Source organism: Aedes aegypti, unplaced genomic scaffold (assembly GCF_002204515.2).
Source record: "Aedes aegypti strain LVP_AGWG unplaced genomic scaffold, AaegL5.0 Primary Assembly AGWG_AaegL5_hic_scaff_486_PBJ_arrow, whole genome shotgun sequence".
NCBI classification, from domain to species: domain Eukaryota; kingdom Metazoa; phylum Arthropoda; class Insecta; order Diptera; family Culicidae; genus Aedes; species Aedes aegypti.
Window position 1 is genome coordinate 2,855 of NW_018736158.1, and position 69,323 is coordinate 72,177.

The 69,323-nt window shown below is 39.0% G+C and overlaps 3 protein-coding genes across 5 annotated transcripts; 2 read left to right on the forward strand and 1 right to left on the reverse strand.

The window, feature by feature from the left end:
* The first annotated feature begins 10,865 nt into the window (after positions 1 to 10,865).
* Positions 10,866 to 60,686, forward strand: LOC110681157. 3 transcript variants are annotated; one of them, XR_002503111.1, is made up of 3 exons: positions 10,866 to 11,035; positions 14,948 to 15,145; positions 60,551 to 60,686. XR_002503111.1 is itself a non-coding variant. In XM_021856926.1 (2 exons), the coding sequence occupies exon 2, from the start codon at positions 20,063 to 20,065 to the stop codon at positions 20,783 to 20,785; it is 723 nt and encodes a 240-aa protein (XP_021712618.1). In that variant the 5' UTR covers positions 14,953 to 15,145; positions 19,695 to 20,062; the 3' UTR covers positions 20,786 to 20,822. The 3 variants fall into 3 exon arrangements, 2 of the variants coding, with proteins under 2 accessions (XP_021712618.1, XP_021712617.1); XM_021856926.1 differs by lacking the exons at positions 10,866 to 11,035; positions 60,551 to 60,686 and adding an exon at positions 19,695 to 20,822 and having other exon boundaries at positions 14,953 to 15,145; XM_021856925.1 differs by lacking the exons at positions 10,866 to 11,035; positions 60,551 to 60,686 and adding an exon at positions 19,707 to 20,822 and having other exon boundaries at positions 14,960 to 15,145.
* LOC5571794 (CCR4-NOT transcription complex subunit 11) lies at positions 29,440 to 30,478 on the reverse strand. Its single transcript, XM_001659878.2, has 2 exons — positions 29,944 to 30,478; positions 29,440 to 29,882 (listed from the first exon to the last, which is right to left on the reverse strand). Exons 1-2 carry the CDS (start codon positions 30,289 to 30,291, stop codon positions 29,454 to 29,456), a joined length of 777 nt encoding a protein of 258 aa, XP_001659928.1. The 5' UTR covers positions 30,292 to 30,478; the 3' UTR covers positions 29,440 to 29,453.
* On the forward strand, positions 33,393 to 37,418 carry LOC5571781 (BMP-2-inducible protein kinase). Its single transcript, XM_021856924.1, is given in 4 exon segments — positions 33,393 to 36,211; positions 36,214 to 36,638; positions 36,640 to 37,245; positions 37,247 to 37,418. Coding segments are annotated over 4 exon segments (3,054 nt in total). The 5' UTR covers positions 33,393 to 34,290; the 3' UTR covers positions 37,349 to 37,418.
* Positions 60,687 to 69,323: the final 8,637 nt, after the last annotated feature.

Here is a 69,323-nt window from a genome sequence, read left to right on the forward strand (position 1 = left end):
TGTAGGCTGGTTAACGGGTTGCCCTTAAAGGCCGGTTTGCACTTGACAAGAAAAGGAATTCGGCCATCTCGATGCTGGGAAGAATGGTCTCCCAAAGATGGTCAAGAAAATCACTTATTTCTGATCGCGAGTACGCAGTTGAGAGAAAATGTCAACTTCAAAGGGGATCTCTGTAGGAAATTTTCTTGACCCCTTTCAGTTCGAAGGAATTTCTTTACTTTTCTTGAGCGAAAAAGCAATACTTAGTTAAAGCACGCAGCCGCGCACAGGACTTGCCCAGCACCAAATTACACTTGCCTACCCCTCGTTTTATTTGTCAAAATTGAATTGACATTTCAAGGCAAGCACTCGGCGCTTCCATCAACTACAGATTGGTCACATTTCAGCCTTTCTTCCGACATCTGAACTACCTGAAACACGCGTTTTTCATGTTGTTGTAGAAAAATTAAGTCAAGTAATTTGTGAAATTTTCGCTTATAAATGTGCAGGTTTGTAGTTGAATTCAATCAAAACTGTGGTTTAAAAACAATGAATACTAATGGAGTTTTTGTGTTTTTCCGGACGTTTTTCCAGCAAGATGAAGCTGAACAAAAATGTTTCCTCTCTCGCCGCAAGAGGGCCGTAAGGACATTGTCAAGGGCCCACGTCGCACATCCGCAGGAAGGCTGATGTCGGCGCCCTGTGGCCAAGGAAACTGAAGCAAAAAGTACACTGTCCGCGTCTGATGCAATCCGCCAAGGATGAGTGAATGTGCAGGTTCGTCGGGCGGGACACTACAAGGGCAACCAGGTCGGTAAGGTGGTCCAGGATGACGGTTAAGAAGATCGTTCGTCATACATTGAACGATTCAGGCGCGAAAAAGGCCAACGAACGAAAACGTCTACTGTCGGTGTTCATCCTTCAAGTGGCTTGATCGTTGAAGCTTGAAGATGGACAAGGACCGAAGAAGACCTGGTCGCCAGTGCCGCTCGGACGTCTGCCGAGCTGCTCTGTCCAATGAGAAAGGCAAAGTACACCGAGCGAGAGCCGCCGCTGCTTCCGCCATGGCAAATCCAGTCGAAAGTTTCCCCAGGCGAAAAGACCCTTTGGCCACCACCTACAAGGAACTGGGACAGTTCCGGTTTCGATTCGTACAAAGAAATGAACCGTGCGAAGACGTCTTGTTGTTGCATACAGTTGTGTGAAGTTGTAAACAATAAAAAACAATAAATTGTAAGAGAGGAAAAATACTTGGAAAGATTGTTGCCGCCCTTTTGGTCGATTGTTCGTGATTAGAGAAAATTCCATCCATGGTCTGGTGCTGATAACGGAAAGTAAGTATTCTGTTATGGGAAATGCGGTTGGGATTTCGGGACATCAGACGTTAGTATACCGATAGGGACAAACATAACCAAATAGCGCACCGCGGAAAACCCCCTCCGGCGTAACAACAGAACAACAGAATTATAATTACATATTACTCAAACTAACATTCGTACAGGGCACTGTTTTTACATCAAGTTGATAAAAAACTACCAAATGATTGCTCCGAATTATTTTCATCCAGGGCTGGTTAGCGAGCCACTTGTCAGAAAAATTGTCATTAAAGTCACTATTTGGTGATCTAATGATAATGGAATTAAGTCTGGACTAGCTTTTCAAAAAACAAACAGCAAGAAATAGACATTTGTTATTTGATGATGATGATGATGTGGTGTCGCGCACATACCCCTACAAAGGTTGAGCATGACGATATATCTTTTAAGATAATTAATTATGATCAATGTTAACCAGTATTTGCAAACAACAAATGGTCTGCTTATTTCAACATATATAAACAACAATCCAAGTTTCCATACTATACAGCAAAAAAATGGTAAAAATCTGTTGGCCTATCCATACTTTTTCATGAAGTTTTACTAGTGAATCAAAACAGTTCAACAAAATCCAAAACATGCCAGAATTGATAACCGCCGATGATTGTTCAAAACTATCGGAAACGTTTGCATTTTCAATAAATTTCTGACATTTCAACCAGAAAATCACTACTAATACATGGCATCCTCTCTCAATTTCAAATGATAGTAATCAAACAATCGTTATACCTGAGAGAGACTCGCAAAGAAGAAAAAATATCACGTCATATGCAGCCAGTTGCCGCTATGATCAATGCACGGGTTCACTATTTGACGTTTAAGCGGTGCCGTGTTATTTATGTGGCCACGGCTAAGGTGTGAATTCGCACCGTAATACTCTTCGAAATCGTGCATATAGGTCCATCACAAACCTAAATGCACTATTTATGGCTGTGCAAAGTGAAAAGTATTGTATTCGCAAATTTATACTGTTAATAAAAACCTCAGTCGGTGGAGCAGTTTTTCCAATGTTGCTGATCTCTCTAAACACAAGATTATTATTTATGATACCTGCTACGTTAGCTGGCATGGAATTTCATCAGAAGGCTATTTATGATTTGGTTTATGCAAACGCAATCATTTTTGCTGAGAGGTTCATGTAAGGGTTGAGCGGCTTGGCGCATGATTCCATGGTTAAATAAAGATACGTGACAGCTCAACTTTTTTCATCCGCCCTGTGTGTTTTTCAGTCGATAACCTTGACGATACAAAGCCTTAGCGTAGAATTAAGAACTGGCACATATATTTTCAACCGACTACAAAAATTAATTAAGTTTGTAGTAACACACCGGGAAAAAGCACTAGATTAATTTCGACGTTTCTAGTGTATTCAAAGAAAGGGTACTTGTCAGAAGTTAATAACGACTTTCAAAGTTATTTAGTATATATCATTCGATCCTTAAGTATTTAATATACGGGGATTGTAGGCAAGTTCCTAATGGAATGCTTTTATGATTTCTATTATGATTAATGGGCACATTTCATGTTATTGAAGAGTTTTAGCTAATTATTCTTGAAATTGGGAAAAATTCCTGACGGTTGGTTGGGAAATTTGTTCGATGAACTTTTGGACACATTCATTGAGAAATACTTTTTTGGGATACCCGATAAACTGATTCGGATTTTGAAGAAGCTTATTTGGATTTTTAGCTGCAGCGTAGTTATGTCACAAGCAATACGCTGCGAATGACAGAAAGAATTCGTTGTAAACCTGTAGAATTCCATTCAAAATCCTCTCATAAAGAGTTATGTATGGATGAATAAATGACAAGTTCCTTTGGGCATTCTTGGGCAGACTTGTTTTGGATAATGTCAAATATTTTTTGTGAGATTTCGTTTCTGTCATAAAGATTTGTACTTGAGTATACTAGTAGGTAGGTTCGACGGATTCTTTAATAAAATTGGTTTTTTGACAAAAAATGAATTGATATACTTAAAAAAATCAAAATCTGATCTAAGGGAACTTTTACAAACTTGTCTTGGCAATCTATGACAGTTTGGGTAGTAAATCATCTTTACTTTTTGGGCTTTGAGATGTTTCAACCACAGAAATTTAAAACTTTCTTATTTTTTTTTTCATAGAGATCAATTTTTAAAAGTTTCAACTCAAAGATAAAGGGAGTCTGTAAAATATTTTTGAAAATGATCAATGAATATGCGTCGCAAGGAAAAATTGAAATTTTATAGTGGTTGAAAATTGAGCAAGCCTACCAACCTATGCATTTCATCATTTGCAAAAATCTTCTACAGACTCCTTTTACCTTCGAGTCGCATGACGATATACCGTACCGTAATCCGGGGCAAATGATCACTGGGGTGAATTTGATCAGGTGAGTACCAACAACATTTCCTCCCAAGGATGCTGAAGGTTTCGGTGGCTATGGTGGCTATATTCCATGTTTTATAGTTTATAGATGTCTAATGATTATTTTGAACTATTTCATTTTTATTGGGGTCAGTTTTCATAGAAATATTCACACTTTTTGAAGGTGTAAGCAATACAATTGGAAATGTCCGTGCTAAACAATCCACTGATGTATGCCTACATGTCAACTTTAAAATAAAAATGTTGTGTAAGCTTAAAGTATGAACTACTGAACTCATTTTTGCAGTGGCGTCTCGTCCTATTGTGCACTTGGTGCACTGCACAGTGCAAAAGTTTGGGTTCACCCCCTCAAAAACATACAAAAGTGTTCTGTCCATATCTCTGCGATTACAAGTCCAATTCAAACTCTTTAAGCCGCATTCGAAAGGCAAAGAGTTATTCTTACTTCGTATGTATTTTCCAAAAACATTTTAATTTTGTATACTAAAATACTTAAAGTTGTAACATTTTTCAAAAAACAAACTGAAAAATCAATACTAATTTCCTCAGCATTGGGTCGACCAAAATTTTAAATCAAAGTGTCATTAGATTGTAATCTTATATTCTTTGATGAGACACCACGAAATTTTGGCGGAAAAATCTGGAAAGTATTCAAAATCAATGAAACAGTCAGTCAAGTCATCGTGCAAAAGTTTGGGTTACCCCTCAGTATGATGCAAATCGTGCAAAAGTTTGGGTTCACCCTCAGTATGATAATTAAGAATTATTATATAGAATAACAACGTTAGGAATAATGGAGATTCGAAATTTTGCAAAAGCCACGAAATCCACGGAATTTACCCTTCATCGCGAATCTTGGAAAATAACGCGTTAATAGTTAATTCTGAAGGTTATATGATAATCTCAGAAAACTTCAGATTTTTGCTCATAAGAATGGTTTATTCATTTGTAAGCCAGTTATCATATGAAAAAATGTGCTAATCGTTTAGTTTCAAGTAAAACGTCTTTCTTCTTGCTTTAAATTTTGTATTGATAATATGATATTAAACTTATTATCTCAGTTCGCAAAATACGAAAAATGCTTGAAATTTACGCATATAAAAGATCATTTTTACTGGAAATATACATTTTTTGTCAAATATTATCAAACTATGGGACCGCGATTAATACGCAAAATTTTCTTTCATCCCCTAGATATCAGCGAAATTTTGAGAATTTTTTTGTCCCTAAACATTGTATTATGGAATCATCCAAAATCTTAAAAGTTACAACTAGTGATTGAAACGAAGAAAACAAACAAAAATATGTCCAATGAGCAACAAATATAATAGCTTCCAGACACTTCAAGATTGCATACATATTGGAAATTACATTTTAAGATGTTAATAATAAGAAATTACATTTTAAGCTGAAATACATTTTAAAAATCAATTGAAAAATTCGTGTTCATAATTCAAAATAAACGGTTTGTGCGAGTCAGTGCACAGGTAATCAAATTCCTCACGGGACGCCTCTGCAATTTTGATATCATACAGCATAGCATGTACAGTTTTTTTGCTCATAAAAACCGTTTATTCTCAAATAATGTGCTCATTTCAAGGGAAGTTGCCTACATTCAGGCGTATTAGGCAGATTTTCGAAGTTTAATTTGCAATAAAATGATCAAATACTCGATTTGTAAGAATTTTGACACCATATTCAGATTCAGAAGACCCAAATTAGTAGATAGGGAAATTTTTTATTCTTAAACCTGCTTTGTTATATGGTGATCAATTTCGCCCCAATGTATCATTTCATTTTTTTGGTATTAACACTATTTTATAATATGTTAATCATTATTTCATGGAAAGTCGATTATATAAACTGATAAAGATCAATGGAGTACTGATTTTGTCGAACTTTGTTTTACATTATTTGAATTCCGAAGGCCGTCAGAACCACCTCGCTGCTGTTGTGAACGAAATGCGAGTTTTTTCCAGCCGTGTTGTACAAAATACAACAGCGCGACGACTGAAGTGTTAAAAATGTCTAAACATATGAAGGCACTGTGTAATGATTTCACCCGGTTTTAAACGATGGCTAAAATCCGGGAAAAATCCGGGAATTGGAAAACTGCTTTGAATGGACACCCTGTAAATATTCTTTAGTCAAAACTAGTGATCCTTTATAGAGAGATAAGCGGAAGTAAAATGAAATGATTTGGCAACAGACCAGCAGTGCTGATTTTGATCGGCGTCAAGAATAATATTGTAACACGGACATGACTTCCTCAGTGCTAAAAGTGTATTCGTTATAGAATCTTTGAGCAACATATCCAAACTAATAAACAGCCGAAAAAATCAACAACTAATAATGGCATTGACAAAAAATTAAAAAGAAAATATTTCATTTTTTGCTTCATGCAAAATTACTTTTACCGAAATAATTTCAAGCGGATTACATTACTCTTCAAGAAAAGTTCAAAACAAACAACGCATGTTCGTTTGGCTCACACTTTGACAGCTCTCGCTGCTCGATAGGCCTTTTCATGTGACAGATCCGTCTATGCATTTGTTTACACGGTGGAGGACCGGTGCTAACACCCCTGTCCATAGGTGATGGGATTGACGGTGATTAATCAAATGATTACATATGTTGATATTGTGAAAAAATACTCTTATGCTAATATATTGATCGCGAAAATTTATCGTAATTATAACTTATAAAATGTAAGCTAGTCTAATAATGGCATGTGTTTCAATGCTTAAATATATTTTACACTTGATTTATCACACCTTCAGCATGAGTTTAGTTACTGTCGCATGATCTAACACCAGATAACTACGCGTAATGCTGGAGGACCGGCAGGGCCTACTACCAGTCTCTTACTAACACTCAAATCACTAACAAGACTGGGAAACCAACGATCACCTTCTTCAGTAGCACTATTTTTAATGTAGTATTAGTTCAATATACATAAATCTTTTTCAGTAGACCACGAGGCGCAAGAGTGGGTGCGGGTGGTCTCTGCGTCTCACAGGTCATTGAAAATAGACATTTATGTTAGGTTTATAACAATGTATAAATTATCCTTAGTAATACCGTAAGGTGCCGTAATTCAGCGCATTGCCTAAATCCGTAAGCGTATTTGTCCAAAATTTGTCGAAATTTAAGAAAAATTTTGAAATTTGCCCATACCGCTATTTATTATGCTGGTAATGCATCATAATTCCAATTAAAATTATCATTAACAATAATTTACGATTTTTTGAGAAAATATTGCAAAATGTTCTGAATTACGGCATTTACGGTCTTGCGTAAGGTAGTTGTAGCGGTATTAGAGATAGTTTAGTAGTGTTACTGATATATGTATAATAATTAGAAAACTATGGCACTGTTGTACTGAATGTTTTATTTTTAAATATCTTTAATATAATATTGTTGAACAAAATGCTGTAATTTATAACTTATTAATTCTCTAAGCATTTTTGCACTACTTTGCATTTATCACACCAACACTGGCGACATTAGCGTTCTTTGAGTAGTATTTCTGTTATTGTAGTAGTAACCTCTATCGTTTTTATTCTAACGATCATAACATAATTAAATAAATAACATAGAAGTAGCTCTTGTATTTGTAGTTAAGGTATCATGGTATTAGTTCCCTGTCCTTTGGTTCAGAAAAAGGTATGGGCGCGTTCTGTCAACTCGGTCGAGGCAGATTCTTGTGTGAACAAGTTACAACATTGACGTTCTAAAGTTCCAGAATGAAGTGTTGTGCATTTGAAGATGGGATGGATTCGCGTTCGTGCTTTACTTCTGCTTATCTATAAAGTTATATACAATAACTGACCCTTAGCTTAACTATTTAAATTAACAGTTGCAAATACAATAACGTTTTGAGCTTACTAACATGTCGTCGCGTTAATCTTATCATAATGATTTTTTATCTACATCCGTCGAACCATTCTGAATGGCCGTTGTGAGAATATCACCAAGAACTTCTCACATGCAATAAAGCTGGATTGTCATACATTGAAACATCAAGGTTCTCGCTCTTTCGGATTCATTTTTTGTTGTTTATCATTAGTTTCAGGGATTGTTATCGTGGGAATCCAAAGAGCGAATTTTGTATGACTTCAATGTACGCCAATACTGCCATAAAGCATGTAACAATCACTAACATTCCTTCTCTCTTTATCCTTGTTTTCATATCTAACCGCTTCGAGGAATAATCATCGAAGAGGAAAGGCATCTCTTATCATGGCAGCGTAATGGCGAGAAAACGTCGGTTTGCCGTCGCATCTCTCCATCCTCGGTTTTGTCACACGCTCGCCAAATCAATACGCACTTGATCCGCCCACCAAGCTTGCTGCACTCCACGCCTTTGTTAAGTATAAGTTTCTGTAATCATTGAATACTAATTGAAAGATAAATCAAATGAACTTATTATTAAACTATAAACAAATTTGTTCCACAGAGCGATTTACAAAACACCACACAAAATCCCTCCTTTCACATATCCTTAGGCAAAACACTTCACTACCGTTATATGTATGACTGATTCATGTTCTTTCGACCTTGCATCATTCATACGTGTAGGGGAAGTCTAGAGTAAAAGCAAAACTTAAAGAACCTTCTGGTCAAAGAGTTGCGTTGCCTACTTCCAAAACTCCAAATCCCCCGGTGTATTATGGACGGTATGAGTTTTCAAACTTATGCTGGAGACTTGGCCCCTGACCCCTTGTACATCAATAAAATAAAATAAAATAAAAATCGGTGGAGGACCGGTGCTAACACGGACCTTTGTATTCATAGAAGAAATGTCAAAGTGCTTCCCGATCAGCTGATTTGAGACGTCATTTGAATAGGCCTATGGACAGATGCACACGATTCATTATTTGACGTTTGAGCGGTGCCGTGTTATTTATGTGGCCATGGTAACGAATGAATTTGGCACCGCTCAAACGTCAAATTAGTGAACTCGTGCATCGGTCCATTGGCTCACACTTTGACAGAAATGTCAGCTTCCGCGAATCTCTCTTAAAGATTACAGTCAAAACTTCGTCAAGATACAGTATAGTCAAGTACAAAAAAGTTAATATGTAGCTGCTCAAATGGCAGCTTTGACGTGTGAAATACAGTCTCTTAAACTGTGATAGAGTTGCAACATGTTTGATGTGTATAGGCATCGAATTGAAAACATTTTTTTTCATTTCTTTATTAGTATCATTCCAAACAGTACATTCATTTCTTATATCTCGGTGTTCTGTGTTAGACAACACTATCATCCTAATTTGGTAAAACAGTTAAGATTTTTTACAGGTGACTTGATTTCACCTGCTTATAAGAGAAAAGAAATACATGTTTTCAATTTACTTAACCTAACTTATGACACTCAAACAGGGTGTGAGCGTTCGGTAAATAAATTTACCGAAACAGATCTGTAAGTCACTGAAATACCGAAGTTTCGGTAATCGATGAGTTTTTGACAGTGTGTCAGGATTGAAATTACAAATCTCCGGTGATCTATGGTTGAGCCAAAGACACATTAAAGACCTCCATGTCCCTTGCAGTTGCTCAAAATTTTATGGCTCATAAGGTAATCTAGAATGCGTGAAAAGTGTACTGCGATCTGTCAAACTTGGGTACCTTTTGCACTACCGAGGACCAAATGCAGTACTAGAAGTGGTACCCAATCTGAGCCCGAGTGGGACGGACTGGTTGAGCTGTAAAAAAATCACTGACCCATAGATCACCGAAATCAGTAATGTGGCAAAAGTGTCAAACTATTAATGTTTTTTCGTCGTCATGGTGAAAATGTTGGCAAGCCCATGTTATACCGAAATAAAAATGTTATAAGGTTATACCAAATACGGAAATAGATAGAGTGAGTAAAAGATAGCTTGAAAGTGATTTTTATATGAACTAACGTTACTCTTTGTGTCAGATTACAATGGCCGCTTCTTCTCCGCAATTGGGTCCTAAAATGTTTAATGAAATCTTGTTTTTATTTAAATGACACACAAGAGCATGTTACTGCAACTATTTTAGCATGCATATTTAGATGTCACCCGTCGACTTCCATAGTAATCCAGTCACATTGAGTGACAACTGTCGATAAACTCGAGTGACAGAGCTAAGTCGAGTGAAATTTTTGGTCGACAGTGACTCCAGTCGAGTCGTTTTTGATCGACTCGACTTAAAAAAATGGCCCTAATAATGGCATTGACAAAAAATTAAAAAAGAAAAATATTTCATTTTTTTGCTTCATGCAAAATTACTTTTACCGAAATAATTTCACGGATTACATTACTCTTCAAGAAAAGTTCAAAACAAACAAACGCATGTTTGTTTGGCTCACACTTTGACAGCTCTCGCTGCTCGATTGGCTCACACTTTGACAGAAATGTCAGCTCCGCGAATCTCTCTTATAAAGGATTACTAGTCCAAACTTCGTCAAGATACAGTATTAGTCAAGTACAAAAAAGTTAAATTGTAGCTGTTCAGATGGCAGCTTTGACGGTGAAATACAGTCTCTTAAACTGTGATAGAGTTGCAACATGTTTGATGTGTATAGGCATCGAATTGAAAACATTTTTTTTCGTTTCTTAATTAGTATCATTCCAACAGTACATTAATTTCTTATATCTCCGTGTTCTGTGTTAGACAACACTATCCAATTTGGTAAAACAAATTAAGGATTTTTTTTAACATTTTGTTAACAACATATTACATTTCATTTGCCGTAGCAGTTAAGAATTTTTACAGGTGACTTGATTTCACCTGCTTATAAGAGAAAAAGAATAACTGTTTTCAATTTACTTAACCTAACTTATGACACTCAAACAGGGTGTGAGCGTTCGGTAAATAAATTTACCGAAACAGATCTGTAAGTCACTGAAATACCGAAGTTTCGGTAATCGATGAGTTTTTGACAGTGTTCAGGATTGAAATTACAAATCTCCGGTGATCTATGGTTTAGCCAAAGACACATTAAACCTCCATGTCCCTTGCAGTTGCCCAAAATTTTATGGCTCATAAGGTAATCTAGAATGCCGTGAAAAGTGTACTGCGATCTGTCAAACTTGGGTACCTTTTGCACTACCGAGGGACCAAATGCAGTACTAGAAGTGGTACCAATCTGAGCCCGAGTGACGGACCTGGTTGAGCTGTAAAAAAAATCACTGACCCATAGATCCGAAATCAGTAATGTGGCAAAGTGTCAAACTATTAATGTTTTTTTCGTCGTCATGGTGAAAATGTTGGCAAGCCCATGTTATACCGAAATAAAAATGTGTTATAAGGTTATACCAAATACGGAAATATGATAGAGGTGAGTAAAAGATAGCTTGAAAGTGATTTTTATATGAACTAACGTTACTCTTTGTTGTCAGGATTACAATGGCCGCTTCTTCTCCGCAATTGGGTCCAAAATGTTTAATGAAATCTTTTTTTTTATTTAATGACACACAAGAGCATGTTACTGCAACTATTTTAGCAATTTTTGCCGCTCAAATAACGGCTACATCATATTTAAACTTTGCTTTAAAAAATTGGGTCCATAAATGAAACTTGACACTTTTGATCATGTTTGACGTTCGCTTAATCAACAAAACACCACAGGGCTTTTAGTTTTAACACTGGGGTTGTTCCTTTCTGACATTTCGGAAGGGACACGGAAAGCAAAATACACCCAAAATTTGAGTTTAAGCCAAGGAGTGTGACAAAATTTTAAAAAATGTTTTTGGACTTAAACAAAAGAAAAACATTAAAAAATTGAGTAAACATGTTTTTTTGCCTAAACTTAAGCGTTTTGCACTAAAATGGGACATGCCTTTAGGACCCTATTCTCCCGCAGCCCAGCACAAGTCACCGTAAAATTATTTCATGGATTCATGATTATATTAAGTCCTTTTTCCTAATAGCAATTTGGTTATCCGGAGGAACAAACCCATGCACCGTATGTACAGATCTACGGTAACGTTCACCGAAAACTCGGTAGTTTTGACAGCTGAGGTGCGAAACGCAAATTACCGAAAACTCAGTAATCTATTCGTTTACCGAATCGATTACCGATCGTTCAGCTGTTGAGATTTCGGTAATAAGATTACCGAAGTCGGTGATTTGGTCTAAGTGATCACACTAAATATATAACGCATTAATCGTGGCAATAGAAGATTGTTACGATTTTTGCCTGAAATTAGTTCCAAAGTTTCAACATTTGGATATTGTATGTAACTTATTAGTACCATTAGTGTACCATATGATCCTTTATAGAGAGATAAGCGGAAATAAAATGGAATGATTTGCAACAGACCAGCAGTGCTAATTTTGCTTGGCGTCGAGAATAATATTGTAACACGGACATGACTTCCTATTGCTAAAAAGTGTGTTTTGTTTCGTTATAGATCTTTGAGCTACATATTCAAACTAATAAACGGCCGAAAAAATCAACAACTAAAAATCGCATTGACAAAAATTTTAAAAAGAAAAATATTTCATTTTTTGCTTCATGCAAAATTACTTTTACCGAAATAATTTCAAGGGGATTACATTACTCTTCAAGAAAAGTTCACAACATAAACGCATGTTCGTTTGGCTCACACTTTGAAAGAAATGTCAGCTTCCGCGAATCTCTCTTATAAAGGATTACTAGTGTACCAGTATCCGCTCATGCCCCTATTTCCGCTCACTAGTGTAAAAATTGATTTGTCGTGTCAAAAACCAACATTTTTCGCACGGATATATTCTAGCAATACTAACAACTTTTAAATGAAGTCGTCTGACATTATTTTCATTTGATAAAATTATTCTTTATATTGAAAACACAAGAACTTCCGTTGCTGTTCCACTATCATTGCGTTCGAATCTTAAGCTGCAAGTAAAAAAGAAGCAAATGTCAAAAATGTAAAAGCAGTTTTCGCCCTTGAAATCAACAAATCGGAGAAAATTAAAACACACAGTCTTTTTATTTTTCAAATAAAACAGCTGTGTGTTTTTATTTTATTTTTTTCAATTTGTCGATTTTAACGTTGAAAATTGCTTTTTCACTTCTGACATTTGCTATATTTTTACTTGGGCATTAAGGCAGGCTTGATAATACTCCTCAACATCATCAGAGTTCGATGACATGCTATATAGCGCAGCGTTCTGCCTTTGCCTCTTTGCGAGGGTGCGAAAAAATGCTAAGCAGCGAGGCAACGAAAAATGGGCGAGGAAGATGCAGCACAAAACATGATAGAGTAAAATTCCATAAAAAAGAGCTCTCACAACTCCCCGAGGACAGCCTTGATCGGGCGGGACACTCAAGAGTTCTTTGGAAGCGTGAGTAGAGGTGAGTATAGCAACAAGAGAGAGAAAATACCAGAAAAAAATCCTCGCATTTTTTGTACTCTCACTAGTACCGCTTGAGGATCTGTGTTGAAAATTTTGAGTTCAGTTTTTACTCCTCATAAAAACGACAAAATCGCCTCATCTTTGCATCGCAGAGGAGTTTCTATCGAGCCTGTCTTAAGGTTAAGATACATCGAAGCTAAACCTTGAATTTTCAAGAGCACAAATCTAGAGAACCAGTCAATCGTTTGTGCTGAAAATTTAACTCACTGGTCACTCGCTGGTTGAGACCAGTGAGTAAAATTTTCAGCGCAAACGGTTTGCTAGATCTCTAGATTTGTGCTCTTGAAAATTCGAGGTTTGGCTTCAATGCATCTTCACCTTAAGGACCCATTCGCAAATGTCATAACGCTCTAGGGGGTGGGTGGGTGCCCTTGAGGTGTTACAGCTTATACAAAATTTGTAGAAAATTCATACAAAAAGCGTTACGAGGGGGTGGGTGTCAAAAATGTCAATTTTTGGCGTTATGAAATTTATGAATATTGTGCTCTGCAAGATAAATCCACGTAATGCGATTATTTGAAAATGTCGATATACCGTCGCAGTGATAATGAAAATCAATAAATGTTTCAGATTTAGCAAAATTTGAAACATTTGTGTCCTTGAAGCACGAAAAAATCCAAGCCTACTTGAATTTTGACGTTGCGTTTGAATTGCCGCGCATATCTTCTGCGCGTTACCGCCGCCGCTGGATGTGGATTTAATATAAGCGCGGCAATAAACAATAGGCAAATATAACGCGCCACCATCATAGAGGTCGCTGGGGAAGGAGAGAAATGTCACTGAAAATGTTTGTTTACGTCCAATATTCATTTTTTTAACCCAAAAATTAGGTCATAATCAACTAATTATTGAACTGTTTTCCATTGGTATAATCATTTTGAACTTTATTCTTGCGATACGCGTGATTTCACAACAAATTTAACTACTAACAAAGAATCCTGAAGTTTATAACCTACGTTGCCAAACACAATTTTTTTCAATTTTTGGGCACTGACCGGATCTGCACATTTTCGAAGGAAAAAAAGTTTATCATGTTTTTCAATGCTCTCTGATCGTCTACAAAATAATTATTCCGAGAAAAGTGTAAATGTGTGCTCCTTCCTATGCTGCACACGGTGCGTTCTCAATCCAACCTCTTTTTTTACGGTTCTCCTACTAGCCACCAGATGTCGAAGTTTAGCTTTGAAAATATTAGCCTATAGAGATAGAAAACTATAGAGGACGAATATCGCTGCTGTTCTCATTGTCCTCGCTCAGAAACATGTCGGGTACATAACTGTCAAACTGCATACATTTTCGCGTTGACATTTATAGCCCCGCCCATCTCCACCAGCAAAAGATGTTCCGACAGCGACAATCTTCTTCTATGGTTTAATATTTCTGTTGAATAAGCCTAATTATTGCTGTTTGCATTTGAGGAGCAAATCTTGACTAAACGTCCTCCAAATGCGGTAACACAAAACAATCAAAGGACACCTAGCAACGATTAAATAAATCACCGCCGCCCTAGCAAGATAAATCGATTTTTGACATCGCATTTCTTGTGAAAAATCTTACCGCGTTTGGTGTTCCCGCATTTGATATTTGCATTTCAAATGCCACACAGCAATATTATTTCATCCAATACTCTGGCCGCACCCTAAGGTGAACTGACGGCGGCGGCTGAATTTTTGTTCGTATGTGAGTCACCCTTGCTTGGCTCAGAGCTCGGGATGGCTGAGCGGTGTTGTTACTTGTTACGAACACTAATGCAAACCGCGACATGGTATTTATTTTGAACGAAACAAAACAAAATGACATTCACAATATTTACGTTTCAAAATGTACATTCCTCTTAAAATCGCAACAGAAATGACCAACAAATCGTGAAATCTTTTGATTTGCTGCTCACTACCACCGAGCCCGGCGAGGCTGAAGCTGAATACATCCTTTCACCGTGGGGGACCAACAGTGCATAGTAGTTCTTCGCGGCGCACAATTGCAACAACTCAAAACGAACACCTCCCCTTTCGATCAACGACGATCGACGACACTACGAACTGGACAGGTAATTTCACGAAAAATGCTTAATAACATTATCAGTATAAAGTGACCCAGACGCTCCGTGTTTCGCGGGATAGTCCTAAAGTTTGTACATTTTTCCCCCGCTGAAAAAATGTCCCGCATTTCACTCAAATCATGGGGAAATACCTTTTATGTCTGGAGAAGTTTTTAATCAGGGCCGCATTTACGGGGAGGGGGTTGAATCGAGGGAGTCATGGTTCCCCTAGTCCCGCGCTTCCCAAACTCGGTTTCCACGGCGCATCAGCTTGTTGCGAGCTCGCTTAAAGCAGTGTTGTGAAAAACTCAATTTCTCACAACTCACGCTTGAGATTTTTCATTTCCACGTTATTCACCAATGCTACCATGAAAAAAAGATCCTTCTCTATCTCCCAATGGTGATAGTTTTTATCTGATCCATTCATTCGCATAAAACCAACGAGCTACACACTCGATTACCAATCGCTTTTAAAATGAAACAATTTTGAATCAAACTTAAAATATTGCACTAAAACTTTGAAGGCACTAATCTCACCGATGGAAGCATCTAGCAACAGTGCACTTTATTTTGGCTTTGTGCAATAGCAGAAAGCTTAAAATAAAAAGACATGGAACGTTTGTCTATTATCTCTCCGATTTAGTGCATATGACAACGTGAGTAGGGGCACAAGTCAGCTATTTTTTGGATTTCGCGGTGTTTCAAGGTGAGATCATACACTCAAAATAATCCAAACGTCATTGTTACGTGAAAACATACGTGGTTTTTTCCATCCCACTTTTCACGAAGCACTTACGTGGATCATAGGTAGCACTGAATGAACGCATGAACAAATGAACTTCGTCAGACCCATCGAAGGTTCACGTAACAGCTACATGGATTTTCACGTAGCTCTTACTTCCAAATGGCATGCGAATTGAGCTGGTCTTTCGATTTAAACTGGGAAATTTGTGTTGGAATAGAGGTAGTGTCGCACCTCAGGTAGAAGAATTTTCCGGTTGAGAAGCATGCGTCGTCGTAGGTAAAAGCGCAGACCAGACGTTCAAGTTAGACTCAGCCACTTGTGTAAAAACATGGCCGCCACAAATCGCCAAGTGGCAATAGCTAACAGATGGCGTTAGTGGCGTATGCGTCCCGCCACCACCCCGATCACATTTCGTTGACAGCATGACACACAACCGCTCCCACAGTCGACGTACTCAACGCTAAAAACGATGCACCGTTTTTTTACGCTGGGTGGATGATGTTCCCTTTTAGATCTAATTTCTCATGTAAAAGTTCATTAAATCCATTGAAATCCATTTGAAAATTACTCACAGATTCATGCTAGTATAACACCCTTGAATGATCGTTACTTATGTAAAATAAATTGGCGTGAAAATATCACAATTGTGTGAATCATTTTTAAAGTAATTGTTTTGATATTTTTGTTCAGTGGGTGGTGGACTGGGTGGTAAGCGAGAAGATGAAGACACGTGCTTTTACGAACTGTCACTGTACTGCAGCAATTTGCTCCCTAGGTGACACCACGGTAGAATTTACACAGGAATTTTGAATAAATTTGTTCCTGCTTAAACGTCTGTCTGCGGTAAAAGTGTGGAAGATTTGTCGAGAGGTATGATTTTTGTGTAGAATGCTGAATTGTTAATATATACCTGGAATGAATAAAGAGAGTTGCAGCTGCTGATTGAGGTATCAGTCAGTAGCTGCCCAGTTGAAGGAGACATCTACTGTATTGTATTTCTTTATGATTTGCAATCGGATGTGGACGGGCTAGCCTCGCTAGGATCTGCGTGGTCTTAGCGAACTAGCTTTTCAACAATTTGCAGGAAAATGGCCCAGGGGGTCCAAAATATATTGGTTACCATGGATGGATTAGAACGAACAAAATTCGATCGAAGTTTGAAGCGCCGTAAACAAGAATGAGGGTGATTAAATCGATTTTCTAGTATAAAAACACACTTTCCACTCCCCAAGGATCCTTCCACTCAAAAATACTCGTGCCTCTACAAGTTTGGTCGAATTGCTGTTGCACGTTTCGTAAGCTGTAATTAAAATACGAAATAAGGCATAAACATTGAATAAACATATGATTTTGCAATATCCAATATATATATTTACCTTTAAATCGATCTAAAAGTTATTCTAAAGATCAACAGCTCATGGAAAAACTTGCGGCCACCATCTTTAAATTTGGGCTGAACAGATAATGAACACGATATGCAGATGTCCAAATGAATTTATGCGTCTACGTGATTTTCACGTAGGTGCGATTGGTAGCCACAGTAGCAATTACCGGGTCTCCATTTGGTGATTATGTATGGTTTAGTAATTATTACCGTCGTTGGGGGTGACAATGGGTCAAAAAGGGATGTGTACGAATTATTTATTGAATAACTATCGCAATTTAACTCCAATAAACTTAAAATTTGGTGTGTATGTACTTTGATGGTACATTAACAACTGTTCAAAACATTAAAGAAAAATATTTATTCACAGCGGCACCACAAGTGAATGAAAAATGACCCAATCTCACCCCATAGAGGGGGTGACATTGGGTCACTGTAATTGAAATAACTTGTTTTTGATAATATGGTTGCAAAACCTTTCACAGCTGAAGAATATTGATGAAATACGATGCAAACAAGATGAAAAGATATCTAAGATGTTTCACAAGTATGATAAACCCACTTTAAAGAACGATTATACCAAAATATTGAAGAGCTATGAGAAAAATATGTAAACACAACTTTCATCGTCAAGTTTACATAATGTTTCTATTTTTTCCCTCGAATTGTCTTCAAGGTCTCATCCCCATTGCCATGAAGCCTATTCAGTTTCCCCAAAGGTGTACTGAAACAGTGATTATTTTAATTCTTCGCAAATAGTTAAATTTCGGAGCGACATTCCACGATCAATACATTTCAGGCAGATGTTGACGTCATAATCACGATATTTCAGTGTTCCAACTCATTTGTACTGCCAGGAGATGTTTCTATAATATGAAAACACTGATAAATAATTAATTAAAAAAAACAATCCACTTGATAAAATTTTACGAATTTTACGCTGCGCACGAAACACAGTTGCTGGATTGAGAAGTTGTCAAAATCCGTTGCATTGTTATTCAATGTACGGAATCCTCAAGTAGACTAGTTTGATGTTTCAGAGATACTGTATTTAGAAAGAATAAACACATCTTAATGAAAAAGAGAACTACCGGCACCGTAAAATGTCAAAAAAGTGGACTTGCAATTTCATTTACTGTTTTTCTTGTTTGACCCAATCTCACCCCCATTTTTGATGTTTTAGACACCGTACCGAAAAAAATAAATTATTTGTTGAAAAATCAAATAGATTCCGAAAAATACGTGTGAAGTGTAATGAAAAGACTTTAAACCTTCTACTAATATAACGGTAGAGGTTAAAGTACATGCGTGATACTTTGCACAGGAGAAATTTAATGATGTAAATTTTATCTAATTTCAACATACAAGTTTATTGATATAGTAAACAAAAACTACTATTTCTAAAAATGTATATTGTGATGAATTATGTGTAATAATATGTTCCCTAACATATGAATTAATAATTTTAGTAATATCACCGTTATTAGCTGAAATATTTTATAAATCATATTTTTCCGTTTTGACCCAATCTCACCCCCCAGACCCATTGTCACCCCCATCGACGGTACCTTAGTCAGGTGAACGGAAGGCAAAATGAATTTGGAATGCTCTACGTGATTTTTCACGTAGCAATGACGTTTGGATTTTTTTGAGTGTAGGAGAAGGTATCGATCGTGATTGTTTTTATATTATTTGTTATGGCTATAGCGGTCATGTGACTCAAAGGAAAAGGAAGATTTTTGCAAATGATTAAATGAATAGGTGGATAGGCTGCGCAAGGGAGCGGCAAGATTGAAATTTTATTAGGTGGTGAAAATTGAGCAAGCCATTGTAGAGTCAGTAAGCATCGAAGCGTCCTGTATTTTGCCTTACTTCTCTACTGGAGGACAATCACCCGAACGGTTGTATAAATCGATGACTGATATTGGGAATTACAACCAATTAGAGATTGTTGTTGTGAAATTTGCAAAAATCTTCTATGAACCAGTGCACGAATTTGACGTTTGAGCGGTGCCGAATTCACTCGTTGCCATGGTCACATAAATAACACGGCACCGCTCAAACGTCAAATAGTGAACGCGTGCATTGATCCATAGACTCCTTTTGCCTTTGAGTCGCAGTATAATACCTTTTAAATTGTTAGTATGGACCAATGCACGAGTTCACCAATTTGACGTTTGAGCGGTGCTGAATTCACTGGTTTCCATGGTTACGTAAATAACACGGCACCGCTCAAACGTCAACGAGTGAACTCGTGCATTGATCCTTAATACATGTGATACGTATATTTAAGGAAATTATTAGAATTTCAAACAACTTTGCAATCATTTGAGTTTTGCATCTTCGACATGATCCGAGATAATTCTGTCCCACGTTGGAGCAAACACATCTGGTCACTATCAGTAGAATTTTTAGATGTGAAACTTTAGGATTCATTTTAGACCTATGCATCGGCAAGTGAATACTCTCAGATTGAAGATGTCTCGTCGGGGGACGAAAAGAACGAAACGCCGACAGCGACCAGCGTAACAATTTCTGCATCGTCTGTAGATTGTTCCGCACTATCACTTGACCCGAAGGATGTGACTATCTGTGGTAAATCTCGTGCTGATTCAGACATCGAAGATATATCTGAGCCCGAAGCCCATACCAAAGATGGAGTATTGGAAATATTGGAAATCTCGTCCGATGATTCCGACTGTGAAGCCATCCATTGCAAAAGGAACAAACGTCTTAAGCTGGATTTCGTAACCGCAAGTCGCCTGGTTGTGGACGAAGGATAACCGATGATATTCTTATGATTGAAAATGCTACTGAAAGGACGATCAATGCAGAACAATCATCCACGTGGACCAAATCCATCATTGAAAACAACAGCCCAAAGAGTATCAAAAGAACACCAAAACGAAGTTCTATCTGGAAACGTCTGGACGAGTCCTTTAAAGACATTCATCCAGTGGATGCCACCAAGAGCCCACCGAATCGCAAGTGGAAGACACTGGAAGATACATTCCGTGAGAATCCTCCGGCAGAAATCGAAGCCGATCTCACTCCAGATAATGTGCCACCTTCAAGAACAAAGGAAACATCCATTGAGCAAGTCTCCGATACTTCATTTTATGACCCGACTTCGCTCAATCAATGGCCATCGCGAATAAAATACCGTAAAGACTGCCCGGTGTCCCGCTTCAATCAAATTCTGCAAGAGAATTCTTCGATGCAAGCATTCTGGCTCCACGAACGGCAGATGAATTTGTTGCCCGCCAAAGCGAAACCGGTTCAGATCGAAACCATTGCAAGGGTCTTTGGTCGCATAGCAATCAGCTACTACGAACCGGACCGGAACGATCCTGACTTTAAAATAGAACACATCCTGTACGTGGATCCGAGCGAGAAGCAATTGAAAACTCTGAGGAAGGGCTCCAGGATAGAAGTGGAATACGATTTGGCGCCACACCAATTGTCTAGGAGCAGGATTGTCCATCTCGGCGTAAGCAAGATAAAGGCTGTTGACTGCTAGTTTTGAAATAAACTCACCCGATTAATCTATTTTTAAAGAATTTATTTCATTTTACTAACCGAATCTGAGTCCGTTTTGAGTGGCTTCAATAAACGATCAGGTATTAAGAAGGCCAGATCCAGAGGAGCATCCCCCGCCAATGAACAGATTTATGCCATATTTGAGCTTTTGTATGAGACCTCTATAAAATTTGTAAGGCTTGTAACGCTTGGTTTGACCCCCTCCCTTCCCGTTGGATCGCGACATACTTTGTACATGAACCCTTATGGATATTGGATCTACTGGAGAGAAATCCAGTGGATCGTAGATCTACATACACTACGTTGTTTCCATTTTTGGTTAATTGGAACAAATCCAAGAGATCTCATAATTGCTTGTCACTTTCTTTACATGACGTGTACCACACAATTCCCTTCAAGAGAAGAGTGGACGTTTAGCTATTTGGGAAGAAGTATATATATATATTTTTTTTTTTGTATGGTATTCAGTTGGAGCTGCCTGACAGCTTAACTTGTCAAGGCTGAACCCTCGGTCTGGCTTTTGCCAAGTTTCCCCTCTACCAGGACCAATACTCAGACGGACTAGGCAATGGCGCCCACATGAACACTGTTTTTTATTAGTATTGTGACGTGGTAGTTTTTGAAAAGTACCCATATTCCCTTGCTTCTGAGAAAAGGAAGCATTGTGAAAATCAGCAGCTCCATCAGAATTTGTTTGAAATAGTAGTGTAGTAGTGTCATTACTAATACTGTTTAGTCGAAATGGTTTTGAATAATTTGTCATTCAAGTGCTATTCTGATTACTCCTGTCTTTTACGTTAGATTAGAGTCTTAAATGTCAATTGTCGTCAAGTTTTAACAAAATTAGGCTGTTTAGTAGTAGTTCTAGTTAATTTAATTTGTTGTTGTTAAAAGTATTGATTGGTCATTACGTTCATATATCCTTGAAGAAAAAAGTCGCTTTCCTTGTCTGTTCAACAATTTTTCGAAACTAGCAAGTGTACCCTAATGATCGATCTCAGCGTCTTACTTTCCACAGTCATTTTATAGTGAATATTGAAGAGTAAAGTTACCTTAGGCTTCTTTTACAGTCTCCTACAAGATTCACTTTTCGGTGGCAAATGCAATGCTTCACAGCGCCTACTTTCTACTTGTAAATTTTGCGAAAATGAAGCTGGAATTAGATTATTTATACCGCTGTTACAAAAGAGGTATTTCTTATTATGGCAATGTAAAAACCATATTAAAATAAGATTGTCGCCACTTATTTATACTCAGTGAATCTACTAGTCATTTTCCTAAGAGTTCCTATGTATTCCCTACGTCGTATATGATAACGATGTATCTAGCTAGCTAATAGTAAGAGTGGCTACGGATCATTCTGGTTAGCAAAAGGCAAACTGAACGTCACCAATAGTATTAATGTCCACTTCGAATAGATTAATTATTTGAAATGGGCATCAATTCTATCAATGACGCAGAATGTCCGTTGGATCACATCCGAGATATTATTGCGTCTATGCCATATGAATTATGACGCGGCTTTAAGCAAAAAGTGCCAAAATGTGATACCACCACTACAGGTTACGCCTTTGGTTTCCATCATATGGGCTAATGGATTATGCCCTCCCATCGCGGCAAGGTCGCATAACCAAGGGGAGGGGTTATTTGGGGAGCTATTTGGGAAGAAGTATATCGAACAATATAGTATGTTACACTGATGGCTTCCTTCTTGAAGTTAGAGCTGGTGCTGGTGTATATTCTCGTGAGCTAAGGCTGAATCAGTTTTACTCACTTAATAGACACTGTACCGTTTTGAGGAAGAAATATTTGTTCTTATGTGTGGAGTGCAATCAGCATTTCAACATCACCATGGGTAAAGCCAGATTCTATGAATGAATATATATATATAGACTCTGGGTAAAGCCATACACTTGCTGCTATAAAAGAGCCAGACACGTCACGAACCTCATAAACAGGAATCCTGAGAACATCGGTAAAGTAAATTATTATCGGTAATTAGCAAAGTATTAAGATTCTTATTAAAAAATATTAGCAATTAGGTCGAAAATACTGATAAAGAGTTCACTATTTTAACATCGCGCTACAAAGATCTATCTTTTAATCCGCCTTCCTTGCCATATATGACGTCATTCAATCCGATGTCATCGCTGTCACTCTGATCTAATGCGCAAGGTGCTGGATAGCAGGTGCGGCACTATTAAAGGGTGCTCGTAACAAGGCTTGTTATCGCATGTTGAACTCAAATGGAGGAACAGAATTTAGTCAACTATGTAAACCTTGGATGGGTAGCTGACCATTCTTCCATCGCTGAAAATGAATTAGCTGATGAGCTAGCTCGCGATGGAGCATCGCATGACTGGCCCTGAGCCAACTATTCCGATTTCGAAGTACTCAGCACAAGTAATATTGAAGTAGTTTGTAGTCGTGTCATCAAACAAAATTGAACATTAATCAGCCATCTTCAAGGGTGGTGAAGTATTTAACAAATCTGTCAAAGCAGAATTACAGTCTCTTGGTCAGAGCGTTGACAGGCCACTGCCGACTCAACTATCACATGGCAAATATTCAGCGTGCTGACTCATTTGTCTGTGATAGTTGTGATTCCGATTATGGAACTTCGTATCATCGGATATGTAACTGTTCAGTTTTTGCGCAACTGCGATTCCGATTACAGGGTAACACTAAGTGAAACTATCCAAACTAGGCATGATTAAGCTTTTTGCAATCCATGCAGCGAAAAACACGGATCGGTATCTATTAAATGTCGCCTTTTTCTTATTCTTTTTGGCGTTACGTTTCAACTGGGACAAAGCCTGCTTCTCAGATTAGTGTTCTTATGAGCACTTCCACAGTTATTAACTGAGAGCTTACTTTGCCGAATGACCATTTCTGCATGTGTATATCGTGTGACAGATACGAAGATAGTCTATGCCCTGGGGATCGACAAAAGTTCCTTTACGAAAAGATCCTCGACCAGCGGGATTCGAACCCACGACCCTCAGCATGGTCATGCTGAATAGCTGCGCGTTTACCGCTACGGCTATCTGGGCCCCTTAAATGTCGCCTATCTGCCCTATTTTAGAGAAGCACAAGGTCACCTACATTTATTCATACACATAGTAAGCATGAAACCAAATTCATGGACTTTTGCCACCCACTGGAACAAACAGTCCATAGAACCAATTCTTAGCTAATTGAAATAATCGCTATCGATAGGGGGAAGTCCTCTATGGCCAAACAGTTTGAATTTTCCAAAAACGAATAATGATATTTAGATTTCAGTATTCCAGGATCATACCAAAACACATTTTTGCAGTGTATACAAACTATAAACAAACAGTAGCTGTTAAAAGTTTCACTCTGATACGATCTACCAAAAACATGTGAAACGATAAAATATCATACAAGTGTAGCCACAAATGTGTCTTATAATTTAAGGTGAATTGTCTCCGTACGTTGACTTCAGTAAGTTTTGCAATTTCAAAGAAAAGCAATCTTTTTTTGTAAACCATTGCAAGTCCTCTATGGCCAGACACCTCTTGTGCTCTATGACAGTAAAAATGTTAACCTAATAATTGGGATCGAATTTATAATTCATTTTTCATAAATGTGGGGTACAAAAAACAAACAGCAATAAAAATAAAGCATAAACAACAAAACTTTTGGTCCTTGGAGGTCTTATAAAGTGCTGTAAACATGATACTTTTAAGGCAAATGAGCGCATGAGAAGCCGCCACAAGATATGATGTACAGTCATCTCTCCATAATTCGATAATGAAGGGACCACCGAGTTAGGGAGATATCGTGTTACAGAATACTAAACCAGTGCAAATATGCGATTCAAGGGATCATCGAGGTAGCCATGAACATCAAATTTTACTATGGTTCTCTAACTAGATATTGAGATACGGAGGTCAAGTAAGGGAGAGTTGACTGTACCTAAGAGCACACTTCAACCTTCGAGATGACAAAGAAATTGTGAAAAACTATACTGCCCATAACTGCATATTTGTAACATTCGACAAAAGTACTGCCCATAACTGCATAACAGTCACATTCGACATTTTTGACAAATTGGAGTTAATACCATGTAGAGTCATCAAATGATCAAAACTTTCGATCAACTTACTAAAATCTGTGAGATTGTTCTAGAAAATTCGAAAAAAAAAACACCAAGTTGTTTTGTCACATTGGTAATTATAACCGCATAACAGTCACATTGATATTATAAATGAGCCTCGTAATGTAATAGAAATGAAATTTCTATCAGAATTATTTTTTGACTATTCACCTAGTATGCGATATGAGTTGTACAAAATATCAGCCTCAAATAAGCGCTTTTGAATTCCTGGTAATTTTTAGAACTTTTAGTTTCCTCCCTTACTGCCATAAAGTGCACGCTTAGTTTGTACACAATTTAAGAAAATATAGCGTTGAAATTGTAGCTCGATTGTCTATTCACTGCACTTGAACTTTTCCCCTATCGATAATTTAACTATTCAAAAAACGCAAATATGTAGAAGACGAAACTTCACCTCATGCCAAACCACACACTTTATTGATTACGCCTGTGTTTTTGTTTATCAAAGTGATGGGCGCATCTGAAATCGAAATCAAAATACGGCGATAGTAAACGGCGACACTGCAAACAAAAAATAAACAAGGCGTACATGGCGGGCTTAAATGAAACCAGAATGTAAACACGGCGTAAAAGTAATAGGCGACACTGAAAATAATATCGATTACAGGCTCATAACATTGGGCGATACTGGCATCCTTGAGTGCGTTTAAGGCGAAAGCTTATAACACAGACAAACAGACGTCACACTCTCATCATTGTCCATCGACCACCTTTTTAACGGTCGATTCAAAAATATGGTAGGTGGCCAATCCGCCACCCGCAGCGCTCGCATCGTTTTTGTTCGCGTTTGACGTTTGCACACTACCGCCATCTGTTGGCCCGTCGGCCAAATACAATAATTTTAGCATTGGGCGCACATGTCCGCGTGACTATGATTTTGATCGAGATTTGTTCTAAGTGTTACGTCTGTTTGTCTGTGATCGAGATTTGTTCTAAGTTTTACGTCTGTTTGTCTGTGGTTAAAGCACAGACAAACAGACGTAACACCACAGACAAACAGACGTAACACTTAGAACAAATCTCGATCAAAATCATAGTCACGCGGACATGTGCTCCCAATGCTAAAATTATTGTATTTGGCCGACGGGCCAACAGATGGCGGTAGTGTGCAAACGTCAAACGCGAACAAAAACGATGCGAGCGCTGCGGGTGGCGGATTGGCCACCTACCATATTTTTGAATCGACCGTTAAAAAGGTGGTCGATGGACAATGATGAAGTGTGACGTCTGTTTGTCTGTGGTTAAAGTTTGAGTATATTTTCTCCAATTGGGATTAAAAATTGCACATGAGAATTTCATTGGTTATTTTCTCATTGTTATTGATTTGTCAGATAGGCCCTTATCTCGAATCCCTCTCGAAATATGCAGTTATGGGCAGAGTAGGCATTGAGTAAATGGGATACTAAGTTTGCATTTCACTGCAGTATGGGAAGAAACTGAAATTTCAAAAAATCATTAAGAATTCAAAGAGCTTTTTGAGGCTCAAATTTTGTACAACTCATATCGCATATTGGGTAAATGGTCAGAAAATAATTCTGATAGAAATTTCGTTGCTACTACATTATGAGGCTCATGTATAATCTCAATGTGACTGTTATGCCAGGTCCGTCCCACTCGAGCTCAGATTGGGTACCACTTCTAGTACTGCATTTGGTTCCTCGGTAGTAGGTACCCAAGTTTGACAGATCGCAGTACACTTTGAACGGCATTCTGGATTACCTTATGAGCCATATAATTTTGGACAACTGTAAGGGACATGGGGGTCTTTAATTTGTCTTTGGTTATGCGGTTACAATTGCCAATGTGACAAAACAACTTGCATTTTTTTCGAATTTTCTAGAACAATCTCACAGATTTAAGTAAGTCGATTGGAAGTATTTATCATTTTTCGCATAACCAGGGCTGGTAGCAATCAAAGACCAAAATAATAGTGACTTTAGTGACCAAAATGATCAAAATAGTGACCAAATAGTGACCAAAAAGTGACCTTAAAGTGACTTCAAAACCAGAAGTATTAGTCATAAAATAAACCAGAAAGGAAAATACGTTCTATATTGATATTTACGAATGCACATATTGTGTAATTTTAGAATGTAGAGAATAGCAGTAATGGCTGGAAATGTTTCTTAACATTTGTCTGTCCAGGATAAGCCTTGATTGCTCAGAAAGATGGTACATTTAAGATTTAACTTATTCATAAAAAGTGGATGAATTTCAGAACATTCTGAAAAAAAAAAAATCCTTGCCTATCAAATATTAAAAACAAGCAGAAAAACTGAAACAATGGTAAAATTTGTGGCAGAATTTCTGTAAAATTAAAACCCTTTCTTCTGAGTAAACACTTATAACACTAATATCTACAATTAAACTGAACGTTCCAATAAATGAATTTCTGAAAACAATCATATCGTAAAACTTGTGAGGTTACAGGATTTATATGTTCTACGACCCTGAAAATGACTAATTTTGCATACCGTGCACCCCCGCTAATTTGGACGGTACCTCATGCAAACCATTTGAAATTGAATACTTAAAACCGTGTTTCTGTTTAGTCTTCTGGCTGTTTTGTTTTGATTCAGCGTTTCTTTTCACAACGTTCCATTTGACTTCATTGCATTCCATGAGCTAAATGACTGTTTAATCATTAATTTAGAATAAAAGCGGTCAAATCAATGGGGGTATCTAGTACTTACATTGTAAACAAACAGTAAACGATTGAAACCGCATATGTGTTGCTAAAATGTATTAACAGTATATTTGACGCATGGAAATCGCCACTGATATCACTATAAACGGTTTAAATTTGCTTTCTTCTGGAGGAAATCTCCAGAGGAATTTCTGAACAAAATCCTCCTCCTGGGAAAATCCTCGGATAAATTATCCTCTGAGAAACTTCTGGAGAAAATTCCCGAAGGATTTCTTAGAAACAAATTCTTAGAATTCCTGGCGGAAATCCTTACGAGATTTTCTGAAGGAAATTCCTGGAAGAATTTCTGGACGAAATCTACGAAGAAATTTTTGATGGAAATACCCGAAGAAATTCCTGGAGGAAACCCCCGGAGGTTTTGCTGTAGCGAATCCGCAGATGAATTCTTGAAAGAGGTCCCCGTAATAAATCCAAGAAGAAACTAGTGGTGGGAATCCATAGATTAGTTCCTGGTGGAAGTTGTGTTAGACACATCGGAACAACTTCGGTAGAATTTCTGGAAGAGCTCCTGGAGTGCTCTGTTGGAGAACTTCGTTGAGGAATCTTTAGATGTATTCTCGTAGAAATTATTTGATTCCCCGGAAAAATAGCTTGATGTTTGCTTTCCTTTTTAAATCAAACAGCTCAAATCTTGGTTCAAATCCGACATAAAATATACCAGGCTGCTAGCCTGTTCCAGAAAATAGACCTGAAAACTGATATAAAATAAAATTGGAACTTCATTTGCAACATCGGTTCAAGCTCAATTCTTTACTAAGGTCCAAAAATTTGAACCAAACCTGTGATTTGGTCCACCGGTGAAGATGCCCTAAGTTTTGCCAGAATCTCCTACAAAAAATTGCTCAGAAAAAAATTGCCATTTTTTATGGGAAATGTTTACGAAATATTCACCTAAATTCTTCCATAAAGCTAGCTAGGATTCCCTATTTTCTTGACACTTTCGTTTCCCAATCACACTATATTTGATATTACAAATATCAATTTCTTTTTGATGAAGTTTGAAAAGTTCCACCAGCCTTGAATTTAATTTTCAGCAGATCACGAAAATAGTGACTTTAGTGACCATTTTTCTGAAAAAAGTGACTTTAGTGACTTTTTGTTGGAAATAGTGACTTTTAAGTGACCAGGTCGAAAAAAGTGACCAAGTCACTAAAAAGTGACTTGCTACCAGCCCTGCATAACCTGTGATCTTGCCCTAAAAGCCTTTGGTAACCGAATGTGTAGCTTGTTGTTACCAGTATAAAAGCGTTGAATTCGAGCAATCGCTAATGCAACATAGACGGCGACATATGGCGCTGATCAAGGAGTTTATGGAACTGACCTATGATCTTGCTAATATGCTTCATACGCTGTACATCATGCAAAGATTGAGCCCACAAGGTATGTGCTGACATACGAAGCACCCCTTGGCCTTTCTGTGGGTTTGGTGTAAATTTTGACGATGAAAATCATACTGTCCGAGCATAGAGGACATAGTGTCCGGCCATAGAGGACACATTTCAGAGCACACTATTTTTGGTGCATAATGTTATCGACCATAAAAATGAATTTTAAAGGTTTATTTTTGTTCTCATGTGAGTTTTTGCTTAAAATAATGTGAATTTTTAATAATGTGCAAAAATTAACGGTAAAACTAATGTAGATTTTGAAATATTACCAAAAAACAATAAGTGTCCGGGCATAGAGGACTTCCCCAACTACACTGATGATTAACTTCTTATAACCACGCAGAAAAATAAGGGCTGTCAATTGATAACATTAAAATAAACTGACCCGATCCATCTAATTTCAAACAATTTACTTCACTTTACTAACCGAATTAGATTCCGTTTCGAGTTGCTTCAATAACCGAAAAAGTGCCGCTGCTTCCCTTATGCGACTGAATTCTACGCAAAACGCTTCCAGTTCAATGCACAGTTCACTCGTTTCGATTATCCGGTTCCGGATTAAACTTTGCAAGAACACACAAACCAATCTGACCAATCGGTTCTGCAGATAGCGATCCTTGATGGCCTCACAGGACGATATGCAGTTGCTGATGTACAGATGGATGAACTCGGTGGGAAGCTCGACCAGCGTCGTCAACCGGTTCACAACCTCCATGGAGTGGAGCGACATTTCCATGTTGACCAGCACGTTGAAATACTCGGTGATTTGCGGTGAATGAATTAACTTCAGCAGGATTTCGATTGCTATCAACGGATTGTACTCCACTAGGTCAGGTAACTAAAAAAAGCGAAGACACATCTTAAATCTTCAAAATGGAAATAACTTATCATCCACTTACCTTATCCGGAGTCAATCCCACATTATAAACCAGCTCTGGATCTTTCTCCAGCTCCCGGAGCAGGTCGTTCTGATCCTGAATGCTGAGGGCCTGTCGGAAGGATTGAGTGATCAGGTTCTTTGCATCCTTACCCACGGGTTTCGTCTCGTTGATCGAGCTGTTGTAGACGGGCTTGTGATAAGCGGGATTTGTCATGTCCAACCAAATCAGCTCATCTTCGCAGTTGAGCAGCGGAGGGGCCACAGTCATAAATTGAGTTCCGAAACCATTGGAGAGGAAGCTTCCGGTACTTCCGCTGCTTCCAATGCTGGTGCCACTATCTGATCGCTTAGTGGTTCCTCCTTCCATGACGCCAGCGCAAGGAAAGTTTATCTAACTTCATGCAACTATTCCTATTCTGTTACAAGAACATTAAGAAACATTTTTGTTTCCACTTTATACAACAATTCTTTTTAGATTAAAAATTTAAACGAAGAAAACCAAATAAACAAAACGTCGGTCAGTTTGCGTGGTTTTCGAGGCAGTAGTCCGACACATTTGTTTCCCCTATCCAAATCCGACAGATAAAATGACATTTGGAACAAATGAATTAAAATCGGCCAAAATTTGTCTTTTCAATCAAAATTGAATTTAATGGATCATTGAAGATAGTTTTTGCCAGTGCTCACCGCATCAAAACAAATGCACCACTGTATATGGGATTTAACATTGTGATAGCATTGCTGTTCTGGCAAACACACAAGGCTACGGTGGCGCTATCTACCCTTTTCATAGCGGCCGTTTTGGTTATTTTAATGATCCATTGGGTTTTATTTCCGGTTTTACAGAACGACGAAAGTAAGATTCTCTACTTTTGCAAACTAACCGGTACTTACGCCGCTCCATTGTATGAAAGACAAAGTGATTTAACTACGAATCAAAAACAAAACACTATTTTTGAGTTGATTTTACACTGGTACAAAAACGTCGTAAGTAACTAATTGCTTATCATTTTGTCATACAATAGGGTCCTAAAGGCCTGTTCCAATTTTAGTGCCAAACGCTTAAGTTTAGGCTAAAAACACATATTTACTCAATTTTTTAATGTTTTTCTTTTGTTTAAATCCAAAAAACATTTTTTTAAATATTTTGTCACACTCCTTGGCTTGAACTCAAATTTTGAGTGTATTTTGCTTTCCGTGTCCCTTCCAAAATGTCAGATGAGAACAACCCCAGTGTTAAAACTAAAAGTCCTGTGGTGTTTTTGTCGATTAAGCGAACGTCTAACATGACCAAAACTGTCAAGGTCCATTTATGGACCCAATTTTTAAATTAAAGTTTAAATATGATGTAGTCGTTATTTGAGCGGGAAAAATTGCTAAAATTGTTGCAGTAACATGCTTTTTCGTGTCATTAAATAAAAACAAGATTTCATTAAACATTTTAGGACCCAATTATCGTGGGAAATGATAGGAACTACAGCCAAACCTCTTTTTACGCTCACTTTTTACGCTCTCTTTTTTTACGCTCCAAATTCCAAATAACGTTTCCTCTTTTTACGCTCCGGATTCCAAAATGGCGTCAGACATTGATTTCCGTCATCTACTTATCGGTCATGTTCCAAAAATACCCATATTGCTTGGGTTTCAAGTGGTTTTCACCTGGTGTACATCGCTTAAATTTTGCATGCAAGCAGCTCGCGTTAAAACTCAAAGTACAGCCAAACCCAGGACTCCTGTTCAATGTTTTCGTGAAGGCGCAAAATAGAATTAATATCAATTTACAACCTCATATCCTTGCTTCATCGCAGCTCCTGAAACATCTCTCTTTAAACAATTTCAATATTTTTTAAAATAAAAAGTGTACATGTTACAAAGTTTTGACAAAGTATCATTAATGGCCACAAAGTTCAGTGTATGTGTTTATATACTTCTGTGTTCCGAGTTTTACTATATGCATGTTTCCTGACTTCTTGAGCATTTATTTCGACGTGTATTTTAGTAGATTGTAACTCTGAGGTCAAAAAACGTTGATGTTCGTTTGTCTAACATTTTGGAGATCACTACATCGTGATCAATCTAGTAGCCGTGTGTTTGATCAAAAAATAGAACATGAACACGAGAGCAATCAAAGGAACATTTTTGAACGCTCACAGAATATGAGCGTTGAGAATGCATCTCTGGAATAAACCCTATGAAAAATTGCAAAAAGGTAACGCGAAAAATATTTGTATGGCGAAATGCATCTAACAAAATATTTCTAAAAAATGGGAGCCATTTAAAAAAAAAATCATACGGTTGAGCGTAATGATGATGGGGTTTCGCATCTGCCAAATATTCTTTCGATTAAAGCTTTCAAATTGTAGTTAGATGCCTTTCCTCATGCATAATAAACTGAGAAAACTTCTGCTGATCAAATGTAGACATGAGCAAAGCAGGTAATCCATTCAAATGGATCTCACTGTAGAAAATTTCTTGACTTTTACTTTTCTTGAGCGGTACTGTCATGCTAGCGTGTGCAGTGTTGACCAGGGTGGACGCGTCACGCAAAAATCCTTTGAAGTTTGACATTCCATTATTAATTCCATTATTATTGTGCATTCAGAATACCTTTAGACCGAACTTCATTAGAGAAATTACAGTCGACTCTCTACATCTCGATGTTCTACATCTCGATATCTCTCCCTATGTCGATGATTTTTTCGGTCCCTTCATTTTGCATACATTTTCACTCTCCATATCTCGATATCCTCCTTATCTCGATATCTCCCTATCTCGATAAGATTTTCGTTCCCAATTTTCTCTCCGTATGTCGATATGCCCATTATCGAAGGTTACTAGACTAGATTTTAGAGATTCAAAACAATTTGCGAAGATGAAATGACAACTGTTTGTTTTTGATTTTCCTGGCAACGGAGTGATTTTCAATCCCTTATTCGTTAAAAACTTGTTCTGTCTCGATCTCTCCCTATCTCGATGGTCCCTTCGTTATCGAGATGTGGAGAGGCGACTGTGAATACCACCAACAAAAGTTCGCCTAAGGCTCCAAGCACAATGTGAACGGCAACGCGGTACAACGGCAAAACGGCATGCCCATCTTGATCTACACTTTACTTATCAATCCCGTGTTGACTAAATCCTTTTCAACATTGACTTGACAAGTAGAGTGTAGCTCAAGATGGGGTTGCCGTTTTGCCGTTGTACCGCGCTGCCGCTCACATTGTGCTTGAGGCTTTATGCGTCGGCGAAGCACCAAATTAGAATGCCGACGCCGAACTTCGCCGAAGTTTTGATTTGACTGCCGAACTTCTAATTGTCACTCGAATTGTCAATATTCCTTCCCATGCCATTTTCGATTTGTTTTACTTATGGCCGCACCCTAAGATGAGTTTCTGTCGGAGTTGGTGCGCGATAAAAATGACATCAGTTTCGTAATCTTCACCAGGACCCCGCGCGAGCGAAGTGACATTTCGCGTTTTGACTTTTTACTGGACAGGGACGACCAGAGTTTTTCCACCGTCCAACCAATCCAGCGCAGAGAGCAGCATCACAATCACACACAGTCAACCAGCCATCAATCAGTCAGTCAGTCGTCCAGAAGTTCAGAAGTGCTTTTTCTCTTCTCTATCGTGTCGTGATTACGTTTTCGTTCCGTGTTATCGCGGTGGTGTGGTGTGTCCAATTCCATTTGGCCAGGGTTTTCCCTATACGAAGCTGTGGGCCACCGAAATACCTGGTGTGCGAAGATATTCGTGTTTATCGGATGTAGCTAATCCAAGAAAAAAAGAGTGTTTATATAGGGGAACTTTCTGTGTGCGTTGTGTCAGCCAGCAGAAAAAGAAACTCGAGCAATTTTTTTTCGTTCGGCGATAAGGAAAAGGGCAGAAAAGGCAGTTATCATCGAGCAGTGAGTCATCCTTGTTATCCGGAGGATTTCGTGGACATCCGTGAATGCAGCTTTGCGCAATTATTATCATTCGTTTGTTGGTGGGGTGAAAATCGAAATGTTGTGGCGTAGCAAAAATAATTGAACAGCAAAACTGGTGCTCGGAAAGTGGGTGCTCTACGTTTAAGAAAAAGAAAAGAGGTGGAGGTGGTGGAGTACCTAGTTGGGGGATTTTCGCGTTCGGGAAACGAAAGAAAGAAGGTCGATCGGAAAGAAGCAAATAAACCAGTGGAAAAAGAGAAACACTGTTCAGGCATACAGGCAAACAGATAAAAGAGGAACGGGAGCAGAAAAGCAGAAGCACGAACAACAAATCAAGAAACATTTTTGCCTTAAGTGCGACGCCGTTACGTTAAAGGGAAGCTATCTCCGGGGGGAGGGTTTCTTTGGATCAGCGTAGGAAGCGAGCCAAAAAGGGAAGCAATGAAAAAGTTTATCTCCAAGTTTGAAAACAAGAATGAGGCAACGCCAAGCAAGGAAACGAACAGTTTCGTGGGGAAAACGTTCAAACTGAGCCGGGACAATGTGGTGACGGTGGAGGAAGTGCTGGCCGAGGGCGGCTTTGCGGTGGTGTTTCTAGTCAAGGGCCACAATGGCCAAAGGTACGCCCTGAAGCGGCTGTATGTGAACAATGAGCACGACTTGGGCGTCTGCAGCCGGGAGATTAAGATAGCCAGTAATCTGAGCGGCCACAAGAACATCATCGGATACATTGACCATAGCATAAACCCCAAGGGCAATGGAGTGCACGAAATTCTGCTGCTGATGCCTTATTGCAAAACGAATCTGCTTACACTGATGAATGCCAGGATTCCAACCGGGTTCAACGAGCAGGACGTTCTGCAGATATTCTGCGATGTGGCAGAGGCCGTTGCCCGGTTACATCAATGCCAAACGCCGATCATTCATCGAGATTTGAAAGTGGAAAACATCCTCCAAAACGACATAGGAAATTTTGTGCTGTGTGATTTTGGGTCGGCGACCGCTCGGGTACTGAACCCTAATACCCACGGGAGGACGCTGGTCGAAGAGGAGATACAAAAATACACCACGCTCTCTTACAGGGCTCCGGAGATGATTGATCTCTTCTCGGGACAGGATATAACCGTGAAGGCGGATATATGGGCCCTCGGGTGTCTTCTCTACAAGTTGTGCTTTTTCACGCTGCCTTTTGGGGAAAGCGCTCTTGCTATCCAAAGCGGACATTTCAGTATTCCAGACAACTCCAAATATTCCCGGGAAATCCATCAACTCATTCGGTACATGTTGGAACCGGACATCGAGAAACGTCCCAACATCTATCAGGTGTGCGAAGTAGCATTTAAAATTGCCGGGAAGACCAACCCGGTGCGGAACCTAACGAAATCTACGGTTCCTGGGTTAGAATTTCTGATCGTTCCACCATACGAGAGCGAAACGAAACGCGTTCCATCGGCCACGAGCTCCAACGTAAAAGCAACGAAACAAACAGCTGCCTCTGCTCTGGAAGGTGGCACATCCGTGGCTCCACGGCAGAGACCCAAGGCCTCCCAATCGGCGAACAATAGTTTTTCTCTGGGACTCCCTTTAAATCCTTCACCCAAGAATATCCTTTCGTCGCCAACTCCCGGTGCAGCTCCGTCGATTCCCCTCGACCAACCAGGCCCTGCTGTGGCCCCTCAAGCGGAACCATTCGTGGCCAAATTCAGCGCCAATTTCCCTCCACCACCAACGCAGGAAATCCCCAACAGTAATCTGTTTCAATCAACCTATCCGGACCCGTTCCGAGAAGCGGATGTCCTCCAAGAAGCCGGATCGTCCCACTCAGTAGTACACCCAGAAGCAAGCGTTCCAACGTGCGATTCCTCAGCGTCTTCGTCCGTTCTGCAGTCCCCTAGTCACGCCTCGGCCTCATCTCAATCAGGAACGCCACACGGTACCGGAAGTGGCACCAGTGTAGCTGGCTCTTTGCTCCCTTCCAAGCAACCCATCGTTGGCCATCGGCGCAACATGAGCGACACGTCGGCATTCAACAAAGCCTACACCACAGAAACCTCTCAGTTTCTGGCACCATACGATGTATCATCCAACAACTACCAGCCGCCGCAGAACACGCTCGGAAGTAACGGTTCCGAGCAGAACCTCCATTCCATTCCGGCCACTTTCGATTCACGCTCCTCGAATCCTCAGCTGAACCCAACCGGTACTCAACAGCAACCGTGGAATCCGTTCGGTGATCCCACCCCTTTCAGTCAAATGACCGAAGACCACATCTTCGGCGAGGAGTTCGATAAAATACGACAACAAGGCTCCCAAGGCAGTCTGAAGACTCCGCCGGAATCAACCTCTCGGCATCCCTCACTACCCAAGTGCAACCTATCCTTAACCAACCAATTCAATCTCTTCCCCTTCAGTCTCAATTCTCCCCGGAGAACATTCCCCCGGATACTCCGGAAGACGATCCCTTCAGCTCGGCGCCGTTTTCCCTACCCGTCCGGGACAAGAACCGCTCGATCAAGCTCGGTTCCAAGCGGGTGATCGTCATCGACGGTGGTTTTTCCACTCAACTGGCCACTCATGTCGGTCAGGCCGTCGATAAAGATCCCTTGTGGAGCTCGCGCTACAACGCCACGAACCGCGGAGCTGTCCTAGCCACCCATCTGGATTTCCTACGAGCAGGCGCGGATTGTATCCTCACCAACACCTACCAAGCCTCGATCGAAGGTTTCATGGATTTCCTCGATCTCAGCGAAGAGGACAGTCTCAAACTGATTAAATCTACGGTAGAACTTTGCAAAACTGGCGCGAACCCAGTACCTTGAGGAAAAACGGGACAACAAGTCCCACAAAATTCCATGGGTAGTGGGTTCCATTGGCCCCTACGGAGCACACCTCCACGACGGATCGGAATACACAGGAAGTTACGCGGATACGGTTCCGTTCGCACGGATTCAAAACTGGCACCGGCAGCGGATCAATGCAGTCATCGAAGCAGGAGTCGATGCATTGGCCATTGAAACCATTCCCTGTCGGATGGAAGCGGACGCGCTGCTCGAATTGATGACCGCCGAGCACCCAACGGTGCGGTTTTGGATTTCCTTCCAGTGTAAGGATGGGGCCACATTGGCGCATGGTGAAAGTTTCGCCGAAACGGCCGTTGGACTGTGGACAAAGGCGCGCGCTCTGAAAAACCCCAATCTGATGGCGGTGGGAGTGAACTGTGTCCACCCTCAATTCGCCGTTCAATTGCTGAAAGCCGTCAACGAACGGAGGCCTGACGAGGACAAGATACCGTTGATAGTGTATCCCAACTCGGGCGAAGTATGGAGTGCGGGGTCGTGGACCGGACAGGAGGACTGCATTCCCCTGGAGACGTACGTGCCGCAGTGGATCGATCTGGGGCGCGAAGTTCGTCGGGGGATGCTGCCGAACCAATGCGCGGGATATCAAGCGCATCAAGAAAACGGTGCTCAACCTGTACGGAGGTGGTCGGAGTGCATAGGAGCAGGAGACCGATGACACCGAGGAAGCTGCTGGCAAGCTATGATCGGATGGTCGTCTGTTTTCCTGTTGAAGGTGAGTTTGGTATACTTTCCTAAAACCGTAGAAATGGCATTAACCATACACAGTTCAACACATAAAATGTAGACAAAGTTCCGACTTCAGCTCCTGAAAGTACATACATAGTATGTTCGAAGTTTGGAGTTACGCCCTTTTCAATCGTTTAGCTTAATTTTTCCTTAGTGCGGCTTTTATTCCACGAAATTTTGGAAATTTCTCAATGCAAGCTTTGGGCGAAATATTCTTCACACAAAAACACACAACTTTAGTGAACATGTCGCAGCGGTATTTTTATTTGTTCGTAGTGTTTTAGTACAAAAACTCTAAAAATGGATTTTTTACATTTTTGGTAACACAGTCATCTCTCCCTTACTCGATATTGAAGGGACCATCGAGTTAGGGAGGTATCGAGTTACAGAACACAAAAACAGTACAACTGCATTCCAAGGGACCATCGAGTTAGCCTTGAAAACCAACATTTACTATGGTTCTCTAACTCGATATCGAGATACGGAATCGAGTAAGGGAGAGTTAACTGTAATTTATGAACCGTTTATATTTTATCAAGATTGTCTTTCTAATTTTGATAACATACAAACGGTTTCACCAAGCCAAGATTTCCGTAAAATAAATCTGTGTTCAAATTGAAGTTTTCTCTGACCATTTAATATGATTTTTACCGATATGAATGTGTCGCATGGCTTCATCCTACAAAATGATTGAATTGAACACTTTTCTAGGATTCCCAAAACATGCTACGACAACCTCGTGACAACTTAAGGTTATGATAAATCAAAGCCAAACATCGAATTTTCAAAAGTACAAATATGAAGAATCAAATACTAGTTCGGACTGAAAATTTGTTCTATGGTTTACTCGCTGGAGTTGACCACTAGATCACATGTTCAGCGTACAGCAATGTTTGGTTTTTTACATTTGTGTTCTTCGAAATTTAAAGGTGGCTTTGATTCATCTTCAACTTGAGCATTTTTAATTAATTCTTTATAAACCTCCACAAATTTAGACATGTCGCATGGCTAACGAAGGTAACTTTTTATTCCACTCGCTGTGTTGGGGAAAATACGGGTAGGACAATTAGCACTTGGCTTGTGTAAATTTGAGATTAAGAGAATTACTTCAGGTACCGAACATAATTGTTTGTTATGAGGAATCTAATTTTTCAACTCAAAGGAATGTGTCATTGCATATTGCATTTCAACGGAAGTATTCTCGGCAAGCTACTACTTCTAGTCGACTCAAACATTGTTACAGGGGACCAACGACGGCAGGGCTAATCCTCTGCAGCCGACTTTCGTAATTCCAGCATAATCTAAGTGACAGCCGTAATTACTGCATTCCAACCAGCCTATGGATATGCCCTATATCAACTGCAGCGATTTGCATTAGACAGGATGTCCCGGGCCCGAACCATCTGACAAGCCAATCGAGCCCTCTGTCACCATGGAAGATGGTGTCTCCATCCATGTCGATAGCCTGATTCCAACACTCGGCATCCAATGAGAATATATATCAAGGTGTGGAAGAAGAAGCAATGACTTAGTAAAGAGAACAGTGCGCATCGTACCTTCGTGCTGTGCGTACACGAATTCTCTCTGCTCTTGGAAGTTTTCTTAAAAACTACCTAAAGCAATAAAACAGTAATTTTCAGTGCTAAAATTAAAAACGGTACTTTTCAGTGCTAAAATTAAAAACGGTACTTTTCAGTGCTACTAAAACAGTACTTTTCAGTATTATTTTTCTACTATTGATCCCTTTACGATCCTTGTTTGGACCCGTGCCTTAGATTTTTCGTTGGCGAAAGCTAGCGGTGGTAATCCTTCTTGGACACCGTCTTGGAAAAACCCCCTTAGGAGGTCACGTCTTCTTTCGTTTTTTGTTTCACTAAACATGGTTGCAACTACAAATAAAAGGAAGGGTGAATCTCTGAATTCACAACTTCCTTCCAAAAAAGTGGGATTTTAAAACTGTCACTAAACGTGGCAAGAATAAAAGAAAGGAGTTTTCTTCGGAATGCGAACTTCCTTTCAAAGGGTGAAATGAATAATAATTGTATCGAAATAAGCAATCAGTTCGATGCTTTAGACAAATTTTCCGAACACCAAATCGAAGCAGCTTCTAGCCCAGGTTCTTTGATTCAAGTGAGAAAGCAAAGAGTGCCACCTATCGTGGTCAGTTGTTCCGAATTTGGGGGATTTAGGCAGGAGATCTTGAACTCCATTAGGGGAATCAAGGTTTCCTTCCAAATCGCAAAGAAAGGAGACTGTCGCGTATTGCCGGAAACTCTTGAAGATCGCGAACTTTTTCTCAAACATCTTGAAGAGAAGAAGCACAAATTTTTTACTAATCTGCTAATATCAATGCACCCCCTAGCCATGGCCAATCTGCGTTGTTTACACAAACATCCCTATAAACCCCCCACGCTGGGAAATACGTTTACCGAAAAAGGCGTTATGAGGTTCTGCACTGCATTATTGTATTGGATTTACTTTAATGGCATTGTTGTTAGCAAATTCACAAAAAGTGAAAGAGAAAGAAAACATTTTTTTTTAATTTCTTTATTAGTATCATTTCAAACATTACATTCATTATTTATAATATCTAGGTGTTCTGTGTTATTAGACAACACTATCATCCTAGTTTGGTAAAACAAATCTAAGATTTTATTAACATTTTGTTAATAACATATTACATTTCATTTGCCGTAGCAGTTCAGATTGTTTACAGGTGAGTTGATTTCACCTGCTTATAAGAGAAAAAAACGTTTTGAATATACTTAACCTAACTTAATCTAAACATATAACGCATTAATCGTAACAATAGAAGATAATTATTTTATTTGACATTTGTTCCAATGTTTCTACATTTGATATTCTATGTAACTCATTGGTACTATACCAGGGAGGAAGCTTGAGAATCATTTTCAAAATTTTATTTTGAATTCTCTGCAGAGTTTTCTTCCTGGTATTACAACAGCTAGTCCATATTGGTACAGCATACAACATGGCTGGCCTGAAAATTTGTTTGAATGTCAAAAGCTTGTTTTTAAGACAAAGTTTTGATTTTCTATTAATAACCGGATAGAGACATTTTACATATTTATTACATTTGGCTTGAATGCCCTCAAAGTGAGTTTGAAAGTTAAATTCTTATCTAGCATGAGCCCTAGATACTTAACTTCATCTGACCAATTTATTGGAACCCCTCTCATCGTGACAACATGTCTACTTGAAAGTTTTCAAAAAAAGAGCTTTTGGTTTATGTGGGAATATTATTAGATGAGTTTTGGAAGCATTAGGAGAAATATTCCATTTTTGCAAGTATGAGGAAAAAATATCCAAACTTTTTTGCAATCAACTACAGATGACACGCAGGCTTCGCACGGTGTCTCTGGTAGAAAACATTAATATAAAAAAATCAGTATCGATGAAACACCCACCAAATGAAAGCTTAGGCTTTCCCCTTTCATTTGAGACCGGTTTGAAAATGTTCTATCGGGAGATCCTGAACATTTTTTTTTATTTTAGTAAGAGATCCGTAAAATTGGTGCTTGTGTCGCGTGATAAGTTTATAAATTCATTGTTTTGGGTCAACATTTTGGTTTGCTGATTAGCGGTATGCCTGTTAATGATTACAATAAATATATCCCAATTTCACACCTAATAATAAATATATATATATATATATATATATATTTACACTACACTCTGTCAGGAGACCTGAAACATGAAACCGAAAAGCCATGAAGACAATCGTTCGAAGATTTGCGTATTGTGTTTAAAGAATTTGTGTCTGCAACCGTTATCAGCAATAGTGGTTGATATTATTGAACAGCACATTCTTCACGACATCAGGATTACTGTTGGCTCTCCGGCCAACGGAACTGGATAGCAGAAGAAAGCACGAATTTCCAATTTCTTAATGTTTATTAGCGAGCATTAAAAAATTCCTGAAATTCCATTAATTAGTTCAGCGCAATGAAATTTTATACTCAACTTACGTTTAGTTCGTTTAGCGTTCTTCATGGGCTTTCTTCTCCTACTCCGCTCAAACTATTCTAGCTTTACCAGCTTCACCTAATTAATTATAAGTTTCAATAAATGTAATGTGTCGGATATTAATAGCAAGACTTACGTTACTTCGGACCACTATGGTAATTCGTTCTAAGATATCCGAGATCTGTGATAGGTTAGCTTTGCGAGTTCATAGGTGTTAAGCTATACAACAATAATAATCCTTAAGAAATTACATCCTATATATAGTTCAGCAAATAATTACCTTCCAAGAATTAATTTTAGGACCACATTTAGAGTTTAAGAATAATTATAAGAAATTTCTGACTATCCAACGTTAAGCATGAGAATGTACACTTTCTACCGACTTTTCTATTTTGCAAATCATCATTCTTCGCATATCGCTTTTGACGTTCGCTTTTCATCATCCGTCATCGTTCTAACTGAGTCGGGTTGTTAATTCAATCGATATGATGATGTTGAGGAAGATCGTTCTGCTGAGCCGCGTCGACCGAGGGGTCGCAACACTCCTCCCCAGGTACGCCAGTCTTCTGGTCTACTAATTCTTCGCGGCGTACGTCCAGAACAGCAATCTTGGTTGCGGGTCGCTCATAGATCCCCATTTTAGTTTGTACTGTAGCTGATCTCACATGTCCGTCTTTCGCCTGCTTTACCGCAATTATCCTGCCTTTTAGCCAACAATTCCTTGGAAGATCTGGATCAACTATTACCACAATATCGTCCACTTCAATTGCTTTGACATCAGGAAAACCACTTCGTCCGTTTGGTAAGCTCAGGCAGGTAATCACGAAGCCAACGTTGCCAAAATAGGTCTGCTTCCCTTTGTGACTCTCGCCAAGATCTTCGCAAAATTAGTGCTCTGTCATCCATTCCGAGAAGCGGGCTTCAGACCGCTGGAAGATCCTAGGATGAAATGATTCGGTGTTAACACCGGTGCGTCAGGGTCGTCCACAGGAACATAAGTCAATGGTCGAGAATTGATGAGGTTCTCAATTTCGGCTAAAGTATTGCGCAGAACTTCATCACTCGGACGTCGCATTGGTAGCATTTTCTGAAGGTTTGCTTTCACTGTCTGGATGAGCCTCTCCCATGCCCCACCCATGTGTGGAGATGCTGGTGGAATGAAGGTCCATTCAGTGTGTTGACTTGTTATCTCTTGGATGACTTGCTGCTGATCCATTTCTCGCAATGCTTCACTCAACTCCTTGTTAGCGGCGACAAAATTCGTTCCCCTATCGCTATAAATTTGAATAGGAACCCCCCGCCTTGCCATAAACGTCCGTAATGCCATAATGCAAGAGTCTGCACTAAGGGAATGTGCGACTTCTAAATGTACCGCTCTGATGGTTAAGCATGTTATAAGGACTCCCCATCGCTTTTTCGTTTCTCCGTCCTACTGCCACAGTCATGGGCCCAAAATAATCTACGCCGACGTAGGAGAAAGGCCTAGTGTACGCGGCCAATCTTCCATTCGGAAGGTCTGCCATAGGTGGAGGCATGGGATTTGGCACGTTGAATTTTACATGTTTGACAATCAGCCTTGACCTTTCGGAACACTCCACGTAATTTCGGAATTCGAAAAACTTGCCGCAACTCGTTCAGCACAGTCTCGTGGTTGCGGTGGTGATACCGCTGATGGTAACTTTTTACGATAAGCTTTGTGATGTGGTGGTCCTTAGGAAGTATTATAGGATTTTGTGCATCAGTACTGGCATACTGACATGCGCTGATTCGTCCATGCATTCTCATCACTCGCTCTCCATCTAAGAATGGGTTTAACGTGAATAAGGAACTTGATTTCGGTATTGCCCTACTGGACGTCCTATTCATCAGAATGTCCATCTCTTCTGTGAATGACGAACTTTGAGCCTCTCGGTAAAGCACATTTGATGCGCATACAAGTTCGTCCTTGGAGAAAGGCCCAGTGTTACGTTCGATACCTGCTATTTTTTGTCGGATATTGGCGATGAATCTGATCAATGTTGCTGCAACATGTAGCAAACGATTTCATTCCGAAAATTTATCCGTCTGGAATATCGGCTGGAATTCATCCTTGTAATGGAGCAAATTTGCTCGAAGTTCTTCTCTGGTTGTATTCGTGCTGAAAGGTTCACATGGCCAAGTGTCTGCTGCGCGCCACAAGAATTCTGGTCCTTTGAACCACCTGCTCTGGCAGCCAAGATCTGGCGACCGCTTCCATATAGTTGCATCATCTGCTATGTTGTCCTGCGAACTGATCCACCTCCAGTTATCAACATTTGTCACATCCAGTATTTCGCTGATTCGCCAAGCCACGTACGGGGAATATTGACGATGGTCTGAGCGCAACCAGCAAAGAACGTCGCGAGCATCAGTCCAAAAGAATCGTTCGTTGATCTTAAAGGACAAGGCTTCAGAAATTGTTTTGGCGAGCCTTGAGCCGAGGACAGCACTCTGTAACTCCAGTCTGGGAATGGAGACAAATTTGAGTGGCGCTACACGTGATTTAGCCCCGACGATCGCACACTCTATCGTACTGCCTTGTTGAAAACGCAAATATACTACAGCCGCATAACCCAACTCACTAGCGTCGACAAAGGTATGTAACTGTACCAACGTATTCGGACTCATCGACGTCAGCAAACGGTAGCAACGAGGGATGGAGACGTCTTCCAATTTAGGAAGAATACGCAACCAGTTCTCCCATTTCTCATATAGATTGTCCGGTATCTCATCGTCCCAACCTATGGCAGATCGCCAAATCTCCTGGAACAAAATTTTGAGACCGACGAGTACATGGGATAGCAGGCCCAGCGGGTCAAAAAATGGACATGAGCGTACGCAGTACCTCCCTTTTAGTTGGCTTTCGTTCTCCCGTCAGAAGCATTGCGTCGTGTTTCGGCGAGAGTTTGAATGTGAAGCAATCCGAATTCGTACACCACCACATCCCAAGGACCTTTTCCATTCCCAATTCTGATCCAACATAAAGGCTTTTGTCCGCTGTTTTTTCTTGATGCAGAGCTTGAAGTACAGCTGGCGAGTTCGAAATCCAATTCCGTATTTCAAACCCAGCTTCAGCGTGAATGGATCTAACATCTTTCGCTAACTGAACAGCCTCCTCTTCGCTTTCGACACTGACCAACATGTCATCCACATAATGCTGCTTAGTGATCGCTTCAACTGCCCTGGGAAATTGGCCGGCATATTTCTCCGCATTCAAGTTTTTGACAAATTGAGCACAGGTTGGTGAGCAGCTAGCCCCAAAGGTCATGACTTGTGACACGTATGTGCTTGGTGTTTCATCATTGGATTATCCTTCCATAAAAACAGCTGGCAACCTTGATCTTCTTTTGCGATTCTCACTTGCAGAAACATTTCTCTAATATCGCCTGTGATTCCAACCTTATTTTCTCGAAACCGGTACAGAACACTATTCAACGGAGTTAATTGATCAGGACCCTTTATCAACATAGAATTCAGAGAAATATTTCCGGTTTTCGCTGCACAATCCCAAACGAGGCGTAATTTTCCCCGGTTTGTTAACGTTGAATACGGGAAATATCGGAATATACCAGATACGTTGCATCCACGCTTGAAGTTCTGCTTCCGAAATCTTCCTAATGTAGCCCTTTTCCTCATAATCTTTCATTTTTTCACGAAGAGCAGCAGCTAGTTCAGGTTCCTTTTTCATCCTGGAATCCAAACAATGGAATCGTCGTAAAGCAGTCGGTTTACTATTCGGCAAACGAAATTCATCATATTTCCAGAGTAGACGTGTTTCATAGTGTCCGTCGTCTGTCTGGACAACTCCATCCAAGATGTTTAGCGCTCTCTGATCCTCCTTACACAATAGTGGTTTATCGGGTTTTGTAACACCAAGCCCTTCTAGTGAAAAGTATTTCTCGTACCGCTTTCTCCAGAAATTCATAAGACCTTTCAGTACAAATGCATACTTGTACACCATGATAGGCTAACAAAAAGTCATCTTCATCAGATCCACCGTGAAGAACCCACCCTAGTCTGGTTTTTGTTGCTATCGGTTCGTTTAATTTCCCTTCTCGTGCTTTCAAAGGGTAGCTCAGACTTGCATTCTTCATACCAATCAGTATGCGAGGCTGCGCATTCTGATATGATTCTACAGGAATTCCTCGCAAATGTTTGTAATGGTTCGCCATTTCTTGCGCATCAACAGACTGGCGGAATAGATCTAGAGAAGAGACAGTATGTACTCCATGAAGCCAGTACCTTTTAACGTTATTTCCGGTACCAGAAATCTGAATGTTCAACTTAATTGAGTCATTTTCTGAACGACCCATGTTTCCTGTCCACTTAAGACAGAGTGGTGAACGTTTTCCTTCTACCTCCAATTCAGTAGCCAGAGTTGCATCCATCAAAGTATAGGAAGATCCATCATCGAGAAACGCGAAAAGTTTTTATGTGTTTATCTGGACCATAAAGAGTTACAGGCACAACTCGAAACAGGGTTTTGTTAGTGATCTGATGATGGATATTGCACTCACTCTCGAACTTACGAGTTGCTTAGGTTCGTGGTGTTTCGGGTGATGCTGCAGATTTGACCTCAGTTTTTGGAGCAGCTACTAAATCTCGTTGATTATTATGTAGAAGTTGATGGTGTTTAAATTCGCAACCGTTTTTACCGCAGAGCTTCTGTACCTTGCACGAGCCCTTGTGATTCTTAAGGCACTTTCGGCAAAGTCCAAATTCTTTAACAACAGCCCATCGTGAATTATACCCCAGCTCGTAAAACCTTTGACATTTGTCTATTGGTAGGACAGTCGCATTTACATACTACACAGGTCACTTCTGCATGCTTAAACTGGCCTGACGGAGATTGATGAGGCGGCTTCTTTGGTTCGTCCTCAACGTCCTCGGCATGAGCATTTAGAAACGCCGGATTGTTCTTTCCGCTTCGCTGAAGTTTCGATCACTAGACGCCCCTGCAAGGGGACAAATGTCTTCTGCAAGCTCGTACAACCAACTTGAGAAAACGACAAATTCACAGCGGCAAAATTACGGCGATATCTGGCCCAATCAAGCTTGATAGTGGTTGGCAATTTATCAACCAGCTCACGGAGAAGAGCCACGTTATAGGAATACTCTTCTAATTGACACGCTTCGATTGTGGCGCATAAATTTTGAACAGAGAGAGCGAATACGATTATAGTATCTAATTTCTCGGCTTTAGGCGCCGGCGTGGAGCTAATTTTGGCCATTAAATTGTGCACGATGATCTCGGGATTTCCGAAGCGCATTTTAAGAGTTGAGATAATTTGAGTACGTTCATCGGGTGGCATTAACATACATTTTACCGCTTCGAAGGCTTTTCCGGTGAGGCATTTCTGCAAACGGACAAGATTTTCCTCCGCTGTATATCCGCACATGGCAGTCGTAGTTGTGAACGAGGAAAAGAATAGTGGCCATTCTTCAGGGGTGCCACTGAAAGTTGGCAGCTCACGTGAGACGGCTTGTCGAGCGACTACTTGGCTACGAGTCAAATTATTACCCTCGTCATGTTCAAACATATCGTACCTTAACGAAGAACGACCGAGTCCTAATGAATTTGCGATTCTCGGCTCTCTATCTAGTTGATGGCTCATATTCGGGCGTTGCGTCCTAGAGTGTACGACTTGATGCTGCGGAAGAAACGTTTGTGGTTGATGGGCTGGGATATTAGAGTACCGTTCAGTCGCTAATGTTTGGAAACATTCTAGGAGCGCTCAAGGGTACAGCTTCAACATCGAGCAGGTTTGGGCCTACCAAACTGGTTACAAATTGGAGGCATGCTGTTTGGAGGTGGTGGCTGCGGGTTCACATTCAACGCAGTTGTTCCGGGGATCGGATCCTGATCCCGCGTACGTTGTCCGGCTGTCAAACCATTTTCAATCCACTCGTTCACTCGATCACTCGTTTTTATCTTCTTCCGATTCAGCAACCGACGATTGATTCACTGGCAATCTCCAATAAAAGGGCGTACCGCTTTGAAGGTATTCACGTTTCCTCCGGTTTTCTTCTTCCTGCAATTTTCTCTCCTCGTCCAGCATTTTTCAACTCCAACTCCAATTGTTTGTGTTTCGTGGATCTCTTCGACGTTCCTGAGTGGCTGACTTGATGTCTCCCCGAAAACTTGCTTCGCGGTTTTTTCCAGGTTTATTTGACGGTACTTTCAGCAGCTCATTCGAAGTTTGTCAACTAACGGAACCGTGGTCGGGAATGATGGTGCTGGATGCCAGGGGAACGTTGGCGGTTACTGATGTCGCAGGAGCCTTGGTTGAGATGTGATGGTAGACATTGTCGTATATCTGTCATCTCTGGAAACATATTTGGAGCACACAACAGACGGGTTCAATTGTGGAATTGTGTGGGGGTGAGATATTGTGCACCAGCGAGTGTAAATATGCTTGGTGGCAATAGCAATATTTAGGCGCAAAGCACGTGCTAGATGAAAAATAGGCATTTGGCGGATTGAGTGTACTGCTATTATCAATAACAGACATAGGCGAAATATTGTACTCGACGGAACATTTACCAATGCAGATGCATTAATATGAGTACTGGTTGTTACGTTGGCAAGGCGGTTAAACTTGTTGGTTTGGGAACGAGATTCAAAGGTACTGATGTTACCCTGATCGAAGGTTGCTGATAGCCGACGTACTCACAGCTGAAGATGTTACCTTCGCAGAATCCTTCTTCTGACTTCGTTAGAGGCAGATAGGCACGTAGGACAATTCCAATCGCGGTAGGCGACACCTGACTCACTTCCACACACTCGAATGGTACCAGTCATCGCACTTGTCGCACTGGACCATTCGAGTATTGTCTTCGCCGCTGCAAGCTTTGCAGTGGTGGTTGCCATGGTTTCCACCATCAACGTTTCGTACAGAGCCTCCTACGGGCTGACCATCGCGGGACGCAGTAGTACTCCTCGTCTTGATTGGCGTTCTTCCCAGCATTGCCCAGTTAGTATGGCGATAAACGAATTTTTTAAATTGTTGGCTCTCCGGCCAACGGAACTGGATAGCAGAAGAAAGCACGAATTTCCAATTTCTTAATGTTTATTAGCGAGCATTAAAAAATTCCTGAAATTCCATTAATTAGTTCAGCGCAATGAAATTTTATACTCAACTTACGTTTAGTTCGTTTAGCGTTCTTCATGGGCTTTCTTCTCCTACTCCGCTCAAACTATTCTAGCTTTACCAGCTTCACCTAATTAATTATAAGTTTCAATAAATGTAATGTGTCGGATATTAATAGCAAGACTTACGTTACTTCGGACCACTATGGTAATTCGTTCTAAGATATCCGAGATCTGTGATAGGTTAGCTTTGCGAGTTCATAGGTGTTAAGCTATACAACAATAATAATCCTTAAGAAATTACATCCTATATATAGTTCAGCAAATAATTACCTTCCAAGAATTAATTTTAGGACCACATTTAGAGTTTAAGAATAATTATAAGAAAATTTCTGACTATCCAACGTTAAGCATGAGAATGTACACTTTCTACCGACTTTTCTATTTTGCAAATCATCATTCTTCGCATATCGCTTTTGACGTTCGCTTTTCATCATCCGTCATCGTTCTAACTGAGTCGGGTTGCTAATTCAATCGATATGATGATGTTGAGGAAGATCGTTCTGCTGAGCCGCGTCGACCGAGGGGTCGCAACAATTACAGTCTGGTATTGTCCTACAAAAATATGTCGAGCTTGCACCTTTATTCGTTCAGTAACCAGTTCAAACTTTTGAATATAGCACTGTATAAATATAAATACAATTTAAAACCTACCACTCGAAGCATGTAATGATGTGAGAACAACAATCTCACCAAAACTAAAGGGAAAACGTGGTAGACACAGTAATGCAAAAAGTAAGTGCCAATTGAATTGGTTGGTTGTCGAATCTACACGGTTTACCACCCAACTGAGAATCTTATTCAACATCTGTGCAACCAAAAAAAAAACATTTGTTCGCTGATGACTTGTTTTTGATTATAAAAAAATTTGATTTGAGCACCAGATGAGCGTTGCAGTTGAACAGCTGTCTAAGGGGTTTGGATGTTGCAATCGCCCCAAACATCGCTTTCAAAATCAGCAGACCTAACCAATCAGTTCAGGGGTTTTTAGAGGTAACACATTTGCACTTTGATTTGAATGATTATGCAGAAACTGTAATAACGTAAATGTAAATGCATAAATGCAGCAAAGCCATGCTGAAGGTGTCTGGGTTCGATTCCCGTCGGTCCAGGATCTTTTCGTAAAGGAAGTTCCTTGACTTGCCAGGGCATAGAGTATCATCGTACCTGCCACACGAGATACGAATGAGAAAATGGCAGCATTGGCAAAGAAAGCTCTCAGTTAATAACTGTGGAAGTGCTCATAAGAACACTAAGCTGAGAAACAGGCTCTGTCCCAGTGAGGACGTTAATGCCAAGAAGAAGAACGTTCAGGGGTTAGTTGATTATGTGACGTCCAAAAAGGGGGGTTGGCCTGGGCAGTTCGATCTGCAAGCGATGGAGAAGGGTCCTTTAATCATTTACCCTGTCGATTATCGAGCATAATTCCGACGTCATCGGGACTCAGGGCCAATGTAAAAATACTGGCGTAAAAATACTGTTGCTGTTTGCTGTTGCTTCTGGCGTTCCAGAAAAATATGGCAATATTGAGAAAATGTGGAAGACACTGTTGCTTTTGAATAATTTTAGGTGCTCCATTGCTGGAGATTTGAAAATCGTCAATCTGTTTTTCGTAATAATGGGAGGTAGTTCAACATTTCCTTGCCCATACTGTACCACACAAAAAAGATTTATCCAATTTAGCTGGTCATCCACCAATACTTTGTCACATACACGTCCGCGAAATGGAAAAGTCTCGGCTCGGACCATAAACTGGAGGAGCACTTCTTCAATTTTATTTACTATCCACTGCTCCAAATTGATCCAAATACTGTCGAGGAATGGGTAAGCATCAGCAGTATGATTGTGTGATTTATAAAGATGACCTTAAAATATATTGTTTTATCACAGGTGAGGATCATCAGTTGCCAACGCCACAACAAAAGTGGATTCACCAGATGAAACTGTCAGAAGCTTTTGAGAAATCGGCATGTTTTGGAAGTGTAATGGGATCTAAGTTTGCTAGCAATTGTAATTTATTGTACTGTTCTGTAAATTATCTCTTTTAAATGAAAAAATGTATTTCAGGCGCTTGATCATTCTGATCAGGTACATAAAAGTTGTTTTCAAACGAGTTTGGATGATGATTTTGCAGAAAAGTTGAGAACTTTTCAAAAACGTGGATTGCTTACCCAATAGCTCGAAGTTCCATATTTTCGCTATCATATCCCGGAGTTTTGTGAAATCACAGGAAGTGGTTTGAGCAAATACGGCAAACAAGCCAGTGAAACCGTGCATTTCGATTTTCAAGTTGCTTGGAATCATGTTAAGGTTCCGGAGAACTCCGAAGCATATGATCGACAGCTTCTTTGAGCTGTAGTAATGCACAATAGTGAGCATTTGTAAGCCGTATTATCCGTATTTACTTTATCGATATGTTGTGTATATAATTGGTTTAAATAGAATGGTATAATGCTAAATCTAAATCCTTTTTATTAATTGGTTAACTATTCGTACTACAATTTCTCATGGCTACCTAGATAAGCATGAAAGAAAATGTCTGTTGACCATAATTAAGAAATCAGTACTGAAAAAACGGCATTGTACTGTTTTGAAAAAAATGTTCAGGACCCCCCGATAGAACATTTCCAAACAGGTCTCAAATGAAAGGGGAAAGCCTAAGCTTTCATTTGGTGGATGTTTTAGCGATACTGATTTTTTTTATATTAATGTTGTTCTACCAGACACACCGTGTTCGTCTTTTTGGCGGAGAGGCCTGTGTCATCCGCAAACAATTTTTTTTGACATCCCTGAGGTAACTCAGGTAAGTCAGATGTGAAAATATTGTATAATATTGGTCCCAAAATGCTACCTTGGGGAATACCAGCTCTTACAGGAAGTCTTCCAGATCTGGGGTTCTGATAATTAACCTGAAATGTACGATTTGACAGATAACTTTGAATTATTCTAACAATGTATGTTGGAAAATTAAAATTCTTTAATTTTACAATCAAACCTTCATGCCAAACACTGTCGAATGCTTTTTATATGTCTAGAAGAGCAAGACCAGTAGGATAGCCTTCAGATTTGTTGGAGCGGGTCAAATTTGTTACACGTAAAAGTTGATGAGTGATCGAATGTCCATGGCGGAATCGGAACTGTTCATTGGCAAAAATTGAATTTTCTTTGATGTGGGCCATCATTCTGTTCAAAATAACCTTTTCAAATAGTTTACTGATGGAGGAAAGCAAACTGATTGGACGATAGAAGCTTCTGCAGGATTTTTTTTCTGGTTTTAAAATTGGAACAACCTTAGCATTTTTCCATTAGTCAGGAAAATATGCTAATTGAAAACATTTGTTAAATATATCAACTAAAAATGTTAAGCTACTTTCTGGAAGTTTCTTGATAAGGATGTAAACAATTCCATCATCGCCAGGAGCTTTCATATTTTTGAATTTCCAAATCAGTCTCCCAGGAATTTTCGAAAACGTTCTCTTGATTGAGAATATTTTCGAAGTCCTGAGTAACTTGATTTTCAATTGGACTAGTAAGTCCTAAATTAAAATTGTGCGCACTTTCAAACTGCATAGCAAGTTTTTTGGGCTTTTTTCGCAATTAGTTAGTAATAATTTGTTTTTCCTTTTTCAATGCCGGTATTGGCTTCTGAGTTTTTTTTTTTTTCAAAATTTTAGATAATTTCCAAAAGGGCTTAGAGCCAGGGTCCAATTGAGAAATCTTATTTTCAAAATTTTTGTTTCTTAATTGTGCAAAACGTTTCTTGATTTCTTTCTGCAAATCCTGCCATATAATTTTCATAGCAGGATCGCGAGTGCGTTGAAATTGCCTTCTCCTCACGTTTTTAAGACGGATCAAGAGTTTAAGATCATCGTCTATAATCACGGATTCAAATTTTACTTCACATTTTGGAATTGCAATGCTCCTGGCTCCAACAATGGAATTTGTTAAAGTTTCAAGAGCATTGTTCAATATCAAGTTTTGTTTGTAAAGGAATATTATCATTAAGATTAGATTCAATATATGTTTCATATATATTCCAGTCGGCTCGAAAATAATTGAAAGTGGAGCTGATAGGATTGAGAAACGCTTCATGGGATATTTGAAATGTAACAGGGACATTATCAGAATCAAAATCAGCATGAGTAATAAATTGGCTACAAAGATGACTAGAGTCGGTTAAGACCAAGTCAATCGTAGATGGATTTCTAGAAGAGGAAAAACATGTAGGGTATCAGGGTATTGAATTGAGAAATATCCTGAAAAGCACTCATCAAATAAAATTCTGCCGTTGGAATTACTTTGAGAATTATTCCATGATCGTTGATTGGCATTAAAGTCACCAATGACAAAAAAATTTGACTTATTGCGAGTCAATTTTCGTAAGTCAGTTTGGATCAAATTAACTTGCTGTCCAGAGCATTGAAAGGCAAATAGGCAGCTATGAAAGTATATTTACCAAGTTGTGTTTCAACTGAAACACCTAAAGTTTCAAAAACTTTAGTTTCAAATGACGAAAACAGTTGATTACGCCTATGAATGATGATTGCAACTCCCCCACATGCCCCATCAAGTCGATCATTACCATAAACAAAAAAGTTTGGATCTCTTTTGAGTTTAGCTCCAGGTTTCAAATACGTTTCAGTAATAACTGCTATATGCACGTTATTAGTTGTAAGAAAATTAAACAGCTCGTCCTCTTTACCATTCAGAGAACGAGCATTCCAATTTAAAATATTTAAATTATTATTTTGATCCATTAGAAAAACGTAATCCAATAACAAATTGATTTATAAATTTTACACCTACTTGGACTGCTTCAGTCATAGTGGTGGCTTTGAACATTGCATCAATCATTAGATTCAATTGTTCAGTTAGAAAATTAAAATCAGAGGCAGACTTGAAGTGTGCATTATCTGATGAATTCCCATTAGAATTTTCGGTAGACGAAGAGGCGGAGTAGGTGGTACCTGTGGCAGTAGGGTTTTTCCATTTGATTTGAAACAAGTAGAATGGGTACTCATAGTACGAATAGGGGAGGAGTTCAAATTACCTGCTACGATATCGGCAAAGGATTTACCGTGGGTAGAAACATTCGAAATTGAAAGATTCGAACGCCCTCCCGGCGGATTAAAATTAGTTTGTGAATGAGCATGATTATGATCTTCCTGATGGGTATGATTCCTAATCAAGCGATCGTTAACTGAAAAATGAGCATTGTTCGATACTCTAACGAAACGACCGTTATCGTAACGGATATTATCTTTTATCTGCCTGGCACGAGCCTCAACGACTCTTTTGCGTGAAGGACAATCCCAAAAATTTGACTCGACTTAGTCGAGTCTAGTACACGACACTGAAGACGGCCTTACAGTTGAGGTCGAAATACGCGTATCTGTCAAAGGATACAAACTCTAGTGGAATTAAATGGTATGTGTGTGGGTGTGTGTGATCCATCTAACCCCCACTGTCCAGCAGTGGTATTATGGAAAAAAGTTTTCAGCAAAACTGCTTTGGTACTGCATTTTTGCAAAAAGCTTCAGTCCGGGAGTTAGAAGGTGATAGCTCTATTGCAGATCCGGTGACCCATTTCAGAATGGCTGGAGAGACACGTCCATTCAGAAGTCACTTTCACTAACAACAAGCCCCGCATGTATACATTACCGTTATCAAATGGATAATGATAATGCATACACACTTCCTGTTTCAAAGATGGTTACTTTGGAACTGACGCGTATTTACTGTTCAAGTACAGATAATTATATAATCAGAACAATCTCACCAAAATTCATCCAAGGCGGCGTTGTCATCAAATCAAATCAGCAACTAATTTGGTATGCATTTTCTTCTCCTTGTGACGCATATACCACTTGTCATTTCTAGACCACATTTTTTACTTCTTCTTTCGCGTATTTTTCACAATTATTACAATAATGTTTTTTTTTTCATTGTCGGAACCTGAGACGAGACTCGCGAAGACGGTCTTCTTTTTCTGTGATTGCTGAGTTTTTTTCTTATTCCACCTTGTGTTTATACCAATTATGCGCATGCTGTTCAAATCCTCACATGAACCTCTCAGCAAAAAAATGATTGAGTTTGCATCACATCGAAACATAAATAGCCGTATGAGTGAAATTTCATGCCAGCAAACGTAGCAGACATTAGAAATAATTAATCTTCTGCTTAGATTTATCAGCAACTTTGGAAAAAAACTGCTCCCCCGACTGAGGTTTTTAATAACAGTTTACTTTGAACACAATACTTTTCACTTTTTCAGCCATTAAAACGATGGGCTGCATTTGACGTTTCGTAAGAGGGGAATCTGGGCTGCATATGACGTTGATATTTTTCCTCTTCGCGAGTCTCTCTCAGGTCGGAACCATCCGGTGGCTTGTCAGTCAAACACAGCAACAACAACAAAATCACGTGGAAATTCATTAGCAAAGCCAATTAGAACCGGTCATAAAACATCACATTAAAGAAGTCTTTGATCGCACGAAACGCGCTGGATTTTTTTTTTTCACTATAAGATATCGAGGTTTTTTTCAATATTAACATCCGAACTACAATCCGGATGGTGTAGCACCAGCCAAATCATCGGCAAAATCGCGAAAAACTAGAGCACGAAAAAAGTCAACTCTAGTGGAATTAAATGGTATAGTACTAAATTCGGTTTTTTCATCTACTTCCTGGAAATGTTCTCACGTCACACGGACATCGAACATAAGTTTTGCTTTTTCTAAAGCTTCAATATTATTTAGTTCTTTTTTGTTAAAGTGAACTAAGTGATATTCTTGAGAAAGCCGTTTTCCGAACAATGCAGATTGGGTTCTCTTTTTCATAATGATTACTTGGACTGGGGAAAATCCAAGTAAATCATTTATTCCATTTTTGATCTCTTCAGGTGACTTATAGTCACTTGAGAGTCCTTTCAAGACGACTTTGAACAAACGTTCAGTTTTGTCGTCATAAATAAAAAAAATGTGCTTTTTTCTATTCAAGATGTTTGAGAAGAAGTTCGCGATCTTTAAGAGTTTTCGGCAAAACGCGACAATCTCCTTTCTTTGCGATTTGGAAGGAAACCTTGATTCCCCTAATGGAGTTCAAGATCTCCTGCCTAAATCCCCCAAATTCGGAACAACTACTGACCACGATAGGCGGCACTCTTTGCTTTATCACCTGAATCGAAGAGCCTGGGCTAGAGGCTGCTTCGATTGGTGTTCGGAAAATTTGTCTAGAGAATCGAACTGATTGCTCATTTCGATACACTTATGAAAATTATTCATTTCACACTTGAAAGAAAGTTCGCAGTCCGGGGAAGCGTCCTTTCTTCCATTCTTGCCACGTGTAGTGACAGTTTTAAATCCCCCTTTTTGGAAGGAAGTTGTGAATTCAGAGATGCACCCTTCCTTTTGTTTGTTGTTAATACCATGTTAGTTAATAAACGAGAAAGACGTGACCTTCGAGATGTTTTTTTTCCCAAGACCGGTGTCCAAGAAGGATTATCACCGTTAGCTTTCGCCAACGGGTCCAACGAAAAATCGAAGGCACGGGTCCAAACAAGGATCGTGAAGGGATCAATAGTAGAAAAAATAGTAGTGAAAAGTACTGTTTTAGTAGTATTGAAAAGTACCGTATTTAATTTTAGCACTGAAAAGTATTGTTTAGTATCACTGAAAAGTACTCGTGTTATTGCTTTAAGTAGTTTTTTATGAAAACTTTCAAGAGCAGAGAGAATTCGTGTACGCACAGCAGCAAGGTACGATGCCACTGAACAAAAAAAAAACAAATGAATTTTGCTCCGTTATGCCTAATGGCGCTTTGAGCCTGAGAAATAAAAGAATAAGTAAAAAAAAACGTGACTTTCCGACATGCGTGGCATGGAGGACTTAATCTGGTAAAAAGGCGCATGAAACGAACCAGAAATCTAAAACGGTTGGAAAGCACGTACAGGCTTATGTGTCTAAGTGTAGTAGATTGATATAAAACATCATGGAGATGTGAACTTCCACCATACACAGTCCTTTGTCAGGACATGGTTGCAGGCAGTACCTGCCTCCTGAGTGCCCCCAAATGTGTTTAAGTGTCCTTGCTCCATAGTTGTGAAAAATCGCCTGCTCTTTACATGCGTAAGGGCGTCCAAGAGTCGGCTGTTTTGGGGGTTTCCTTGCCTGTCGGCTTGAAGAAATGATGCGATGGGCATTGATGAGAGTGTGACATCTGCTTGTCTTTCGTAATAACCGTGAGGTGGTTTCCGGGAGAAAAGATTCTGAGGTCTGTGTTTTCCGTATCCCTCAGTGCAGATCATGGGCTGATTTTAGTAGACTGCAGATTACGCCCTTGTAAAAAAAAACCTCCTAGCCATAAGTTACTATGCACAGTAAGTGGCATGATATCAAAATACAAGGGGTTGTCAAAATAACTGGGACAGGCAAAATTGGGCCAACTTTGGCAATGCTGGTAACTTTGACAAAAATTGACCGATTTCAATTCTTTAAGAAGTAATGGACGGGTCAACTAATCTAGTTTTGAGGTGCATCCACGGAGATGAACTATGACCACCGGATACCGGTGATAATCCGGATTTCCGGAAGCATATCTTATGCAGTAAAATTATGACATGTTTTTTAGCAAAGGTCTCGGCTAAAAATTCAAAATTTTATTACACATGAAGATAGAAGATCAAATTCTGAAGCGATTGGTGCGCCAAGTATTAAGATCGATCCAGAAACAACCAAGATATGGCCATTTCCCCGGAATCGGTGCCGGTAGTGGATCCGAATTGGGATCAAACAATTTATTCACTCAAAATATGTCGCGCAATATTGTTTTTCTCCCAGCTTATTCATAAAATACCCTATTATAAATTGAGAAAGAGTCTTGTACAGATTTGGCCACTCATGGCGCCGCCAAGTGCCCCGGGGGAACCTTGCATAGGGGAACATTTCGATTTCGACACCATAGCATATCATGCGACGGCTCATTCTTCATGTCTTGTCGTAAATAGGGCAACTGTAGACTCAAAACGGATAGTTGACTACAGTGACTACTTCCGGGACCACCGGATGTCCCCGAGGGAACCTGTAATTAGGGACAATTGAAATTGAACTCCAATACATATCGTGCGACGGTTCATTTTCATGTCTCCGTGCTAAATAGGGCTAATGTAGACCTAAAATGGATAATTGACTACAGTGGCCACTTTTGGGACCACCGGAATTTCCCGGAGGAACCTGTCATTGGGGACATTTCTGTTCTTACACCAAAACATATCATGCGACGGCTCTTTCTTCATGCCTTGTCGTAAATAAAGTAACTGTAGACTCAAAATGGGAATTTATTTGAATTGGCCACTTTTTGGGACACCGGGTGTCTCCTAGGGAACCTATGATCGGGGGACAAATTGGAATTGAGCTCCAGTACTCATCGTGCAACGGCTCATCTTCATGTCTAGTCATGAATAGATCAACTTTAGACGAAATGGATATTTAACTAGAATGGCCACTTTGGGGACCTCCTATAGTTCCCTAAGGAACCTAACATTGGGGACATTTCGATTTTTACACCAAAACATATCATGCGACAGTTCGTTCTTCATGTCTTGTCGTAATAGGGCAACTGTAGACTCAATGTGTATATTTAAATATTGTGGCCACTTTTGAGACCACCGGGATGTTCCAGAGGGAACCTGTAATTAGGGAAAATTGAAATTGAACTCAATACATATCGTGCGACGGTTCATTTTTTATGTCTCGTGCCTAAATAGGGCTATGTAGACCTTAAGGTGATATTGACTACAGTGGCCACTTTTAAGACCACCCGGAATTTCCCGGAGGAATCTGTCATTGGGGACATCACAGCCTCCCTCAGGGATATCAGGGATATAGTCACTTGAGAGTCCTTTCAAGACGACTTTTGAACAAACGTTCAGTTTTGTCGTCATAAATAAAAAAAATGTGCTTTTTCTCTTCAAGATGTTTGAGAAGAAGTTCGCGATCTTTAAGAGTTTTCGGCAAAACGCGACAATCTCCTTTCTTTGCGATTTGGAAGGAAACCTTGATTCCCCTAATGGAGTTCAAGATCTCCTGCCTAAATCCCCCAAATTCGGAACAACTACTGACCACGATAGGCGGCACTCTTTGCTTTATCACCTGAATCGAAGAGCCTGGGCTAGAGGCTGCTTCGATTTGGTGTTCGGAAAATTTGTCTAGAGCATCGAACTGATTGCTCATTTCGATACACTTATGAAAATTATTCATTTCACACTGAAAGAAAGTTCGCAGTCCGGGGAAGCGTCCTTTCTTCCATTCTTGCCACGTGTAGTGACAGTTTTAAATCCCCCTTTTTGGAAGGAAGTTGTGAATTCAGGGATTCACCCTTCCTTTTGTTTGTTGTTGATACCATGTTAAGTTAATAAACGAGAAAGACGTGACCTTCGAGATGTTTTTTTTCCCAAGACGGTGTCCAAGAAGGATTATCACCGTTAGCTTTCGCCAACGGGTCCAACGAAAAATCGAAGGCACAGGTCCCAAACAAGGATCGTAAAGGGATCAATAGTAGAAAAAATAGTAGTGAAAAGTACTGTTTTAGTAGCATTGAAACAGTACCGTATTTAATTTTAGCACTGAAAAGTATTGTTTATGTAGCACTGAAAAGTACTGTTTTATTGCTTTAGGGTAGTTTTTATGAAAACTTCCAAGAGCAGAGAGAATTCGTGTACGCACAGCAAGGTACGATGCGCACTGACAAAAAAAAAAAAAATGAATTTTGCCCCGTCATGCCTAATGGCGCTTGAGCCTGAGAAATAAAAGAATAAGTAAAAAAAAAAACGTGAGTTTCCGACATGCGTGGCATGGAGGACTAATCTTGGTAAAAGCGCATGAAACGAACCAGAAATCTAAAACGGTTGGGAAAGCACGTACAGGCTTATGTGGTCTAAGTGTAGTAGATTGATATAAAACATCATGGAGATGTGAACTTCCACCATACACAGTCTTTGTCAGGGCATGGTGCAGGCAGTACCTGCCTCCTGAGTGCCCCAAATGTGCTGGTGTGAAAGAAATTTGCGGAGCATGTCGTATTTAAGTGTCCTTGCTCCATAGTTGTTGAAAAATCGCCTGCTCTTTACATGCATGTGCGTCCAAGAGTCGACTGTTTTAGGTTTTCCTTGCCTGTCGGCTTGAAGAAATGATGCGATGGGCATTGATGAGAGGTGGACATCTGCTTGTCTTTCGTTAATACTGTGAGGTGGGTTTCGGGAGAAAAGATTCTGAGGTCTGTGTTTTCTGTATCCTCAGTGCAGATCCATGGGCTGATTTTAGTAGGCTGCAGATTACGCCCTTGTAAAAAAACCTCCTAGCCATAAGTTACTATGCACAGTAGTTGCCATGTATATCAAAACAAGTTAGCATTGATGATGTAACTCCTAACATTGTAAGTGCATACTTTTATGTTGCTGAGAATTCTCTTGGAACCGCGTTTCGTAGTAGGTAATATCCTCTATTATGTTATTGCAGTGTATTGGCTAACGTTCCAAGCAAAGTTTCCTATCCTCGTCGTCATTTATGATAGGTTCGAACTGTACTTGAACGATAGCTCAATAAATAATAAAAGGTAGGAATACTTACTCTGTAGCTTCTAAATTACTACAGAGTTTTTCAGTTATGGTTTATGCCTGAGCAGCGAGCACTGAGCGAAGAACTGCCAAAAACATTCCTCTATATGTGGCTTTCTATGACGTAGTTTCAAACAATCCGACCAGGAAAAACTTCCCACGTCAAAGTAATCAGTGAAGCTCCTGTAATCGAAAAAAGCCAAACATGGTACAAATAGGCTTGGAAACTCCACATAATTCTTATTCTTCAATTTATGTAGTTCTCCAGATTGGACAATTAAGAAGCTTACATATTCAAATATTATTCTATACTAATCCTTGCTTTTGTTTTCAAACATTCTATTTCAGCGCTAATGTATTAACGATCGACAATACCACAAACACGAGCAACGCAGCTGCTGTAATCTGCCTGAGCAATGTTAAATGAAGGAAGATCTACTAAACACTGGAAGCATTACACCAATAGGAATTATATCTAGAAGGTACCACTCGATGACCTTTACTTCACGATGCTAGTTATTACTCAACGGTAGTACACTAAAATGAGTACGTACCTTCTACCGCTATTCACCACCACCAGAGCAAAAATGTGTGTAGTTTATCACAAATCAATAGCAGTGCACAGGCCAGAATGGCACACCTTCGGCATTGACGATGCGCATATGGACAGCCTAAACAAAGTGGAGAAGCCTAGTTTGATAAGATTAGATTCACATTGTTACATCACAAAACGTGACGATTGGGCACAATGTGAATTGAACCTTGGGGCGCGATGTAGCCACGTCATGTGTGATTGTAGAGCATTCAATAGATATATTTTTTTTTTCAGGAATGAAAAAATCACTCGTAAATCTGTAGTGTAAATATGGCTTATAAACATACATTATGAATTCCAAAAGCAGAAGTAAACCATATATTTACACATTTGTTGTTCCTGTTTTATGCCACTTTTGCGCTCTATTAACTTCAAATTGTTAGCAAATTAAAATATTCATAAAAAAAGTCCATGAAATTACAATGGTACACCCTGCACAGGGTCATATCACTATAATTGTCACCAACATAACGCCAATATATTTAATAGCATTTTTTTTATTTCGATTTCATTGACAAAAACAACATCTTTCCAGGACTTTACTTTTCTATAATGTATTGTAAGACGAATAATTCTCTTAACAATCAAGATTGTCAAAAATAATGCATTAAACAGTTTGTTTTCTCGATGTCTTATTTCAGTTTATTTCTATTCACTAACTTACACACATGGACAGATGAAGATTTGCCGTCAGGCAGGATTACGTGGAGGCACTTTTTAAACAAGAGTTATGAAAAAACGATATGGTCTAAGCTTGAAGAATGCATTCAGAACACGTTGGGTTGACCATGATTGCATTTCGCGTTAGCGCTTGTATTCGTTGGTAACTAACATTCAAAATGTTCTAGAAGCCTTCAAAATGATTGTCATTGGAAGGCACATATTGAAAAGACATATGTTTTTCATTTATCAACTTTTTTCTTTGAAAGTACCTGGGTTTGATGCCCGGTACGATTAAGATTCTTTCCGAATCTAAAATAACCTTAACTATGGAATGGAACTAAGTTGGTTTGTCGGAACCGTAGAACTGGCGGTTTGGGTCGAGGTTAAGGAGTGCAATCATTTTGGAAGGGAGGGAAAAATTGGCAACTTTGACAAAGAAAGCTCTCAATAGATGAATGTGGAAGAGCTTTTAGAACACAAGCTGAGGAGCATGCTTTATCTTAACTGGAATGTAATGTCAAAAAGGAGAAGAAAAAGAGGCCAAGTTTCGATTTGGAGATACCAACAGAATTATTTTAGAATTACTAGCAGTAGGAGTGGATAACATAGGCGAAACTACAGATTTTAGTCAGGGGTGCATGGCTGCCGGTCATCTTGCATTAGAATCCAGGTCAGCTTCTGGCAGAATTGCAACGGATTTTTAATGAAATACTTAGCAGAATCTTATAGGGTTTATTTGTCAATCTACGAGAAAGTTTGTTAGTAGATTCTTTTGAGATTTTACCGAAATGTTCCGCAGGCTACCAGAGTTACGACAGGAGAGAATCTTGCGAGAAAAAAAAAACCGTATGAAATTCAATAGGTTGATCATGTCTTGCCAGCAGAACTATTACTCATATTAAAATAAAACCATTCAGTATATTTTCGAAGAAATAGTCAAGAAATCTTCACAGTGGTATCTCCACACATTTCCATAGGACTTTGTCTACATGTTCCTCTAGATATTTTCTTCCGAGATTAGCAATACACCTTCATATTTTGGAATCCTTCAACTTCTGGATTCTTTCTGGAATGTGAATTTATGCTGGAATTACGTATTTTACTACATGTTTTAAAACTCAACAAAGTGAAACATGATCTATCTTTTCAACTTGGTTTATAAAAACCTTAAAAGCAGTTTAGTCACTTAACTGAAATCCATTTTCAGTTGCTCCTGCAAGACGCATTTCAACAGCTTTGAATACTATGCCCATGACCTACGACCGTTTGGCTTATCGTCTACAAATAAATAAGACGTCGTCGCTATCATACATGAAGTGCCTATAGTCTGGTGGATATCGGTCGATTGAAAGCTTGTGTAATCTCCCTCTTTTCTATCACAAATCGTATGACAAAAGCATTTGTTTCTGTCCTTTACAATCCTTCATATGATTCTTTGTACCCATATCTGTCTTTCCCTTATCTAGTCTTCTTTATTAGTGGCTCACATTGGCGAGCTGAGCCTATGTGAGTCAAGCGTTAGAGTGTTAAATTTAAGTGGCAGAAAAAACGTTATTATTAGTCCTTATGCACTATCGTTGGTGTTAGTTGTTTTGTTGATCGCATTTGTTTTTTTAGATAATCATTGTCTCCTAAGTTTTGTAGAATGTACATACATTTTTCAATAACTTATAACAATGAATGCGTTTATTATTTCTCTCCTCTGTTAGTATCACACAGTGATATACATAGAAGTTAGGGAAACATACAGAAGAGATATTTATACATAATAATCACCAAAAGTCTATTTGTCGTTGCTGCTTGGATGGCAGAAAAAGTTTTCAATTATCAAACGAAATACAGATAAAATGCTTGTTCTCAACATTGACATTTGATGGTAGCGAAATCGAATCCAGCTCAATCGAAGATAAGGGACCTACCATTGTACGCGTCTATTAATAGGTATTCAGATAAACCCTAACCATGATCCGAAGAGAAACATGAAGCTTTTATGAAGCAAAAAGTTTGAAATAAATTTGAACTCTAGTACGATTGGACACTTTAAAAAATCCCTATGATCTTAATATAATTCTAAAGTAAATGATTGGCTTAACCCACTTTGTATTGATTCAAATTAATTAAAAAAAACTAATACATTAACTACCATAATGAAAATAATTGCAAACGCGTAACAGTTAGTCACCACATTTGCAACAAAAAAGCAGTTTCTTGACATTGTTAATTAGAAATCAATCCTATCGGATTCAATGCAATGAATTGATAAGAAACCTATCATTACCTAACCTAAAACTACCAATTTAACCTGTTATACCTATTTTTAATAATGCGCTAGTCTACTTTGAAAAGTCCCAATGAGAAAAAAACGAAGAACGACGACAATTAAGAACATAAGTAACATGAACCAAAAACCAAAATTGTGGAATAAAGTGGAAAGTTCAGCAGAAGATGACACCTAAACCAAACAATTACAAATCTACTTATATGCAACAACACAAAACAGAGACAGACAAACAGCAACAAAATGCGAAACAACCGATATATTATGAGAAAGTAATAAATTATTTTCATCAGAGCGAAAACTAATCCTGCGCGTTGTGACTACTTTTTGAAACCTATAACCATACCGAAGGCATATTACTAATTGGTACCAAGAGGCAGATTCGAAAACAATCTTCGACAACGTTTAACTGATGATTGTATCTATCACATGGACTCTATGTGACAAAACATTATTGCAACAAAATTATGATACAAGTCTTGGAAAATATCTGAACATTTGTTTTTGGGCAGGGACTAATTATATTCATAAGTGATTATCTCCGGTGATGGGATTAATTCCCAGGTCCTTGGCGTAAGAGGCATGAGTGCTAACCGTTTAAAAAATATTCTTTGAAGCGTCAATGGGCGTGTTAGATAAATATACGCTCTATGATGCGACGTTGGTGCTCGATTTCAGTCCGCGTTTTTTGTTGCATTATTTTCCATAGGATGTCGTATAAAAAGTATGAAAACGTACGTTTTTATTTGAGCCTGTATGGGTTTACTTCTTCCGCATAGTTCTGGAAAAATCATTCGTTAACCAGTAGGCTACGGGGCTGACACACTAAATTTAAAATTGCTTGTGATTGATCATAACTTAAGAATGTTCTGGAGTCTTAGCATTGTTCTAGTTAAATACTAGAACGGTTCGTTAGCCGTGCGGTTAGTGTCACCAGGCATTTAGCCGCATCGTGCTAGGGAGTGTGGGTTCGATTCCCGCCTCAGACTGGTAAACTTTTCGTGAGAAATGGTTTCCAACTGTGCCACTGGGCGTTGCATGCTAGTCCGTTGTCTAGTGTGGTGCTTCCTTCAAAAGGGCATAAATGCCCACTGGAAGCATTAACGTGTCAGTGTCTTTAAATATACATTCTTAATTCCTTGGTGCATCGTTACTTATTAACAAACAATTAGTCTGTATACTTTTTATATGACAACATTTAGTTTCCAAATGATAAATGAATTCTAAAAGGAATTTATGTGATTTTTACCCTACCTGACCCAGAGATGTTCTGGAATAACTGGAACTGGAATAATCCGAATGTATACTTTCCTATTGTTTCTTCCAGGGGTTGACCAGGCCCTACGTTGTGTTTTTATGGTCCCGAAGAGGCAGACGAATGAGCGAACAATTTCTCTCCAACTAATTTATTGCCCACCACTGGGAGGCAGTGCTCCTGCTCAGTGGGGGATACTGGACGGTTACAACTACTTACAACTAATATTACACAGAAACGGTGCCTCTTTTGTTTGGTAGAGGTAGTACGAAAGATCTTTATAATACAAAGGTGTGATGCGCCAATAGGCTAGCATCACGCAGTCCAGAAGTACAGCATTGAAGCAATTGGGCTGCTTGCTGCTAGCTGGGGCAGAAAAGGTGAAATTGAATATAAACTGCTGCTACTGCTGCTTATCTTACTGCGCCTTGCAGTAAAATGGGAGAGAAATTCGGTAAAATCAGTTAAAAATTGTATTTTTCTTTCATGATATTATTTGTTTAGTTGGTTTTACATCAAATTAATTTGCATAAAACCTCGTTAACGATGTTACAGTCACCCCACAGTTATGGATCAACTAAGGTCATTTTTTAGAATAAAATTGATTACCAATCATGGTGACGGTGTACAAAAGAAAACACCTCCCTGAAAATGCAGTTTTTTTTTTTAGGCACTCCGTGCTCGTGGCCACTACTGTGTCGGACTCAGTTGATCTGTAGCTACTTTATCGATACAGATTTATTTTCAAACTTATCTAGGGAAAGTGTACCAGTTATGGCCATATGTGGTTCTTTATTTGGCATGTGCCGAATTCGGATAACTTCCACATTTTTAATCTTTTGAATGTTTTAACATCAAGATATAAGCTATATCTTACTGCTACAACACAAAAAAACTTTCCAAAATGTTAAGGACATTCAAGTTATTACGTATTGGCGAAATAGGGAACCACTATGGCCATAACTGGTACACCTACCCTATATTTGCATCTAGTTTCACTCTCTCCTACTCTTTTACCTCTTACACCGAGCAGGAGAGAGCTCTGCTATTAGTGAGGCTAGCTGCTTGCGAAGAGGGTCAGTTTGTCTCAGTCACCATCTGATACTGACGGAGGATGGATGTGCTCCGTGAGGCGTCTTCTGGTGCTGGACGGGTTTTTTGTGGAGGGGCTGGGAATCGAACCCATGACCTTCCGCTTATGAAGCGGAAGCGTAACCTCAAGGCTACAGACCCCCCCTAACAGAATATAGTTGTTTTCGATAATACACTTCAAATTCGCGGCTATTTAAGAAAAAGTATCGATTTCGATACAAATTTCAAACGTTGTCCATCCCACAAATGTGGATCAGTGGAAGAGGTGGTTCTTTATTATGGATCAAATCGACTCATATTATGGATCAGAGCACTATAAAAGCAATTTATTTGTGAGGTAAACGAATGGTGTGTTAGTAAAAGCATACGTTTTGGCGTTTTCTTTCGGAACTGTGGTATGGTTTTCAATGCCCCACAGTTATGAATCAACGCTTCTGGAAGTAGGGGGAATCCCCCAGTGCCGGACAGCACCCCAATGCCGGACAAAGTTGAAACATTGAGAAATCATGGTTCAATCAAGATGGTGTATTAGTAGAAAAGAAAGCTATTATGTAGACTAATGTTTGCGTAGAATATCCTTGAAAAATGCATCCCTTTTTAAAAAAGTAGAAAAGTTTGAAATCTTTAAAAAATTGACGTAAGGTACCGTGGGGTAAGTGGATGCAAAAATCAATATCAACTTCATTGTTATGTACAGCTAACTAGAATGATGTAATTCAAAACTTTTTTTCTGTGGATAACAATGAGGGACTAATTTTCTTCAAATCGTCCATTTATTTCTATTTTTCTGATTGTTATGTATTGAGTATGAGGGACTTGAAAAATTTGCGACAAAGATCCACTTGCCCCACCATGGTGGGGTAAGTGGATGACCAATAACAACATCTGTTCTCCAAAACAAATCTGGTGTAATACGATGAGAGGGGTTTCCAATAAATTGGTCAGATGAGTTAAGTATCTAGGGCTCATGCTAGATAAGAATTTAACTTTCAAAAATCACATTGAGGGCATTCAAGCCAAATGTAATAAATATGTAAAAGTCTCTATCCCCTTATTAATAGAAAATCAAAACTTTGTCTTAAGAACAAGCTGTTGAATTCAAACAAATTTCAGCAGCCATGTTGTATGCTGTACCAATATGGACAAGCTGTTGTAATACCAGGAAAGAAGCTCTGCAGAGAATCAAAATAAAATTTTGAAAAGATTCTGAGGCTTCCTCCCTGGATAGTACCATGAGTTACATAGAATACCAATGTTGAAACATTGGAACAAATGTCAAATACAATCATTAATAATTTCAGGCAAAAATCGTTACAATCTTCTATTGCCACGATTAATGCGTTATATGTTTAGGTTAAGTTAGGTTAAGTATATTAAACAACATTTTTTTTTTCTCTTATAAAGCAGGTGAAATCAACTCACCTGTAAAAAATCTGAACTGCTACGGCAAATGAAAATGTAATATGTTGTTAACTAAAGATGTTAATTAAATCTTAAATTTGTTTTACCAAATTAGGATGATAAGTGTTTGTCAAATAACACAGAACACCTAGATATAAGAAATGATGTAATGTTGGAATGATACTAATAAAGAAATTAAAAAAAAAAAAAAAAAAAAAAAAAAAAAAAAAAAAAAAAAAAAAAAAAAAAAAAAAAAAAAAATCTGGTGTAATTATGTTAATACGAATGCTATTACTCTCGTTCTTGTTTTTGAGTGCTTAATAATGTTTACTAATTTTAAAACTTTGAAATTATAAAGTATCTTTATTTAACTAAAATATATGCATATACATATTTTATACATTAGTTCACACTAATTCGAAAACACAAAAGTATTGGAGCTAGAATAATATTTTGAAGAAAATTCATCCATTTTATACACATAAGTTATATAGAAGTATTGTAGGGATATTCCTACGATGTTTTATATAAACACTCGTAGTTTCAAATATTAGCTACATTTACTATTGAATACAAACATGAATCCTTTATTCTATTTATGAATATATATGTATGCATCTGTCTAGAACAATTTATATACTCAAATAAGGTACAATTATATGCTTTCAAGTGGAAAATGTGGTATATTTTGTCTACAACTTAGCTTAGATAAACCACGAAAGTTTCGTGTTAATTTAAAAATAATTACTTTTTTCTACCAGGAGGTTAAAATAAAACTTTTAGGTTGAATTAATTCAAATTTTCTTTTGTCAATTTGACAAATTTAAGCTGGGAATGAATAAAGTTCAGGGGAAAACAACATTTGCGGGATACTTAAGGTGAAGATGAATCGAAGCCAAACCTCAAATTTTCAAGAGCACGAATCTGGAGAACCAAACATGCCGTTTAAGCTAAAATCTTAATCGATTGGTCAACTAGCTGGTTGGTGACTAATCGATTAAGTTTCACCTTAAACGGGTGATCGGTTCTTCAAATTTGTGCTCTTGAAATTTGAGGTTTGGCTTCGATTTATTTTCACCTTAAACTTATTAAAATTATCGTAAGCAGTCTGCCAATAAATAATAATAATACTTGATCCACTTACCCACCCCATTAAAAAGTAGGGGTAAGTGTACCATGTACAATATATCTGTAATTTATTTATAAACATCACATATTTTTCATTGTGATTCATTTAATTAGAACTGAAAAGGTCACCACATGTCGAAAAAACTAATAGTATTCGACTTAGACAGAGATGCAGTGGATGTTTGATTGATGGAAAATAATTTTTAAATTAGTTAATTTAGCAGCAAACAAGTTTGCTTGTGTTAGTGTACGTGTAGTACCAGCTTTGCAATAGTTTCAGTGTGGGCATAAGAATATAACCTAAAACGAAGCAATGGTGCAAAAACATTCAACATATTCAAGTATTTATGCTTAATATTGACGAATGATCCACTTACCTCACTGATACACATCCCCCACTGTACCTTATCTTCTTAATTTTGAGCCTATTTAGTAATTATTTTGAATATGAAAAAATACTTTGAATCCCGCAAGCATGATCGAACATAATCCTAATTTGATAGTATGAATGTATTTTGTACCATAATTGAAGTAAATATGGACAAATTACAATTTTGGTTAAGCACCTCCTGTCCCTCAGTTTCGGACAGGGTTCCGACGACCATGGTATCAAACATGCAATAAAATTAAGAAGAATGAACATTCATAACAACATCGTAAAATGTGCTTTTTTCATCATATATGAAAGAGGTTTTTGATAGGCATCTTG

What these genes read in the sequence shown, in the direction of transcription:
- LOC110681157 (XM_021856926.1), top strand. Translation starts at nt 20,063, where the DNA reads ATGATTGAAAATGCTACTGAAAGGACGATCAATGCAGAACAATCATCC.
- LOC5571794 (XM_001659878.2), bottom strand. Translation starts at nt 30,291, where the DNA reads ATGGAAGGAGGAACCACTAAGCGATCAGATAGTGGCACCAGCATTGGA. An exon ending in TGGGATTGACTCCGGATAAG is followed by an intron (nt 29,883 to 29,943) that starts GTAAGTGGATGA and finishes CGCTTTTTTTAG; the next exon opens with TTACCTGACCTAGTGGAGTA.